Source organism: Strix uralensis, chromosome 34 (genome assembly GCF_047716275.1).
Source record: "Strix uralensis isolate ZFMK-TIS-50842 chromosome 34, bStrUra1, whole genome shotgun sequence".
Taxonomy (NCBI): Eukaryota; Metazoa; Chordata; class Aves; order Strigiformes; family Strigidae; genus Strix; species Strix uralensis.
In genome coordinates, this window is record NC_134005.1 from 1,789,470 (window position 1) to 1,853,774 (window position 64,305).

Here is a 64,305-nt window from a genome sequence, read left to right on the forward strand (position 1 = left end):
TTATTGTTCGGTGGTTGTGCGGTGGTTGTTGTGCGGTGGTATTTGTTGCAGTGGTTGTTGTTGCAGTGGTTGTTGTTGCGGTAGTTGTTGTGCGGTGGTTGTTGTTGCGGTGGTTGTTGTGGTGGTGGTTGTGCGGTGGTTGTTGTTGCGGTGGTTGTTGTGCGGTGGTTGTTGTGGTGGTTGTTGCGGTGGTTGTTGTTGTTGCGGTGGTTGTTGTTCGGTTGTTGTTGCGGTGGTTGTTGTTGCTGTGGTTGTGTGGTGGTTGCTGCTGCAGTGGTTATTGTGCGGTGGTTGTTGTGCAGCGGTTGTTGCAGTGGTTGTTGTTGCAGTGGTTGTTGTTGCGGTGGTTGTTGTACGGTGGTTGTTGTTGCGGTGGTTTTTGTTGCGGTGGTTGTTGTGCGGTGGTTGTTGTTGCGGTGGTTGTTGTTGCGGTGGTTGTTGTATGGTGGTTGTTGTTACGGTGGTTGTTGTTGCGGTGGTTGTTGTGCGGTGCTTGTTGTTGCGGTGGTTGTTGTTGCGGTGGTTGTTGTGAGGTGGTTGTTGCGGTGGTTGTTGCAGTGGTTATTGTTGCGGTGGTTGTTGTGCTTTGGTTGTTGTTGCGGTGGTTGTTGTTGCGGTGGTTGTTGTGCGGTGGTTCTTGTTGCGGTGGTTGTTGTGTGGTGGTTCTTGTTGCGGTGGTTGTTGTGTGGTGGTTGTTGTTGCGGTGGTTGTTGTTGCGGCGGTTGTTGTGCGGTGGTTGTTGTTGCAGTGGTTGTTGTTGCGGTGGTTGTTGTGCGGTGGTTGTTAATGCGGTGGTTGTTGTGCGGTTGTTGTTGCGGTGGTTGTTGTTGAGGTGGTTGTTGTTGCGGTGGTTGTTGTGCGATGGTAGTTGTTGCAGTGGTCGTTGTTGCGATGGTTGTTGTTGCGGCAGTTGTTGTGCGGTGGTTGTTGTTGCGGTGGTTGTTGTTGCGGTGGTTATTGTACGGTGGTTGTTGTTGCGGTGGTTGTTGTTGCGGTGGTTGTTCCGGTGGTTGTTGTGCGGTGGTTGTTGTTGCGGTAGTTGTGCGGTGGTTTTCGTGCGGTGGTTGTTGTTGCAGTGGTTGTTGCGGTGGTTGTTGTTGCGGTGGTTGTTGTGCGGTGGTTGTTGTTGCGGTGGTTGTTGTGCGGTGGTAGTTGTTGCAGTGGTTGTTGTTCCGGTGGTTGTTGTGCGGTGACTGTTGTTGCGGTGGTTGTTGTTGCAGTGGTTGTTTTGCGGTGGTTGTTGTTGCAGTGGTTGTTTTGCGGTGGTTGTGTGGTGGTTGTTGTGTGGTAGTTGTTGTTCCGGTGGTTGTTGTGCGGTGGTAGTTGTTGCAGTGGTTGTTGTTGCGGTGGTTGTTGTTGCGGCAGTTGTGCGGTGGTTGTTGTTGCGGTGGTTGTTGTGGTGGTGGTTGTGCGGTGGTTGTTGTTGCGGTGGTTGTTGTGCGGTGGTTGTTGTGGTGGTTGTTGTTGCGGTGGTTGTTGTTGCGGTGGTTGTTGTTCGGTTGTTGTTGCTGTGGTTGTTGTTGCGGTGGTTGTGTGGTGGTTGTTGCTGCAGTGGTTATTGTGCGGTGGTTGTGCGGTGGTTGTTGTTGCGGTGGTTGTTGTGCGGTGGTTGTTGTGCGGTGGTTGTTGCAGTGGTTGTTGTTGCGTTGGTTGTTTTGCGGTGGTTGTTGTTGCGGTGTTTTTTGTGCGGTGGTTGTTTTGCGGTGGTTGTTGTTACGGTGGTTGTTGTTGCGGTGGTTGTTGTTGCGGTGGTTCTTGCGGTGGTTGTTGTTGCGTTGGTTGTTGTGCGGTGGTTGTTGTTGCGGTGGTTGTTGTGCGGTGGTTGTTGTGCGGTGGTTGTTGCGGTGGTTGTTGTGCTTTGGTTGTTGTTGCGGTGGTTGTTGTTGCGGTGGTTGTTGTGCGGTGTTTCTTGTTGCGGTGGTTGTTGCGCGGTGGTTCTTGTTGCGGTGGTTGTTGTGTGGTGGTTGTTCTTGCGGTGGTTGTTGTGCGGTGGGTTTTGTGCGGTGGTTGTTGTTGAGGTGGTTGTTGTTGCGGTGGTTGTTGTGTGGTGGTTGTTGTTGCAGTGGTTGTTGTGCGGTGGGTTTTGTGCGGTGTTTGTGTTGCGGTGATTGTTGAGGTGGTTGTTGTTGCGGTGGTGGTTGTTGCGGTGGTTGTTGTGCAGTGGTTGTTGTTGCCGTGGTTGTTGTTCCGGTGGTTGTTGTTGCGGTGGTTGTTGTTCGGTTGTTGTTGTTGCCGTGGTTGTTGGTGCGGTGGTTGTTGTGGTGGTTGTTGCGGTGGTTGTTGTGCGGTGGTTTTTGTGCGGTGGTTTTGTTGCGGTGGTTGTTGTTGCGGTGGTTGTTGTTGCAGTGGTTGTTGTTGCGGTGGTTGTTGTTGCAGTGGTTGTTGTTGCGGTGGTTGTTGTGCGGTGGTTGTTGTTGAGGTGGTTGTTGTTGCGGTGGTTGTTGTTGCGGTAGTTGTTGTTGCGGTGGTTGTTCTGCGTTGGTTCTTGTACGGCGGTTGTTGTTGCGGTGGTTGTTGTTGCGGTGGTTGGTGTTGCGGTGGTTATTGTTGCGGTGGTTGTTGTTGCGGTGGTTGTTGTGCGGTGGGTTTTGTGCGGTGGTTGTGTTGCGGTGGTTGTTGTTGAGGTGGTTGTTGTTGCGGTGGTTGTTGTGTGGTGGTTGTTGTTGCGGTGGTTGTTGTGTGGTGGTTGTTGTTGCGGTGGTTGTTTTACGGTGGTTTTTGTTGCGGTAGTTGTTGTTGCGGTGGTTGTTGCAGTGGTTGTTGTTGCAGTGGTTGTTGCGGTGGTAGTTGTTGGGGTGGTTGTTGTTGAGGTCGTTGTTGTTGCGGTGGTTGTTGTTGAGGTGGTTGTGATGCGTTGGTTGTTGTGCGGTGGTTGTTGTTGCGGTGGTTGTTGTGCGGTGGTTGTTGTGCGGTGGTTGCAGTGGTTGTTGTTGCGGTGGTTGTTGTTGCGGTGGTTGTTGTACGGTGGTCGTTGTGCGGTGGTTGTTGTGCGGTGGTTGTTGTGAGGTGGTTGTTGTTGCGGTGGTTGTTGCGGTGGTTGTTGTTGCGGTAGTTGTTGTGCGTTGGTTGTTTTTGCGGTGGTTATTCTTGCGGTGGTTGTTGTGCGGTGGTTCTTGTTGCGGTGGTTGTTGTTGCGGTGGTTGTTGTTGCGCTGGGTGTTGTACGGTGGTTGTTGCGGTGGTTTTTGTTGCGGTGGTTGTTGTGCGGTGGTTGTTGTTGCGGTGGTTGTTGTGCGGTGGTTGTTGTTGCGGTGGTTGTTGTTGCGGTGGTTGCTTTGCGGTGGTTGTTGTTGCTGTGGTTGTTGTGCAGTGGTTGTTGTGCGGTGGTTGTTGTGCGGTGGTTGTTGTGGTGGTTGTTGCGGTGCTTGTTGTTGTTGCGGTGGTTGTTGTTCGTTTGTTGTTGCGGTGCTTGTTGTTGCGGTGGTTGTGTGGTGGTTGCTGCTGCAGTGGTTATTGTGCGGTGGTTGTTGTGCAGCGGTTGTTGCAGTGGTTGTTGTTGCAGTGGTTGTTGTTGCGGTGGTTGTTGTACGGTGGTTGTTGTTGCGGTGGTTTTTGTTGCGGTGGTTGTTGTGCGGTGGTTGTTGTTGCGGTGGTTGTTGTTGCGGTGGTTGTTGTATGGTGGTTGTTGTTACGGTGGTTTTTGTTGCGGTGGTTGTTGTGCGGTGGTTGTTGTTGCAGTGGTTGTTCTTGCGGTGGTTGTTGTGAGGTGGTTGTTGCGGTGGTTGTTGCGGTGGTTATTGTTGCGGTGGTTGTTGTGCTTTGGTTGTTGTTGCGGTGGTTGTTGTTGCGGTGGTTGTTGTGCGGTGGTTCTTGTTGCGGTGGTTGTTGTGTGGTGGTTGTTGTTGCGGTGGTTGTTGTTGCGGCAGTTGTTGTGCGGTGGTTGTTGTTGCAGTGGTTGTTGTTGCGGTGGTTGTTGTGCGGTGGTTGTTAATGCGGTGGTTGTTGTGCGGTTGTTGTTGCGGTGGTTGTTGTTGAGGTGGTTGTTGTTGCGGTGGTTGTTGTTGCGGTAGTTGTGCGGTGGTTGTTGTGCGGTGGTTCTTGTACGGCGGTTGTTGTTGCGGTGGTTGTTGTTGCGGTGGTTGTTGTTGCGGTGGTTATTGTTGCGGTGGTTGTTGCGGTGGTTGTTGTGCGGTGGTTCTTGTTGCGGTGTTTGTTGTTGCGGTGGTTGTTGTGCGGTGGGTTTTGTGCGGTGGTTGTGTTGCGGTGGTTGTTGTTGAGGTGGTTGTTGTTGCGGTGGTTGTTGTGTGGTGGTTGTTGTTGCGGTGGTTGTTGTGTGGTGGTTGTTGTTGCGGTGGTTGTTTTACGGTGGTTTTTGTTGCGGTAGTTGTTGTTGCGGTGGTTGTTGCAGTGGTTGTTGTTGCAGTGGTTGTTGCGGTGGTTGTTGTTGCGGTGGTAGTTGTTGGGGTGGTTGTTGTTGAGGTCGTTGTTGTTGCGGTGGTTGTTGTTGAGGTGGTTGTGATGCGTTGGTTGTTGTGCGGTGGTTGTTGTTGCGGTGGTTGTTGTGCGGTGGTTGTTGTGCGGTGGTTGTTGCAGTGGTTGTTGTTGCGGTGGTTGTTGTTGCGGTGGTTGTTGTACGGTGGTTGTTGTTGCGGTAGTTGTTGTTGCGGTGGTTGTTGTGAGGTGGTTTTTGTTGCGGTGGTTGTTGTTGAGGTGGTTGTGTTGCGTTGGTTTTTGTGCGGTGGTTGTTGTGCGGTGGTTGTTGCAGTGCTTGTTGTTGCGGTGGTTGTTGTTGCGGTGGTTGTTGTACGGTGGTCGTTGTGCGGTGGTTGTTGTGCGGTGGTTGTTGCAGTGGTTGTTGTTGCGGTGGTTGTTGTTGCGGTGGTTGTTGTACGGTGGTTGTTGTTGCGGTAGTTGTTGTTGCGGTGGTTGTTGTGAGGTGGTTGTTGTTGCGGTGGTTGTTGCGGTGGTTGTTGTTGCGGTAGTTGTTGTGCGTTGGTTGTTTTTGCGGTGGTTATTCTTGCGGTGGTTGTTGTGCGGTGGTTCTTGTTGCGGTGGTTGTTGTTGCGGTGGTTGTTGTTGCGCTGGGTGTTGTACGGTGGTTGTTGCGGTGGTTTTTGTTGCGGTGGTTGTTGTGCGGTGGTTGTTGTTGCGGTGGTTGTTGTCCGGTGGTTGTTGTTGCGGTGGTTGTTGTTGCGGTGGTTGCTTTGTGGTGGTTGTTGTTGCTGTGGTTGTTGTGCAGTGGTTGTTGTGCGGTGGTTGTTGTGCGGTGGTTGTTGTGGTGGTTGTTGCGGTGGTTGTTGTTGTTGCGGTGGTTGTGTGGTGGTTGCTGCTGCAGTGGTTATTGTGCGGTGGTTGTTGTGCAGCGGTTGTTGCAGTGGTTGTTGTTGCAGTGGTTGTTGTTGCGGTGGTTGTTGTACGGTGGTTGTTGTTGCGGTGGTTTTTGTTGCGGTGGTTGTTGTGCGGTGGTTGTTGTTGCGGTGGTTGTTGTTGCGGTGGTTGTTGTATGGTGGTTGTTGTTATGGTGGTTGTTGTTGCGGTGGTTGTTGTGCGGTGGTTGTTGTTGCGGTGGTTGTTGTTGCGGTGGTTGTTGTGAGGTGGTTGTTGCGGTGGTTGTTGCGGTGGTTATTGTTGCGGTGGTTGTTGTGCTTTGGTTGTTGTTGCGGTGGTTGTTGTTGCGGTGGTTGTTGTGCGGTGGTTCTTGTTGCGGTGGTTGTTGTGTGGTGGTTCTTGTTGCGGTGGTTGTTGTGTGGTGGTTGTTGTTGCGGTGGTTGTTGTTGCGGCAGTTGTTGTGCGGTGGTTGTTGTTGCAGTGGTTGTTGTTGCGGTGGTTGTTGTGCGGTGGCTGTTAATGCGGTGGTTGTTGTGCGGTTGTTGTTGCGGTGGTTGTTGTTGCGGTGGTTGTTGTTGCGGTAGTTGTGCGGTGGTTGTTGTGCGGTGGTTGTTGTTCGGTGGTTGTTGTTGTGGTTGTTGTTGCGGTGGTTGTTGTGCGGTGGTTGTTGTTGCGGTGGTTGTTGCGGTGGTTGTTGTGCGGTGGTTGTTTTTCCGGTGGTTGTTGTGCGGTGGTTGTTGTGCGATGGTAGTTGTTGCAGTGGTCGTTGTTGCGATGGTTGTTGTTGCGGCAGTTGTTGTGCGGTGGTTGTTGTTGCGGTGGTTGTTGTTGCGGTGGTTATTGTACGGTGGTTGTTGTTGCGGTGGTTGTTGTTGCGGTGGTTGTTCCGGTGGTTGTTGCAGTGGTTGTTGTTGCGGTGGTTGTTGTGCGGTGCTTGTTGTTCTGGTGGTTGTTGTGCGGTGGTTGTTCTTGCAGTGGTTGTTGTTGCGGTAGTTGTTGTGCGGTGGTTGTTGTTGCGGTGACTGTTGTTGCAGTGGTTGTTGTTGCAGTGGGTGTTGTGCGGTGGTTGTTGCGCGATGGTTGTTGTTGCGGTGGTTGTTGCAGTGGTTGTTGTGCGGTGGTTGTTGTTGCGGTGGTTGTTGTTGCGGTGGTTATTGTTGCGGTGGTTGTTGCGGTGGTTGTTGTGCGGTGTTTCTTGTTGCGGTGTTTGTTGTTGCGGCAGTTGTTGTGCGGTGGTTGTTGTTGCAGTGGTTGTTGTTGCGGTGGTTGTTGTGCGGTGGTTGTTAATGCGGTGGTTGTTGTGCGGTTGTTGTTGCTGTGGTTGTTGTTGCGGTGGTTGTGTGGTGGTTGTTGCTGCAGTGGTTATTGTGCGGTGGTTGTGCGGTGGTTGTGCGGTGGTTGTTGTTGCGGTGGTTGTTGTGCGGTGGTTGTTGTGCGGTGGTTGTTGCAGTGGTTGTTGTGCGGTGGTTGTTGTTGCGGTGGTTGTTGTTGCGTTGGTTGTTTTGCGGTGGTTGTTGTTGCGGTGTTTTTTGTGCGGTGGTTGTTTTGCGGTGGTTGTTGTTACGGTGGTTGTTGTTGCGTTGGTTGTTGTGCGGTGGTTGTTGTTGCGGTGGTTGTTGTGCGGTGGTTGTTGTGCGGTGGTTGTTGCGGTTGTTGTTGTTGCGGTGGTTGTTGTGAGGTGGTTGTTGTTGCGGTGGTTGTTGCGGTGGTTGTTGTGCTTTGGTTGTTGTTGCGGTGGTTGTTGTTGCGGTGGTTGTTGTGCGGTGTTTCTTGTTGCGGTGGTTGTTGCGCGGTGGTTCTTGTTGCGGTGGTTGTTGTGTGGTGGTTGTTGTTACGGTGGTTGTTGTTGCGGTGGTTGTTGTGCGGTGGTTGTTGTTGCAGTGGTTGTTCTTGCGGTGGTTGTTGTGAGGTGGTTGTTGCGGTGGTTGTTGCGGTGGTTATTGTTGCGGTGGTTGTTGTGCTTTGGTTGTTGTTGCGGTGGTTGTTGTTGCGGTGGTTGTTGTGCGGTGGTTCTTGTTGCGGTGGTTGTTGTGTGGTGGTTGTTGTTGCGGTGGTTGTTGTTGCGGCAGTTGTTGTGCGGTGGTAGTTGTTGCAGTGGTTGTTGTTGCGGTGGTTGTTGTTGCGGCAGTTGTGCGGTGGTTGTTGTTGCGGTGGTTGTTGTGGTGGTGGTTGTGCGGTGGTTGTTGTTGCGGTGGTTGTTGTGCGGTGGTTGTTGTGGTGGTTGTTGTTGCGGTGGTTGTTGTTGCGGTGGTTGTTGTTCGGTTGTTGTTGCTGTGGTTGTTGTTGCGGTGGTTGTGTGGTGGTTGTTGCTGCAGTGGTTATTGTGCGGTGGTTGTGCGGTGGTTGTGCGGTGGTTGTTGTTGCGGTGGTTGTTGTGCGGTGGTTGTTGTGCGGTGGTTGTTGCAGTGGTTGTTGTGCGGTGGTTGTTGTTGCGGTGGTTGTTGTTGCGTTGGTTGTTTTGCGGTGGTTGTTGTTGCGGTGTTTTTTGTGCGGTGGTTGTTTTGCGGTGGTTGTTGTTACGGTGGTTGTTGTTGCGGTGGTTGTTGTGCGGTGGTTGTTGTTGCGGTTGTTGTTGTGCGGTGGTTGTTGTGCGGTGGTTGTTGCGGTTGTTGTTGTTGCGGTGGTTGTTGTGAGGTGGTTGTTGTTGCGGTGGTTGTTGCGGTGGTTGTTGTGCTTTGGTTGTTGTTGCGGTGGTTGTTGTTGCGGTGGTTGTTGTGCGGTGTTTCTTGTTGCGGTGGTTGTTGCGCGGTGGTTCTTGTTGCGGTGGTTGTTGTGTGGTGGTTGTTGTTACGGTGGTTGTTGTTGCGGTGGTTGTTGTGCGGTGGTTGTTGTTGCAGTGGTTGTTCTTGCGGTGGTTGTTGTGAGGTGGTTGTTGCGGTGGTTGTTGCGGTGGTTATTGTTGCGGTGGTTGTTGTGCTTTGGTTGTTGTTGCGGTGGTTGTTGTTGCGGTGGTTGTTGTGCGGTGGTTCTTGTTGCGGTGGTTGTTGTGTGGTGGTTGTTGTTGCGGTGGTTGTTGTTGCGGCAGTTGTTGTGCGGTGGTTGTTGTTGCAGTGGTTGTTGTTGCGGTGGTTGTTGTGCGGTGGTTGTTAATGCGGTGGTTGTTGTGCGGTTGTTGTTGCTGTGGTTGTTGTTGCGGTGGTTGTGTGGTGGTTGTTGCTGCAGTGGTTATTGTGCGGTGGTTGTGCGGTGGTTGTGCGGTGGTTGTTGTTGCGGTGGTTGTTGTGCGGTGGTTGTTGTGCGGTGGTTGTTGCAGTGGTTGTTGTGCGGTGGTTGTTGTTGCGGTGGTTGTTGTTGCGTTGGTTGTTTTGCGGTGGTTGTTGTTGCGGTGTTTTTTGTGCGGTGGTTGTTTTGCGGTGGTTGTTGTTACGGTGGTTGTTGTTGCGTTGGTTGTTGTGCGGTGGTTGTTGTTGCGGTGGTTGTTGTGCGGTGGTTGTTGTGCGGTGGTTGTTGCGGTTGTTGTTGTTGCGGTGGTTGTTGTGAGGTGGTTGTTGTTGCGGTGGTTGTTGCGGTGGTTGTTGTGCTTTGGTTGTTGTTGCGGTGGTTGTTGTTGCGGTGGTTGTTGTGCGGTGTTTCTTGTTGCGGTGGTTGTTGCGCGGTGGTTCTTGTTGCGGTGGTTGTTGTGTGGTGGTTGTTGTTACGGTGGTTGTTGTTGCGGTGGTTGTTGTGCGGTGGTTGTTGTTGCAGTGGTTGTTCTTGCGGTGGTTGTTGTGAGGTGGTTGTTGCGGTGGTTGTTGCGGTGGTTATTGTTGCGGTGGTTGTTGTGCTTTGGTTGTTGTTGCGGTGGTTGTTGTTGCGGTTGTTGTTGCGGTGGTTGTTGTTGCGGTGGTTGTTGTTGCGGTGGTTGTTGTTGCGGTAGTTGTGCGGTGGTTGTTGTGCGGTGGTTGTTGTTCGGTGGTTGTTGTTGTTGTTGTTGTTGCGGTGGTTGTTGTGCGGTGGTTGTTGTTGCGGTGGTTGTTGCGGTGGTTGTTGTGCGGTGGTTGTTTTTCCGGTGGTTGTTGTGCGGTGGTTGTTGTGCGATGGTAGTTGTTGCAGTGGTCGTTGTTGCGATGGTTGTTGTTGCGGCAGTTGTTGTGCGGTGGTTGTTGTTGCGGTGGTTGTTGTTGCGGTGGTTATTGTACGGTGGTTGTTGTTGCGGTGGTTGTTGTTGCGGTGGTTGTTCCGGTGGTTGTTGCAGTGGTTGTCGTTGCGGTGGTTGTTGTGCGGTGCTTGTTGTTCTGGTGGTTGTTGTGCGGTGGTTGTTCTTGCAGTGGTTGTTGTTGCGGTAGTTGTTGTGCGGTGGTTGTTGTTGCGGTGACTGTTGTTGCAGTGGTTGTTGTTGCAGTGGGTGTTGTGCGGTGGTTGTTGCGCGATGGTTGTTGTTGCGGTGGTTGTTGTTGCGGTGGTTGTTGTGCGGTGGTTGTTGTTGCGGTGGTTCTTGCGGTGGTTGTTGTTGCGTTGGTTGTTGTGCGGTGGTTGTTGTTGCGGTGGTTGTTGTGCGGTGGTTGTTGTGCGGTGGTTGTTGCGGTTGTTGTTGTTGCGGTGGTTGTTGTGAGGTGGTTGTTGTTGCGGTGGTTGTTGCGGTGGTTGTTGTGCTTTGGTTGTTGTTGCGGTGGTTGTTGTTGCGGTGGTTGTTGTGCGGTGTTTCTTGTTGCGGTGGTTGTTGCGCGGTGGTTCTTGTTGCGGTGGTTGTTGTGTGGTGGTTGTTGTTACGGTGGTTGTTGTTGCGGTGGTTGTTGTGCGGTGGTTGTTGTTGCAGTGGTTGTTCTTGCGGTGGTTGTTGTGAGGTGGTTGTTGCGGTGGTTGTTGCGGTGGTTATTGTTGCGGTGGTTGTTGTGCTTTGGTCGTTGTTGCGGTGGTTGTTGTTGCGGTGGTTGTTGTGCGGTGGTTCTTGTTGCGGTGGTTGTTGTGTGGTGGTTGTTGTTGCGGTGGTTGTTGTTGCGGCAGTTGTTGTGCGGTGGTTGTTGTTGCAGTGGTTGTTGTTGCGGTGGTTGTTGTGCGGTGGTTGTTAATGCGGTGGTTGTTGTGCGGTTGTTGTTGCGGTGGTTGTTGTTGAGGTGGTTGTTGTTGCGGTGGTTGTTGTTGCGGTAGTTGTGCGGTGGTTGTTGTGCGGTGGTTGTTGTTCGGTGGTTGTTGTTGCGGTGGTTGTTGTTGCGGTGGTTGTTCCGGTGGTTGTTGCAGTGGTTGTCGTTGCGGTGGTTGTTGTGCGGTGCTTGTTGTTCTGGTGGTTGTTGTGCGGTGGTTGTTCTTGCAGTGGTTGTTGTTGCGGTAGTTGTTGTGCGGTGGTTGTTGTTGCGGTGACTGTTGTTGCAGTGGTTGTTGTTGCAGTGGGTGTTGTGCGGTGGTTGTTGCGCGATGGTTGTTGTTGCGGTGGTTGTTGTTGCGGTGGTTGTTGTGCGGTGGTTGTTGTTGCGGTGGTTCTTGCGGTGGTTGTTGTTGCGTTGGTTGTTGTGCGGTGGTTGTTGTTGCGGTGGTTGTTGTGCGGTGGTTGTTGTGCGGTGGTTGTTGCGGTTGTTGTTGTTGCGGTGGTTGTTGTGAGGTGGTTGTTGTTGCGGTGGTTGTTGCGGTGGTTGTTGTGCTTTGGTTGTTGTTGCGGTGGTTGTTGTTGCGGTGGTTGTTGTGCGGTGTTTCTTGTTGCGGTGGTTGTTGCGCGGTGGTTCTTGTTGCGGTGGTTGTTGTGTGGTGGTTGTTGTTACGGTGGTTGTTGTTGCGGTGGTTGTTGTGCGGTGGTTGTTGTTGCAGTGGTTGTTCTTGCGGTGGTTGTTGTGAGGTGGTTGTTGCGGTGGTTGTTGCGGTGGTTATTGTTGCGGTGGTTGTTGTGCTTTGGTCGTTGTTGCGGTGGTTGTTGTTGCGGTGGTTGTTGTGCGGTGGTTCTTGTTGCGGTGGTTGTTGTGTGGTGGTTGTTGTTGCGGTGGTTGTTGTTGCGGCAGTTGTTGTGCGGTGGTTGTTGTTGCAGTGGTTGTTGTTGCGGTGGTTGTTGTGCGGTGGTTGTTAATGCGGTGGTTGTTGTGCGGTTGTTGTTGCGGTGGTTGTTGTTGAGGTGGTTGTTGTTGCGGTGGTTGTTGTTGCGGTAGTTGTGCGGTGGTTGTTGTGCGGTGGTTGTTGTTCGGTGGTTGTTGTTGTGGTTGTTATTGCGGTGGTTGTTGTGCGGTGGTTGTTATTGCGGTGGTTGTTGTGCGGTTGTTGTTGTTGCGGTGGTTGTTGTTGAGGTGGTTGTTGTTGCGGTGGTTGTTGTTGCGGTAGTTGTTGTTGCGGTGGTTGTTCTGCGTTGGTTCTTGTACGGCGGTTGTTGTTGCGGTGGTTGTTGTTGCGGTGGTTGTTGTTGCGGTGGTTATTGTTGCGGTGGTTGTTGCGGTGGTTGTTGTGCGGTGGTTCTTGTTGCGGTGTTTGTTGTTGCGGTGGTTGTTGTGCGGTGGGTTTTGTGCGGTGGTTGTGTTGCGGTGGTTGTTGTTGAGGTGGTTGTTGTTGCGGTGGTTGTTGTGTGGTGGTTGTTGTTGCGGTGGTTGTTGTGTGGTGGTTGTTGTTGCGGTGGTTGTTTTACGGTGGTTTTTGTTGCGGTAGTTGTTGTTGCGGTGGTTGTTGCAGTGGTTGTTGTTGCAGTGGTTGTTGCGGTGGTTGTTGTTGCGGTGGTAGTTGTTGGGATGGTTGTTGAGGTCGTTGTTGTTGCGGTGGTTGTTGTTGAGGTGGTTGTGATGCGTTGGTTGTTGTGCGGTGGTTGTTGTTGCGGTGGTTGTTGTTGCGGTGGTTGTTGTGCGGTGGTTGTTGTGCGGTGGTTGTTGCAGTGGTTGTTGTTGCGGTGGTTGTTGTTGCGGTGGTTGTTGTACGGTGGTTGTTGTTGCGGTAGTTGTTGTTGCGGTGGTTGTTGTGAGGTGGTTTTTGTTGCGGTGGTTGTTGTTGAGGTGGTTGTGTTGCGTTGGTTGTTGTGCGGTGGTTGTTGTTGCGGTGGTTGTTGTGCGGTGGTTGTTGTGCGGTGGTTGTTGCAGTGCTTGTTGTTGCGGTGGTTGTTGTTGCGGTGGTTGTTGTACGGTGGTCGTTGTGCGGTGGTTGTTGTGCGGTGGTTGTTGCAGTGGTTGTTGCGGTGGTTGTTGTTGCGGTGGTTGTTGTACGGTGGTTGTTGTTGCGGTAGTTGTTGTTGCGGTGGTTGTTGTGAGGTGGTTGTTGTTGCGGTGGTTGTTGCGGTGGTTGTTGTTGCGGTGGTTGTTGTGCGTTGGTTGTTTTTGCGGTGGTTATTCTTGCGGTGGTTGTTGTGCGGTGGTTCTTGTTGCGGTGGTTGTTGTTGCGGTGGTTGTTGTTGCGCTGGGTGTTGTTCGGTGGTTGTTGCGGTGGTTTTTGTTGCGGTGGTTGTTGTGCGGTGGTTGTTGTTGCGGTGGTTGTTGTCCGGTGGTTGTTGTTGCTGTGGTTGTTGTGCAGTGGTTGTTGTGCGGTGGTTGTTGTGCGGTGGTTGTTGTGGTGGTTGTTGCGGTGGTTGTTGTTGTTGCGGTGGTTGTTGTTCGGTTGTTGTTGCGGTGGTTGTTGTTGCGGTGGTTGTGTGGTGGTTGCTGCTGCAGTGGTTATTGTGCGGTGGTTGTTGTGCAGCGGTTGTTGCAGTGGTTGTTGTTGCAGTGGTTGTTGTTGCGGTGGTTGTTGTACGGTGGTTGTTGTTGCGGTGGTTTTTGTTGCGGTGGTTGTTGTGCGGTGGTTGTTGTTGCGGTGGTTGTTGTTGCGGTGGTTGTTGTATGGTGGTTGTTGTTATGGTGGTTGTTGTTGCGGTGGTTGTTGTGCGGTGGTTGTTGTTGCGGTGGTTGTTGTTGCGGTGGTTGTTGTGAGGTGGTTGTTGCGGTGGTTGTTGCGGTGGTTATTGTTGTGGTGGTTGTTGTGCTTTGGTTGTTGTTGCGGTGGTTGTTGTTGCGGTGGTTGTTGTGCGGTGGTTCTTGTTGCGGTGGTTGTTGTGTGGTGGTTCTTGTTGCGGTGGTTGTTGTGTGGTGGTTGTTGTTGCGGTGGTTGTTGTTGCGGCAGTTGTTGTGCGGTGGTTGTTGTTGCAGTGGTTGTTGTTGCGGTGGTTGTTGTGCGGTGGTTGTTAATGCGGTGGTTGTTGTGCGGTTGTTGTTGCGGTGGTTGTTGTTGCGGTGGTTGTTGTTGCGGTGGTTGTTGTTGCGGTAGTTGTGCGGTGGTTGTTGTGCGGTGGTTGTTGTTCGGTGGTTGTTGTTGTGGTTGTTGTTGCGGTGGTTGTTGTGCGGTGGTTGTTGTTGCGGTGGTTGTTGCGGTGGTTGTTGTGCGGTGGTTGTTTTTCCGGTGGTTGTTGTGCGGTGGTTGTTGTGCGATGGTAGTTGTTGCAGTGGTCGTTGTTGCGATGGTTGTTGTTGCGGCAGTTGTTGTGCGGTGGTTGTTGTTGCGGTGGTTGTTGTTGCGGTGGTTATTGTACGGTGGTTGTTGTTGCGGTGGTTGTTGTTGCGGTGGTTGTTCCGGTGGTTGTTGCAGTGGTTGTTGTTGCGGTGGTTGTTGTGCGGTGCTTGTTGTTCTGGTGGTTGTTGTGCGGTGGTTGTTCTTGCAGTGGTTGTTGTTGCGGTAGTTGTTGTGCGGTGGTTGTTGTTGCAGTGACTGTTGTTGCAGTGGTTGTTGTTGCAGTGGGTGTTGTGCGGTGGTTGTTGCGCGATGGTTGTTGTTGCGGTGGTTGTTGCAGTGGTTGTTGTGCGGTGGTTGTTGTGCGGTGGTTGTTGTTGCGGTGGTTGTTGTTGCGGTGGTTGTGCGGTGGTTGTTGTTGCGGTGGTTGTTGTGCCTTGGTTGTTGTGCGGTGGTTGTTGCGGTGGTTGTTGTTGCGGTGGTTGTTTTGCGGTGGTTGTGCGGTGGTTGTTGTGTGGTAGTTGTTGTTCCGGTGGTTGTTGTGCGGTGGTTGTTGTTGCGGTGGTTGTTGTTGCCGTGGTTGTTGTTGCAGAAGGAGTTGTGCGGTGGTTGTTGCGGTGGTTGTTGTGCGGTGGTTGTTGTGCGGTGGTAGTTGTTGCAGTGGTTGTTGTTCCGGTGGTTGTTGTGCGGTGACTGTTGTTGCGGTGGTTGTTGTTGCAGTGGTTGTTTTGCGGTGGTTGTTGTTGCAGTGGTTGTTTTGCGGTGGTTGTGTGGTGGTTGTTGTGTGGTAGTTGTTGTTCCGGTGGTTGTTGTGCGGTGGTAGTTGTTGCAGTGGTTGTTGTTGCGGTGGTTGTTGTTGCGGCAGTTGTGCGGTGGTTGTTGTTGCGGTGGTTGTTGCAGTGGTGGTTGTGCGGTGGTTGTTGTTGCGGTGTTTTTTGTGCGGTGGTTGTTTTGCGGTGGTTGTTGTTACGGTGGTTGTTGTTGCGGTGGTTGTTGTGCGGTGGTTGTTGTTGCGGTGGTTCTTGCGGTGGTTGTTGTTGCGTTGGTTGTTGTGCGGTGGTTGTTGTTGCGGTGGTTGTTGTGCGGTGGTTGTTGTGCGGTGGTTGTTGCGGTGGTTGTTGTGAGGTGGTTGTTGTTGCGGTGGTTGTTGCGGTGGTTGTTGTGCTTTGGTTGTTGTTGCGGTGGTTGTTGTTGCGGTGGTTGTTGTGCGGTGTTTCTTGTTGCGGTGGTTGTTGCGCGGTGGTTCTTGTTGCGGTGGTTGTTGTGTGGTGGTTGTTCTTGCGGTGGTTGTTGTGCGGTGGGTTTTGTGCGGTGGTTGTTGTTGAGGTGGTTGTTGTTGCGGTGGTTGTTGTGTGGTGGTTGTTGTTGCAGTGGTTGTTGTGCGGTGGGTTTTGTGCGGTGTTTGTGTTGCGGTGATTGTTGAGGTGGTTGTTGTTGCGGTGGTGGTTGTTGCGGTGGTTGTTGTGCAGTGGTTGTTGTTGCCGTGGTTGTTGTTCCGGTGGTTGTTGTTGCGGTGGTTGTTGTTCGGTTGTTGTTGTTGCGGTGGTTGTTGGTGCGGTGGTTGTTGTGGTGGTTGTTGCGGTGGTTGTTGTGCGGTGGTTTTTGTGCGGTGGTTTTGTTGCGGTGGTTGTTGTTGCGGTGGTTGTTGTTGCAGTGGTTGTTGTTGCGGTGGTTGTTGTGCGGTGGTTGTTATTGCGGTGGTTGTTGTGCGGTTGTTGTTGTTGCGGTGGTTGTTGTTGAGGTGGTTGTTGTTGCGGTGGTTGTTGTTGCGGTAGTTGTTGTTGCGGTGGTTGTTCTGCGTTGGTTCTTGTACGGCGGTTGTTGTTGCGGTGGTTGTTGTTGCGGTGGTTGGTGTTGCGGTGGTTATTGTTGCGGTGGTTGTTGTTGCGGTGGTTGTTGTGCGGTGGGTTTTGTGCGGTGGTTGTGTTGCGGTGGTTGTTGTTGAGGTGGTTGTTGTGTGGTGGTTGTTGTTGCGGTGGTTGTTGTGTGGTGGTTGTTGTTGCGGTGGTTGTTTTACGGTGGTTTTTGTTGCGGTAGTTGTTGTTGCGGTGGTTGTTGCAGTGGTTGTTGCTGCAGTGGTTATTGTGCGGTGGTTGTGCGGTGGTTGTTGTTGCGGTGGTTGTTGTGCGGTGGTTGTTGTGCGGTGGTTGTTGCAGTGGTTGTTGTTGCGTTGGTTGTTTTGCGGTGGTTGTTGTTGCGGTGTTTTTTGTGCGGTGGTTGTTTTGCGGTGGTTGTTGTTACGGTGTTTGTTGTTGCGGTGGTTGTTGTTGCGGTGGTTCTTGCGGTGGTTGTTGTTGCGTTGGTTGTTGTGCGGTGGTTGTTGTTGCGGTGGTTGTTGTGCGGTGGTTGTTGCGGTGGTTGTTGTGCTTTGGTTGTTGTTGCGGTGGTTGTTGTTGCGGTGGTTGTTGTGCGGTGTTTCTTGTTGCGGTGGTTGTTGCGCGGTGGTTCTTGTTGCGGTGGTTGTTGTGTGGTGGTTGTTCTTGCGGTGGTTGTTGTGCGGTGGGTTTTGTGCGGTGGTTGTTGTTGAGGTGGTTGTTGTTGCGGTGGTTGTTGTGTGGTGGTTGTTGTTGCAGTGGTTGTTGTGCGGTGGGTTTTGTGCGGTGTTTGTGTTGCGGTGATTGTTGAGGTGGTTGTTGTTGCGGTGGTGGTTGTTGCGGTGGTTGTTGTGCAGTGGTTGTTGTTGCCGTGGTTGTTGTTCCGGTGGTTGTTGTTGCGGTGGTTGTTGTTCGGTTGTTGTTGTTGCCGTGGTTGTTGGTGCGGTGGTTGTTGTGGTGGTTGTTGCGGTGGTTGTTGTGCGGTGGTTTTTGTGCGGTGGTTTTGTTGCGGTGGTTGTTGTTGCGGTGGTTGTTGTTGCAGTGGTTGTTGTTGCGGTGGTTGTTGTTGCAGTGGTTGTTGTTGCGGTGGTTGTTGTGCGGTGGTTGTTATTGCGGTGGTTGTTGTGCGGTTGTTGTTGTTGCGGTGGTTGTTGTTGAGGTGGTTGTTGTTGCGGTGGTTGTTGTTGCGGTAGTTGTTGTTGCGGTGGTTGTTCTGCGTTGGTTCTTGTACGGCGGTTGTTGTTGCGGTGGTTGTTGTTGCGGTGGTTGGTGTTGCGGTGGTTATTGTTGCGGTGGTTGTTGTTGCGGTGGTTGTTGTGCGGTGGGTTTTGTGCGGTGGTTGTGTTGCGGTGGTTGTTGTTGAGGTGGTTGTTGTTGCGGTGGTTGTTGTGTGGTGGTTGTTGTTGCGGTGGTTGTTGTGTGGTGGTTGTTGTTGCGGTGGTTGTTTTACGGTGGTTTTTGTTGCGGTAGTTGTTGTTGCGGTGGTTGTTGCAGTGGTTGTTGTTGCAGTGGTTGTTGCGGTGGTTGTTGTTGCGGTGGTAGTTGTTGGGGTGGTTGTTGTTGAGGTCGTTGTTGTTGCGGTGGTTGTTGTTGAGGTGGTTGTGATGCGTTGGTTGTTGTGCGGTGGTTGTTGTTGCGGTGGTTGTTGTGCGGTGGTTGTTGTGCGGTGGTTGTTGCAGTGCTTGTTGTTGCGGTGGTTGTTGTTGCGGTGGTTGTTGTACGGTGGTCGTTGTGCGGTGGTTGTTGTGCGGTGGTTGTTGTGAGGTGGTTGTTGTTGCGGTGGTTGTTGCGGTGGTTGTTGTTGCGGTAGTTGTTGTGCGTTGGTTGTTTTTGCGGTGGTTATTCTTGCGGTGGTTGTTGTGCGGTGGTTCTTGTTGCGGTGGTTGTTGTTGCGGTGGTTGTTGTTGCGCTGGGTGTTGTACGGTGGTTGTTGCGGTGGTTTTTGTTGCGGTGGTTGTTGTGCGGTGGTTGTTGTTGCGGTGGTTGTTGTGCGGTGGTTGTTGTTGCGGTGGTTGTTGTTGCGGTGGTTGCTTTGCGGTGGTTGTTGTTGCTGTGGTTGTTGTGCAGTGGTTGTTGTGCGGTGGTTGTTGTGCGGTGGTTGTTGTGGTGGTTGTTGCGGTGCTTGTTGTTGTTGCGGTGGTTGTTGTTCGTTTGTTGTTGCGGTGGTTGTTGTTGCGGTGGTTGTGTGGTGGTTGCTGCTGCAGTGGTTATTGTGCGGTGGTTGTTGTGCAGCGGTTGTTGCAGTGGTTGTTGTTGCAGTGGTTGTTGTTGCGGTGGTTGTTGTACGGTGGTTGTTGTTGCGGTGGTTTTTGTTGCGGTGGTTGTTGTGCGGTGGTTGTTGTTGCGGTGGTTGTTGTTGCGGTGGTTGTTGTATGGTGGTTGTTGTTACGGTGGTTGTTGTTGCGGTGGTTGTTGTGCGGTGGTTGTTGTTGCAGTGGTTGTTCTTGCGGTGGTTGTTGTGAGGTAGTTGTTGCGGTGGTTGTTGCGGTGGTTATTGTTGCGGTGGTTGTTGTGCTTTGGTTGTTGTTGCGGTGGTTGTTGTTGCGGTGGTTGTTGTGCGGTGGTTCTTGTTGCGGTGGTTGTTGTGTGGTGGTTGTTGTTGCGGTGGTTGTTGTTGCGGCAGTTGTTGTGCGGTGGTTGTTGTTGCAGTGGTTGTTGTTGCGGTGGTTGTTGTGCGGTGGTTGTTAATGCGGTGGTTGTTGTGCGGTTGTTGTTGCGGTGGTTGTTGTTGAGGTGGTTGTTGTTGCGGTGGTTGTTGTTGCGGTAGTTGTGCGGTGGTTGTTGTGCGGTGGTTGTTGTTCGGTGGTTGTTGCGGTGGTTGTTATTGCGGTGGTTGTTGTGCGGTGGTTGTTATTGCGGTGGTTGTTGTGCGGTTGTTGTTGTTGCGGTGGTTGTTGTTGAGGTGGTTGTTGTTGCGGTGGTTGTTGTTGCGGTAGTTGTTGTTGCGGTGGTTGTTCTGCGTTGGTTCTTGTACGGCGGTTGTTGTTGCGGTGGTTGTTGTTGCGGTGGTGGTTGTTGCGGTGGTTATTGTTGCGGTGGTTGTTGCGGTGGTTGTTGTGCGGTGGTTCTTGTTGCGGTGTTTGTTGTTGCGGTGGTTGTTGTGCGGTGGGTTTTGTGCGGTGGTTGTGTTGCGGTGGTTGTTGTTGAGGTGGTTGTTGTTGCGGTGGTTGTTGTGTGGTGGTTGTTGTTGCGGTGGTTGTTGTGTGGTGGTTGTTGTTGCGGTGGTTGTTTTACGGTGGTTTTTGTTGCGGTAGTTGTTGTTGCGGTGGTTGTTGCAGTGGTTGTTGTTGCAGTGGTTGTTGCGGTGGTTGTTGTTGCGGTGGTAGTTGTTGGGGTGGTTGTTGTTGAGGTCGTTGTTGTTGCGGTGGTTGTTGTTGAGGTGGTTGTGATGCGTTGGTTGTTGTGCGGTGGTTGTTGTTGCGGTGGTTGTTGTGCGGTGGTTGTTGTGCGGTGGTTGTTGCAGTGGTTGTTGTTGCGGTGGTTGTTGTTGCGGTGGTTGTTGTACGGTGGTTGTTGTGCGGTGGTTGTTGCAGTGCTTGTTGTTGCGGTGGTTGTTGTTGCGGTGGTTGTTGTACGGTGGTCGTTGTGCGGTGGTTGTTGTGCGGTGGTTGTTGCAGTGGTTGTTGTTGCGGTGGTTGTTGTTGCGGTGGTTGTTGTACGGTGGTTGTTGTTGCGGTAGTTGTTGTTGCGGTGGTTGTTGTGAGGTGGTTGTTGTTGCGGTGGTTGTTGCGGTGGTTGTTGTTGCGGTAGTTGTTGTGCGTTGGTTGTTTTTGCGGTGGTTATTCTTGCGGTGGTTGTTGTGCGGTGGTTCTTGTTGCGGTGGTTGTTGTTGCGGTGGTTGTTGTTGCGCTGGGTGTTGTACGGTGGTTGTTGCGGTGGTTTTTGTTGCGGTGGTTGTTGTGCGGTGGTTGTTGTTGCGGTGGTTGTTGTCCGGTGGTTGTTGTTGCGGTGGTTGTTGTTGCGGTGGTTGCTTTGTGGTGGTTGTTGTTGCTGTGGTTGTTGTGCAGTGGTTGTTGTGCGGTGGTTGTTGTGCGGTGGTTGTTGTGGTGGTTGTTGCGGTGGTTGTTGTTGTTGCGGTGGTTGTTGTTCGGTTGTTGTTGCGGTGGTTGTTGTTGCGGTGGTTGTGTGGTGGTTGCTGCTGCAGTGGTTATTGTGCGGTGGTTGTTGTGCAGCGGTTGTTGCAGTGGTTGTTGTTGCAGTGGTTGTTGTTGCGGTGGTTGTTGTACGGTGGTTGTTGTTGCGGTGGTTTTTGTTGCGGTGGTTGTTGTGCGGTGGTTGTTGTTGCGGTGGTTGTTGTTGCGGTGGTTGTTGTATGGTGGTTGTTGTTATGGTGGTTGTTGTTGCGGTGGTTGTTGTGCGGTGGTTGTTGTTGCGGTGGTTGTTGTTGCGGTGGTTGTTGTGAGGTGGTTGTTGCGGTGGTTGTTGCGGTGGTTATTGTTGCGGTGGTTGTTGTGCTTTGGTTGTTGTTGCGGTGGTTGTTGTTGCGGTGGTTGTTGTGCGGTGGTTCTTGTTGCGGTGGTTGTTGTGTGGTGGTTCTTGTTGCGGTGGTTGTTGTGTGGTGGTTGTTGTTGCGGTGGTTGTTGTTGCGGCAGTTGTGCGGTGGTTGTTGTTGCAGTGGTTGTTGTTGCGGTGGTTGTTGTGCGGTGGCTGTTAATGCGGTGGTTGTTGTGCGGTTGTTGTTGCGGTGGTTGTTGTTGCGGTGGTTGTTGTTGCGGTAGTTGTGCGGTGGTTGTTGTGCGGTGGTTGTTGTTCGGTGGTTGTTGTTGTGGTTGTTGCGGTGGTTGTTGTGCGGTGGTTGTTGTTGCGGTGGTTGTTGCGGTGGTTGTTGTGCGGTGGTTGTTTTTCCGGTGGTTGTTGTGCGGTGGTTGTTGTGCGATGGTAGTTGTTGCAGTGGTCGTTGTTGCGATGGTTGTTGTTGCGGCAGTTGTTGTGCGGTGGTTGTTGTTGCGGTGGTTGTTGTTGCGGTGGTTATTGTACGGTGGTTGTTGTTGCGGTGGTTGTTGTTGCGGTGGTTGTTCCGGTGGTTGTTGCAGTGGTTGTTGTTGCGGTGGTTGTTGTGCGGTGCTTGTTGTTCTGGTGGTTGTTGTGCGGTGGTTGTTCTTGCAGTGGTTGTTGTTGCGGTAGTTGTTGTGCGGTGGTTGTTGTTGCGGTGACTGTTGTTGCAGTGGTTGTTGTTGCAGTGGGTGTTGTGCGGTGGTTGTTGCGCGATGGTTGTTGTTGCGGTGGTTGTTGCAGTGGTTGTTGTGCGGTGGTTGTTGTGCGGTGGTTGTTGTTGCGGTGGTTGTTGTTGCGGTGGTTGTGCGGTGGTTGTTGTTGCGGTGGTTGTTGTGCCTTGGTTGTTGTGCGGTGGTTGTTGCGGTGGTTGTTGTTGCGGTGGTTGTTTTGCGGTGGTTGTGCGGTGGTTGTTGTGTGGTAGTTGTTGTTCCGGTGGTTGTTGTGCGGTGGTTGTTGTTGCGGTGGTTGTTCTGCGTTGGTTGTTGTACGGCGGTTGTTGTTGCGGTGGTTGTTGTGCGGTGGTTGTTGTGCGGTGGTAGTTGTTGCAGTGGTTGTTGTTCCGGTGGTTGTTGTGCGGTGACTGTTGTTGCGGTGGTTGTTGTTGCAGTGGTTGTTTTGCGGTGGTTGTGTGGTGGTTGTTGTGTGGTAGTTGTTGTTCCGGTGGTTGTTGTGCGGTGGTAGTTGTTGCAGTGGTTGTTGTTGCGGTGGTTGTTGTTGCGGCAGTTGTGCGGTGGTTGTTGTTGCGGTGGTTGTTGTGGTGGTGGTTGTGCGGTGGTTGTTGTTGCGGTGGTTGTTGTGCGGTGGTTGTTGTGGTGGTTGTTGTTGCGGTGGTTGTTGTTGCGGTGGTTGTTGTTCGGTTGTTGTTGCTGTGGTTGTTGTTGCGGTGGTTGTGTGGTGGTTGTTGCTGCAGTGGTTATTGTGCGGTGGTTGTGCGGTGGTTGTTGTTGCGGTGGTTGTTGTGCGGTGGTTGTTGTGCGGTGGTTGTTGCAGTGGTTGTTGTGCGGTGGTTGTTGTTGCGGTGGTTGTTGCGGTGGTTGTTGTTGCGTTGGTTGTTTTGCGGTGGTTGTTGTTGCGGTGTTTTTTGTGCGGTGGTTGTTTTGCGGTGGTTGTTGTTACGGTGGTTGTTGTTGCGGTGGTTGTTGTGCGGTGGTTGTTGTTGCGGTGGTTCTTGCGGTGGTTGTTGTTGCGTTGGTTGTTGTGCGGTGGTTGTTGTTGCGGTGGTTGTTGTGCGGTGGTTGTTGTGCGGTGGTTGTTGCGGTTGTTGTTGTTGCGGTGGTTGTTGTGAGGTGGTTGTTGTTGCGGTGGTTGTTGCGGTGGTTGTTGTGCTTTGGTTGTTGTTGCGGTGGTTGTTGTTGCGGTGGTTGTTGTGCGGTGTTTCTTGTTGCGGTGGTTGTTGCGCGGTGGTTCTTGTTGCGGTGGTTGTTGTGTGGTGGTTGTTGTTACGGTGGTTGTTGTTGCGGTGGTTGTTGTGCGGTGGTTGTTGTTGCAGTGGTTGTTCTTGCGGTGGTTGTTGTGAGGTGGTTGTTGCGGTGGTTGTTGCGGTGGTTATTGTTGCGGTGGTTGTTGTGCTTTGGTTGTTGTTGCGGTGGTTGTTGTTGCGGTGGTTGTTGTGCGGTGGTTCTTGTTGCGGTGGTTGTTGTGTGGTGGTTGTTGTTGCGGTGGTTGTTGTTGCGGCAGTTGTTGTGCGGTGGTTGTTGTTGCAGTGGTTGTTGTTGCGGTGGTTGTTGTGCGGTGGTTGTTAATGCGGTGGTTGTTGTGCGGTTGTTGTTGCGGTGGTTGTTGTTGAGGTGGTTGTTGTTGCGGTGGTTGTTGTTGCGGTAGTTGTGCGGTGGTTGTTGTGCGGTGGTTGTTGTTCGGTGGTTGTTGTTGTGGTTGTTATTGCGGTGGTTGTTGTGCGGTGGTTGTTATTGCGGTGGTTGTTGTGCGGTTGTTGTTGTTGCGGTGGTTGTTGTTGAGGTGGTTGTTGTTGCGGTGGTTGTTGTTGCGGTAATTGTTGTTGCGGTGGTTGTTCTGCGTTGGTTCTTGTACGGCGGTTGTTGTTGCGGTGGTTGTTGTTGCGGTGGTTGTTGTTGCGGTGGTTATTGTTGCGGTGGTTGTTGCGGTGGTTGTTGTGCGGTGGTTCTTGTTGCGGTGTTTGTTGTTGCGGTGGTTGTTGTGCGGTGGGTTTTGTGCGGTGGTTGTGTTGCGGTGGTTGTTGTTGAGGTGGTTGTTGTTGCGGTGGTTGTTGTGTGGTGGTTGTTGTTGCGGTGGTTGTTGTGTGGTGGTTGTTGCTGCGGTGGTTGTTTTACGGTGGTTTTTGTTGCGGTAGTTGTTGTTGCGGTGGTTGTTGCAGTGGTTGTTGTTGCAGTGGTTGTTGCGGTGGTTGTTGTTGCGGTGGTAGTTGTTGGGGTGGTTGTTGTTGAGGTCGTTGTTGTTGCGGTGGTTGTTGTTGAGGTGGTTGTGATGCGTTGGTTGTTGTGCGGTGGTTGTTGTTGCGGTGGTTGTTGTGCGGTGGTTGTTGTGCGGTGGTTGTTGCAGTGGTTGTTGTTGCGGTGGTTGTTGTTGCGGTGGTTGTTGTACGGTGGTTGTTGTTGCGGTAGTTGTTGTTGCGGTGGTTGTTGTGAGGTGGTTTTTGTTGCGGTGGTTGTTGTTGAGGTGGTTGTGTTGCGTTGGTTGTTGTGCGGTGGTTGTTGTTGCGGTAGTTGTTGTTGCGGTGGTTGTTGTGAGGTGGTTGTTGTTGCGGTGGTTGTTGCGGTGGTTGTTGTTCCGGTAGTTGTTGTGCGTTGGTTGTTTTTGCGGTGGTTATTCTTGCGGTGGTTGTTGTGCGGTGGTTCTTGTTGCGGTGGTTGTTGTTGCGGTGGTTGTTGTTGCGCTGGGTGTTGTACGGTGGTTGTTGCGGTGGTTTTTGTTGCGGTGGTTGTTGTGCGGTGGTTGTTGTTGCGGTGGTTGTTGTCCGGTGGTTGTTGTTGCGGTGGTTGTTGTTGCGGTGGTTGCTTTGTGGTGGTTGTTGTTGCTGTGGTTGTTGTGCAGTGGTTGTTGTGCGGTGGTTGTTGTGCGGTGGTTGTTGTGGTGGTTGTTGCGGTGGTTGTTGTTGTTGCGGTGGTTGTTGTTCGGTTGTTGTTGCGGTGGTTGTTGTTGCGGTGGTTGTGTGGTGGTTGCTGCTGCAGTGGTTATTGTGCGGTGGTTGTTGTGCAGCGGTTGTTGCAGTGGTTGTTGTTGCAGTGGTTGTTGTTGCGGTGGTTGTTGTACGGTGGTTGTTGTTGCGGTGGTTTTTGTTGCGGTGGTTGTTGTGCGGTGGTTGTTGTTGCGGTGGTTGTTGTTGCGGTGGTTGTTGTATGGTGGTTGTTGTTATGGTGGTTGTTGTTGCGGTGGTTGTTGTGCGGTGGTTGTTGTTGCGGTGGTTGTTGTTGCGGTGGTTGTTGTGAGGTGGTTGTTGCGGTGGTTGTTGTTGCGGCAGTTGTTGTGCGGTGGTTGTTGTTGCAGTGGTTGTTGTTGCGGTGGTTGTTGTGAGGTGGTTGTTGCGGTGGTTGTTGTTGCGGTTGTTGTTGCGGTGGTTGTTGTTGCGGTGGTTGTTGTTGCGGTGGTTGTTGTTGCGGTAGTTGTGCGGTGGTTGTTGTGCGGTGGTTGTTGTTCGGTGGTTGTTGTTGTGGTTGTTGTTGCGGTGGTTGTTGTGCGGTGGTTGTTGTTGCGGTGGTTGTTGCGGTGGTTGTTGTGCGGTGGTTGTTTTTCCGGTGGTTGTTGTGCGGTGGTTGTTGTGCGATGGTAGTTGTTGCAGTGGTCGTTGTTGCGATGGTTGTTGTTGCGGCAGTTGTTGTGCGGTGGTTGTTGTTGCGGTGGTTGTTGTTGCGGTGGTTATTGTACGGTGGTTGTTGTTGCGGTGGTTGTTGTTGCGGTGGTTGTTCCGGTGGTTGTTGCAGTGGTTGTCGTTGCGGTGGTTGTTGTGCGGTGCTTGTTGTTCTGGTGGTTGTTGTGCGGTGGTTGTTCTGGCAGTGGTTGTTGTTGCGGTAGTTGTTGTGCGGTGGTTGTTGTTGCGGTGACTGTTGTTGCAGTGGTTGTTGTTGCAGTGGGTGTTGTGCGGTGGTTGTTGCGCGATGGTTGTTGTTGCGGTGGTTGTTGTTGCGGTGGTTGTTGTGCGGTGGTTGTTGTTGCGGTGGTTCTTGCGGTGGTTGTTGTTGCGTTGGTTGTTGTGCGGTGGTTGTTGTTGCGGTGGTTGTTGTGCGGTGGTTGTTGTGCGGTGGTTGTTGCGGTTGTTGTTGTTGCGGTGGTTGTTGTGAGGTGGTTGTTGTTGCGGTGGTTGTTGCGGTGGTTGTTGTGCTTTGGTTGTTGTTGCGGTGGTTGTTGTTGCGGTGGTTGTTGTGCGGTGTTTCTTGTTGCGGTGGTTGTTGCGCGGTGGTTCTTGTTGCGGTGGTTGTTGTGTGGTGGTTGTTGTTACGGTGGTTGTTGTTGCGGTGGTTGTTGTGCGGTGGTTGTTGTTGCAGTGGTTGTTCTTGCGGTGGTTGTTGTGAGGTGGTTGTTGCGGTGGTTGTTGCGGTGGTTATTGTTGCGGTGGTTGTTGTGCTTTGGTTGTTGTTGCGGTGGTTGTTGTTGCGGTGGTTGTTGTGCGGTGGTTCTTGTTGCGGTGGTTGTTGTGTGGTGGTTGTTGTTGCGGTGGTTGTTGTTGCGGCAGTTGTTGTGCGGTGGTTGTTGTTGCAGTGGTTGTTGTTGCGGTGGTTGTTGTGCGGTGGTTGTTAATGCGGTGGTTGTTGTGCGGTTGTTGTTGCGGTGGTTGTTGTTGAGGTGGTTGTTGTTGCGGTGGTTGTTGTTGCGGTAGTTGTGCGGTGGTTGTTGTGCGGTGGTTGTTGTTCGGTGGTTGTTGTTGTGGTTGTTATTGCGGTGGTTGTTGTGCGGTGGTTGTTATTGCGGTGGTTGTTGTGCGGTTGTTGTTGTTGCGGTGGTTGTTGTTGAGGTGGTTGTTGTTGCGGTGGTTGTTGTTGCGGTAATTGTTGTTGCGGTGGTTGTTCTGCGTTGGTTCTTGTACGGCGGTTGTTGTTGCGGTGGTTGTTGTTGCGGTGGTTGTTGTTGCGGTGGTTATTGTTGCGGTGGTTGTTGCGGTGGTTGTTGTGCGGTGGTTCTTGTTGCGGTGTTTGTTGTTGCGGTGGTTGTTGTGCGGTGGGTTTTGTGCGGTGGTTGTGTTGCGGTGGTTGTTGTTGAGGTGGTTGTTGTTGCGGTGGTTGTTGTGTGGTGGTTGTTGTTGCGGTGGTTGTTGTGTGGTGGTTGTTGCTGCGGTGGTTGTTTTACGGTGGTTTTTGTTGCGGTAGTTGTTGTTGCGGTGGTTGTTGCAGTGGTTGTTGTTGCAGTGGTTGTTGCGGTGGTTGTTGTTGCGGTGGTAGTTGTTGGGGTGGTTGTTGTTGAGGTCGTTGTTGTTGCGGTGGTTGTTGTTGAGGTGGTTGTGATGCGTTGGTTGTTGTGCGGTGGTTGTTGTTGCGGTGGTTGTTGTGCGGTGGTTGTTGTGCGGTGGTTGTTGCAGTGGTTGTTGTTGCGGTGGTTGTTGTTGCGGTGGTTGTTGTACGGTGGTTGTTGTTGCGGTAGTTGTTGTTGCGGTGGTTGTTGTGAGGTGGTTTTTGTTGCGGTGGTTGTTGTTGAGGTGGTTGTGTTGCGTTGGTTGTTGTGCGGTGGTTGTTGTTGCGGTGGTTGTTGTGCGGTGGTTGTTGTGCGGTGGTTGTTGCAGTGCTTGTTGTTGCGGTGGTTGTTGTTGCGGTGGTTGTTGTACGGTGGTCGTTGTGCGGTGGTTGTTGTGCGGTGGTTGTTGCAGTGGTTGTTGTTGCGGTGGTTGTTGTTGCGGTGGTTGTTGTACGGTGGTTGTTGTTGCGGTAGTTGTTGTTGCGGTGGTTGTTGTGAGGTGGTTGTTGTTGCGGTGGTTGTTGCGGTGGTTGTTGTTGCGGTAGTTGTTGTGCGTTGGTTGTTTTTGCGGTGGTTATTCTTGCGGTGGTTGTTGTGCGGTGGTTCTTGTTGCGGTGGTTGTTGTTGCGGTGGTTGTTGTTGCGCTGGGTGTTGTACGGTGGTTGTTGCGGTGGTTTTTGTTGCGGTGGTTGTTGTGCGGTGGTTGTTGTTGCGGTGGTTGTTGTGTGGTGGTTGTTGCTGCAGTGGTTATTGTGCGGTGGTTGTGCGGTGGTTGTTGTTGCGGTGGTTGTTGTGCGGTGGTTGTTGTGCGGTGGTTGTTGTTGCAGTGGTTGTTGTTGCGGTGGTTGTTGTTGCGGTAGTTGTTGTGCGGTGGTTGTTTTTGCGGTGGTTGTTGTTGCGGTGGTTGTTGTGCGGTGGTTGTTGTGGTGGTTGTTGTTGCGGTGGTTCTTGTTGTTGCGGTGGTTGTTGTTCGGTTGTTGTTGCGGTGGTTGTTGTTGCGGTGGTTGTGTGGTGGTTGTTGCTGCAGTGGTTATTGTGCGGTGGTTGTGCGGTGGTTGTTGTGCGGTGGTAGTTGTTGCAGTGGTTGTTGTTGCGGTGGTTGTTGTTGCGGTAGTTGTTGTGCGGTGGTTGTTGTTGCGGTGGTGGTTGTGGTGGTGGTTGTGCGGTGGTTGTTGTTGCGGTGGTTGTTGTGCGGTGGTTGTTTTGGTGGTTGTTGCGGTGGTTGTTGTTCGGTTGTTGTTGCGGTGGTTGTTGTTGCGGTGGTTGTTGTGCAGTGGTTGTTGCAGTGGTTGTTGTTGCAGTGGTTGTTGTTGCGGTGGTTGTTGTACGGTGGTTGTTGTTGCGGTGGTTTTTGTTGTGGTGGTTGTTGTGCGGTGGTTGTTGTTGCGGTGGTTGTTGTTGCGGTGGTTGTTGTGCGGTGGTTCTTGTTGCGGTGGTTGTTGTTGCAGTGGTTGTTGTGCGGTGGGTTTTGTGCGGTGGTTGTGTTGCGGTGGTTTTTGTTGCGGTAGTTGTTGTTGCGGTGGTTGTTGCAGTGGTTGTTGTTGCAGTGGTTGTTGCGGTGGTTGTTGTTGCGGTGGTAGTTGTTGGAGTGGTTGTTGTTGAGGTCGTTGTTGTTGCGGTGGTTGTTGTTGAGGTGGTTGTGATGCGTTGGTTGTTGTGCGGTGGTTGTTGTTGCGGTGGTTGTTGTGCGGTGGTTGTTGTGCGGTGGTTGTTGTTGCGGTGGTTGTTGCGGTGGTTGTTGTTGCGGTAGTTGTTGTGCGTTGGTTGTTTTTGCGGTGGTTATTCTTGCGGTGGTTGTTGTGCGGTGGTTCTTGTTGCGGTGGTTGTTGTGTGGTGGTTGTTGTTGCGCTGGGTGTTGTACGGTGGTTGTTGCGGTGGTTTTTGTTGCGGTGGTTGTTGTGCGGTGGTTGTTGTTGCGGTGGTTGTTGTGCGGTGGTTGTTGTTGCGGTGGTTGTTGTTGCGGTGGTTGTTGTTGCGGTCGTTGTGCGGTGGTTGTGGTGGTTGTTGTTGCGGTGGTTGTTGTTGTTGCGGTGGTTGTTGTTCGGTTGTTGTTGCGGTGGTTGTTGCGGTGGTTGTGTGGTGGTTGTTGCTGCAGTGGTTATTGTGCGGTGGTTGTGCGGTGGTTGTTGTTGCGGTGGTTGTTGTGCGGTGGTTGTTGTGCGGTGGTTGTTGTTGCAGTGGTTGTTGTTGCGGTGGTTGTTGTTGCGGTAGTTGTTGTGCGGTGGTTGTTTTTGCGGTGGTTGTTGTTGCGGTGGTTGTTGTGCGGTGGTTGTTGTGGTGGTTGTTGTTGCGGTGGTTCTTGTTGTTGCGGTGGTTGTTGTTCGGTTGTTGTTGCGGTGGTTGTTGTTGCGGTGGTTGTGTGGTGGTTGTTGCTGCAGTGGTTATTGTGCGGTGGTTGTGCGGTGGTTGTGCGGTGGTAGTTGTTGCAGTGGTTGTTGTTGCGGTGGTTGTTGTTGCGGTAGTTGTTGTGCGGTGGTTGTTGTTGCGGTGGTGGTTGTGGTGGTGGTTGTGCGGTGGTTGTTGTTGCGGTGGTTGTTGTGCGGTGGTTGTTTTGGTGGTTGTTGCGGTGGTTGTTGTTGTTGCGGTGGTTGTTGTTCGGTTGTTGTTGCGGTGGTTGTTGCTGCGGTGGTTGTTGTGCAGTGGTTGTTGCAGTGGTTGTTGTTGCAGTGGTTGTTGTTGCGGTGGTTGTTGTACGGTGGTTGTTGTTGCGGTGGTTTTTGTTGCGGTGGTTGTTGTGCGGTGGTTGTTGTTGCGGTGGTTGTTGTTGCGGTGGTTGTTGTGCGGTGGTTCTTGTTGCGGTGGTTGTTGTTGCAGTGGTTGTTGTGCGGTGGGTTTTGTGCGGTGGTTGTGTTGCGGTGGTTGTTGCAGTGGTTGTTGTTGCAGTGGTTGTTGCGGTGGTTGTTGTTGCGGTGGTAGTTGTTGGGGTGGTTGTTGTTGAGGTCGTTGTTGTTGCGGTGGTTGTTGTTGAGGTGGTTGTGATGCGTTGGTTGTTGTGCGGTGGTTGTTGTTGCGGTGGTTGTTGTGCGGTGGTTGTTGTGCGGTGGTTGTTGTTGCGGTGGTTGTTGCGGTGGTTGTTGTTGCGGTAGTTGTTGTGCGTTGGTTGTTTTTGCGGTGGTTATTCTTGCGGTGGTTGTTGTGCGGTGGTTCTTGTTGCGGTGGTTGTTGTGTGGTGGTTGTTGTTGCGGTGGGTGTTGTACGGTGGTTGTTGCGGTGGTTTTTGTTGCGGTGGTTGTTGTGCGGTGGTTGTTGTTGCGGTGGTTGTTGTGCGGTGGTTGTTGTTGCGGTGGTTGTTGTTGCGGTGGTTGCTTTGCGGTGGTTGTTGTTGCTGTGGTTGTTGTGCAGTGGTTGTTGTGCGGTGGTTGTTGCGGTGGTTGTTGTTGCGGTGGTTGTTGTTGCGGTGGTTGTTGTGTGGTGGTTGTTGCGGTGGTTGTTGTTGCGGTGGTTGTTGTTGCGGTGGTTGTTGTTGCGGTGGTTGTTGTTGCGGTCGTTGTGCGGTGGTTGTGGTGGTTGTTGTTGCGGTGGTTGTTGTTGTTGCGGTGGTTGTTGTTGCGGTGGTTATTGTTGCGGTGGTTGTTGCGGTGTTTGTGTGGTGGTTGTTGCTGCAGTGGTTATTGTGCGGTGGTTGTGCGGTGGTTGTTGTTGCGGTGGTTGTTGTGCGGTGGTTGTTGTGCGGTGGTTGTTGTTGCGGTGGTTGTTGTGCGGTGGTTGTTGTGGTGGTTGTTGTTGCGGTGGTTCTTGTTGTTGCGGTGGTTGTTGTTCGGTTGTTGTTGCGGTGGTTGTTGTTGCGGTGGTTGTGTGGTGGTTGTTGCTGCAGTGGTTATTGTGCGGTGGTTGTGCGGTGGTTGTTGTGCGGTGGTAGTTGTTGCAGTGGTTGTTGTTGCGGTGGTTGTTGTTGCGGTAGTTGTTGTGCGGTGGTTGTTGTTGCGGTGGTGGTTGTGGTGGTGGTTGTGCGGTGGTTGTTGTTGCGGTGGTTGTTGTGCGGTGGTTGTTTTGGTGGTTGTTGCGGTGGTTGTTGTTGTTGCGGTGGTTGTTGTTCGGTTGTTGTTGCGGTGGTTGTTGTTGCGGTGGTTGTTGTGCAGTGGTTGTTGCAGTGGTTGTTGTTGCAGTGGTTGTTGTTACGGTGGTTGTTGTACGGTGGTTGTTGTTGCTGTGGTTTTTGTTGCGGTGGTTGTTGTGCGGTGGTTGTTGTTGCGGTGGTTGTTGTTGCGGTGGTTGTTGTGCGGTGGTTCTTGTTGCGGTGGTTGTTGTTGCAGTGGTTGTTGTGCGGTGGGTTTTGTGCGGTGGTTGTGTTGCGGTGGTTGTTGTTGAGGTGGTTGTTGTTGCGGTGGTTGTTGTGTGGTGGTTGTTGTTGCGGTGGTTGTTGTGTGGTGGTTGTTGTTGCGGTGGTTGTTTTACGGTGGTTTTTGTTGCGGTAGTTGTTGTTGCGGTGGTTGTTGCAGTGGTTGTTGTTGCAGTGGTTGTTGCGGTGGTTGTTGTTGCGGTGGTAGTTGTTGGGGTGGTTGTTGTTGAGGTCGTTGTTGTTGCGGTGGTTGTTGTTGAGGTGGTTGTGATGCGTTGGTTGTTGTGCGGTGGTTGTTGTTGCGGTGGTTGTTGTGCGGTGGTTGTTGTGCGGTGGTTGTTGTTGCGGTGGTTGTTGCGGTGGTTGTTGTTGCGGTAGTTGTTGTGCGTTGGTTGTTTTTGCGGTGGTTATTCTTGCGGTGGTTGTTGTGCGGTGGTTCTTGTTGCGGTGGTTGTTGTGTGGTGGTTGTTGTTGCGCTGGGTGTTGTACGGTGGTTGTTGCGGTGGTTTTTGTTGCGGTGGTTGTTGTGCGGTGGTTGTTGTTGCGGTGGTTGTTGTGCGGTGGTTGTTGTTGCGGTGGTTGTTGTTGCGGTGGTTGCTTTGCGGTGGTTGTTGTTGCTGTGGTTGTTGTGCAGTGGTTGTTGTGCGGTGGTTGTTGCGGTGGTTGTTGCGGTGGTTGTTGTTGCGGTGGTTGTTGTTGCGGTGGTTGTTGTGCGGTGGTTGTTGCGGTGGTTGTTGTTGCGGTGGTTGTTGTTGCGGTGGTTGTTGTTGCGTTGGTTGTTGTTGCGGTCGTTGTGCGGTGGTTGTGGTGGTTGTTGTTGCGGTGGTTGTTGTTGTTGCGGTGGTTGTTGTTCGGTTGTTGTTGCGGTGGTTGTTGCGGTGGTTGTGTGGTGGTTGTTGCTGCAGTGGTTATTGTGCGGTGGTTGTGCGGTGGTTGTTGTTGCGGTGGTTGTTGTGCGGTGGTTGTTGTGCGGTGGTTGTTGTTGCAGTGGTTGTTGTTGCGGTGGTTGTTGTTGCGGTAGTTGTTGTGCGGTGGTTGTTTTTGCGGTGGTTGTTGTTGCGGTGGTTGTTGTGCGGTGGTTGTTGTGGTGGTTGTTGTTGCGGTGGTTCTTGTTGTTGCGGTGGTTGTTGTTGCGGTGGTTGTGTGGTGGTTGTTGCTGCAGTGGTTATTGTGCGGTGGTTGTGCGGTGGTTGTTGTGCGGTGGTAGTTGTTGCAGTGGTTGTTGTTGCGGTGGTTGTTGTTGCGGTAGTTGTTGTGCGGTGGTTGTTGTTGCGGTGGTGGTTGTGGTGGTGGTTGTGCGGTGGTTGTTGTTGCGGTGGTTGTTGTGCGGTGGTTGTTTTGGTGGTTGTTGCGGTGGTTGTTGTTGTTGCGGTGGTTGTTGTTCGGTTGTTGTTGCGGTGGTTGTTGTTGCGGTGGTTGTTGTGCAGTGGTTGTTGCAGTGGTTGTTGTTGCAGTGGTTGTTGTTGCGGTGGTTGTTGTACGGTGGTTGTTGTTGCGGTGGTTTTTGTTGTGGTGGTTGTTGTGCGGTGGTTGTTGTTGCGGTGGTTGTTGTTGCGGTGGTTGTTGTGCGGTGGTTCTTGTTGCGGTGGTTGTTGTTGCAGTGGTTGTTGTGCGGTGGGTTTTGTGCGGTGGTTGTGTTGCGGTGGTTTTTGTTGCGGTAGTTGTTGTTGCGGTGGTTGTTGCAGTGGTTGTTGTTGCAGTGGTTGTTGCGGTGGTTGTTGTTGCGGTGGTAGTTGTTGGAGTGGTTGTTGTTGAGGTCGTTGTTGTTGCGGTGGTTGTTGTTGAGGTGGTTGTGATGCGTTGGTTGTTGTGCGGTGGTTGTTGTTGCGGTGGTTGTTGTGCGGTGGTTGTTGTGCGGTGGTTGTTGTTGCGGTGGTTGTTGCGGTGCTTGTTGTTGCGGTAGTTGTTGTGCGTTGGTTGTTTTTGCGGTGGTTATTCTTGCGGTGGTTGTTGTGCGGTGGTTCTTGTTGCGGTGGTTGTTGTGTGGTGGTTGTTGTTGCGGTGGGTGTTGTACGGTGGTTGTTGCGGTGGTTTTTGTTGCGGTGGTTGTTGTGCGGTGGTTGTTGTTGCGGTGGTTGTTGTGCGGTGGTTGTTGTTGCGGTGGTTGTTGTTGCGGTGTTTGCTTTGCGGTGGTTGTTGTTGCTGTGGTTGTTGTGCAGTGGTTGTTGTGCGGTGGTTGTTGCGGTGGTTGTTGTTGCGGTGGTTGTTGTTGCGGTGGTTGTTGTGCGGTGGTTGTTGCGGTGGTTGTTGTTGCGGTGGTTGTTGTTGCGGTGGTTGTTGTTGCGTTGGTTGTTGTTGCGGTCGTTGTGCGGTGGTTGTGGTGGTTGTTGTTGCGGTGGTTGTTGTTGTTGCGGTGGTTGTTGTTCGGTTGTTGTTGCGGTGGTTGTTGCGGTGTTTGTGTGGTGGTTGTTGCTGCAGTGGTTATTGTGCGGTGGTTGTGCGGTGGTTGTTGTTGCGGTGGTTGTTGTGCGGTGGTTGTTGTGCGGTGGTTGTTGTTGCAGTGGTTGTTGTTGCGGTGGTTGTTGTTGCGGTAGTTGTTGTGCGGTGGTTGTTTTTGCGGTGGTTGTTGTTGCGGTGGTTGTTGTGCGGTGGTTGTTGTGGTGGTTGTTGTTGCGGTGGTTCTTGTTGTTGCGGTGGTTGTTGTTCGGTTGTTGTTGCGGTGGTTGTTGTTGCGGTGGTTGTGTGGTGGTTGTTGCTGCAGTGGTTATTGTGCGGTGGTTGTGCGGTGGTTGTTGTGCGGTGGTAGTTGTTGCAGTGGTTGTTGTTGCGGTGGTTGTTGTTGCGGTAGTTGTTGTGCGGTGGTTGTTGTTGCGGTGGTGGTTGTGGTGGTGGTTGTGCGGTGGTTGTTGTTGCGGTGGTTGTTGTGCGGTGGTTGTTTTGGTGGTTGTTGCGGTGGTTGTTGTTGTTGCGGTGGTTGTTGTTCGGTTGTTGTTGCGGTGGTTGTTGTTGCGGTGGTTGTTGTGCAGTGGTTGTTGCAGTGGTTGTTGTTGCAGTGGTTGTTGTTACGGTGGTTGTTGTACGGTGGTTGTTGTTGCGGTGGTTTTTGTTGCGGTGGTTGTTGTGCGGTGGTTGTTGTTGCGGTGGTTGTTGTTGCGGTGGTTGTTGTGCGGTGGTTCTTGTTGCGGTGGTTGTTGTTGCAGTGGTTGTTGTGCGGTGGGTTTTGTGCGGTGGTTGTGTTGCGGTGGTTGTTGTTGAGGTGGTTGTTGTTGCGGTGGTTGTTGTGTGGTGGTTGTTGTTGCGGTGGTTGTTGTGTGGTGGTTGTTGTTGCGGTGGTTGTTTTACGGTGGTTTTTGTTGCGGTAGTTGTTGTTGCGGTGGTTGTTGCAGTGGTTGTTGTTGCAGTGGTTGTTGCGGTGGTTGTTGTTGCGGTGGTAGTTGTTGGGGTGGTTGTTGTTGAGGTCGTTGTTGTTGCGGTGGTTGTTGTTGAGGTGGTTGTGATGCGTTGGTTGTTGTGCGGTGGTTGTTGTTGCGGTGGTTGTTGTGCGGTGGTTGTTGTGCGGTGGTTGTTGTTGCGGTGGTTGTTGCGGTGGTTGTTGTTGCGGTAGTTGTTGTGCGTTGGTTGTTTTTGCGGTGGTTATTCTTGCGGTGGTTGTTGTGCGGTGGTTCTTGTTGCGGTGGTTGTTGTGTGGTGGTTGTTGTTGCGCTGGGTGTTGTACGGTGGTTGTTGCGGTGGTTTTTGTTGCGGTGGTTGTTGTGCGGTGGTTGTTGTTGCGGTGGTTGTTGTGCGGTGGTTGTTGTTGCGGTGGTTGTTGTTGCGGTGGTTGCTTTGCGGTGGTTGTTGTTGCTGTGGTTGTTGTGCAGTGGTTGTTGTTGCGGTGGTTGTTGTTGCGGTGGTTGTTGTGCGGTGGTTGTTGCGGTGGTTGTTGTTGCGGTGGTTGTTGTTGCGGTGGTTGTTGTGCGGTGGTTGTTGCGGTGGTTGTTGTTGCGGTGGTTGTTGTTGCGTTGGTTGTTGTTGCGGTCGTTGTGCGGTGGTTGTGGTGGTTGTTGTTGCGGTGGTTGTTGTTGTTGCGGTGGTTGTTGTTCGGTTGTTGTTGCGGTGGTTGTTGCGGTGGTTGTGTGGTGGTTGTTGCTGCAGTGGTTATTGTGCGGTGGTTGTGCGGTGGTTGTTGCGGTGGTTGTTGTGCGGTGGTTGTTGTGCGGTGGTTGTTGTTGCAGTGGTTGTTGTTGCGGTGGTTGTTGTTGCGGTAGTTGTTGTGCGGTGGTTGTTTTTGCGGTGGTTGTTGTTGCGGTGGTTGTTGTGCGGTGGTTGTTGTGGTGGTTGTTGTTGCGGTGGTTCTTGTTGTTGCGGTGGTTGTTGTTCGGTTGTTGTTGTGCGGTGGTTCTTGTTGCGGTGGTTGTTGTGTGGTGGTTGTTGTTGCTGTGGTTGTTGTGCGGTGGTTCTTGTTGCGGTGGTTGTTGTGTGGTGGTTCTTGTTGCGGTGGTTGTTGTGTGGTGGTTGTCGTTGCGGTGGTTGTTGTTGCGGCAGTTGTTGTGCGGTGGTTGTTGTTGCAGTGGTTGTTGTTGCGGTGGTTGTTGTGCGGTGGTTGTTAATGCGGTGGTTGTTGTTGCAGTGGTTGTTGTTGCGGTGGTTGTTGTTGAGGTGGTTGTTGTTCGGTGGTTGTTGTTGCAGTAGTTGTGCGGTGGTTTTCTTGCGGTGGTTGTTGTTGCAGTGGTTGTTGTGCGGTGGTTGTTGTGCGGTGGTAGTTTTTGCAGTGGTTGTTGTTGCGGCAGTTGTTGTGCGGTGGTTGTTGTTGCGGTGGTTGTTGTGGTGGTGGTTGTGCGGTGGTTGTTGTGGTGGTTGTTGCGGTGCTTGTTGTTGCGGTGGTTGTTGTGCGGTTGTTGTTGCGGTGGTTGTTGTTGCGGTGGTTGTGTGGTGGTTGTTGCTGCAGTGGTTATTGTGCGGTGGTTGTGCGGTGGTTGTTGTTGCGGTGGTTGTTGTGCGGTGGTTGTTGTGCGGTGGTTGTTGCAGTGGTTGTTGTTGCGGTGGTTGTTGTTGCGGTGGTTGTTGTACGGTGGTTGTTGTTGCGGTGGTTTTTGTTGCGGTGGTTGTTGTGCTTTGGTTGTTGTTGCGGTTGTTGTTGTTGCGGTGGTTGTTGTGCGGTGGTTGTTGCGGTGGTTGTTGTGCGGTGGTTGTTGTTGCGGTGGTTGTTGTGAGGTGGTTGTTGTTGCGGTGGTTGTTGCGGTGGTTGTTGTTGCGGTGGTTGTTGTTGCGGTGGTTGTTGTGCTTTGGTTGTTGTTGCGGTGGTTGTTGTTGCGGTGGTTGTTGTGCAGTGGTTGTTGTTGCAGTGGTTGTTGTGTGGTGGTTCTTGTTGCGGTGGTTGTTGTGTGGTGGTTGTTGTTGCGGTGGTTGTTGATGCAGTGGTGGTTGTTGCGGTGGTTGTTGTGCAGTGGTTGTTGTTGCCGTGGTTGTTGTCGCGGTGGTGGTTGTTGCGGTGGTTGTTGTGCAGTGGTTGTTGTTGCCGTGGTTGTTGTTCCGGTGGTTGTTGTTGCGGTGGTTGTTGTTCGGTTCTTGTTGTTGCGGTGGTTGTTGGTGCGGTGGTTGTTGTGGTGGTTGTTGCGGTGGTTGTTGTGCGGTGGTTTTTGTGCGGTGGTCTTGTTGTTGCGGTGGTTGTGTTGCGGTGGTTGTGTTGCGGTGGTTGTGTTGCGGTTGTTGTTGTGGTGGTGGGTTTTGTGTGGTGGTTGTTGTTGCGGTTGTTGTTGATGCGGTGGTTGTTATTGCGGTGCATGCTGCTGCGGTGGTTGTTGTGCGGTGGTTGTTGTGCGGTGGTTGTTGTTGCGGTGGTTGTTCTGAGGTGGTTGTTGTGCGGTGGTTGTTGTTGCAGTGGTTGTTGTGCGGTGGTTGTTGTGCGGTGGTTGTTGGTGCGGTGGTTGTTGTTGCGGTGGTTGTTGTTGCGGTGGTTGTGCAGTGGTTGTGTTGCGTTGGTTGTTGTGTGGTGGTTGTTGTTGCAGTGGTTGTTGTTGCTGTGGTTGTTGTGGTGGTTGTTGTGCGGTGTTTGTTGTTTCGATGACTGTGTTGCGGTGGTTGTTGCGCGGTGGTTGTTGCGGTGGTGGTTTTTGTGGTGGTTGGTGTGCGGTGGTTGGTGTGCGGTGGTTGTTGCGGTGGTTGTTGTTGCAATGGTTGTTGTGTGGTGGTTGTTGTTGCAGTGGTTGTTGTTGCGGTGGTTGCTGTGCGGTGGTTGTTATGTGGTGGTTGTTGTTCTGGTGGGTGTTGTGTGGTGGTTGTTGTGCGGTAGTTGTTGTTGCAGTGGTTGTTGTGCGTTGGTTGTTGTTGCGGTGGTTGTTGTGCGGTGGTTGTGTTGCGGTGGTTGTTGTGCGGTTGTTTTTGTTGCGGTGGTTGTTGTTGCGGTGGTTGTTTTGCGGTGGTTGTGCAGTGGTTGTTGTGTGGTAGTTGTTGTTCCGGTGGTTGTTGTGTGGTGGTTGTTGTTGCAGTGGTTGTTGTGCGGTGGTTGTTGTTGCGGTGACTGTTGTTGCGGTGGTTGTTGTTGCAGTGGGTGTTGTGCGGTGGTTGTTGCGCGATGGTTGTTGTTGCGGTGGTTGTTGCGGTGGTTGTTGTGCGGTGGTTGTTGTTGCGGTAGTTGTGCGGTGGTTGTTCTTGCAGTGGTTGTTGTTGCGGTGGTTGTTGCGGTGGTTGTTGTGCGGTGGTTGTTGTGCGGTGGTTGTTGTTGCGGCGGTTGTTGTTGCGGTGGTTGTTGTTGAGGTGGTTGTTGTGCGGTGTTTGTTGTTTCGGTGGTTGTTGCGCGGTGGTTGTTGTTGCGGTGGTTGTTGTTGTGGTGGTTGTTGTTGCGGTGGTTGTTGTGCGGTGGTTGTTGTGCGGTGGTTTTTGTGCGGTGGTTGTTGTTGCGGCAGTTGTTGTGCGGTGGTTGTTGTTGCGGTGGATGTTGTGCGGTGGTTGTTGGTGCGGTGGTTGTTGTACAGTGGTTGTTGTGCGGTGGTTTTTCCGCTGGTTGTTGTTGCGGTGGTTGTTTTGCGGTGGTTGTTGCTCTGGTTGTTGTTGCGGTGGTTGTTGTTGCGGTGGTTATTGTGCCGTGGTTGTGTTGCGGTGGTTGTTTTTGAGGGGGTTGTTTTTGCGGTGGTGTTAGTTGCGGTGGTTGTTATTGCGGTGTTTGTTGTTGCGGTGGTTGTTGTGCGGTGGTTGTTGCGGCGGTTGTTGTTGCAGTGTTTGTTGTGGTCGTTGCTGTGGTGGTTGTTGTTGCGGAGGTGGTTGTTGCGGTGGTGGTTTTTGCGGTGGTTGGTGTGCGGTGGTTATTGTTACAGTGGTTGTTGTGCGGTGGTTGTTGCGGTGGTTGTTGTACGGTGGTTGTTGTGTGGTAGTTGTTTTTCCGGTGGTTGTTGTGCGGTGGTTGTTGTGGTGGTTGTTGCGGTGGTTGTTGTGCGGTGGTTTTTGTGCGGTGGTTTTGTTGCGGTGGTTGTTGTTGCGGTGGTTGTTGTTGCAGTGGTTGTTGTTGCGGTGGTTGTTGTTGCAGTGGTTGTTGTTGCGGTGGTTGTTGTGCGGTGGTTGTTGTTGAGGTGGTTGTTGTTGCGGTGGTTGTTGTTGCGGTAGTTGTTGTTGCGGTGGTTGTTCTGCGTTGGTTCTTGTACGGCGGTTGTTGTTGCGGTGGTTGTTGTTGCGGTGGTTGGTGTTGCGGTGGTTATTGTTGCGGTGGTTGTTGTTGCGGTGGTTGTTGTGCGGTGGGTTTTGTGCGGTGGTTGTGTTGCGGTGGTTGTTGTTGAGGTGGTTGTTGTTGCGGTGGTTGTTGTGTGGTGGTTGTTGTTGCGGTGGTTGTTGTGTGGTGGTTGTTGTTGCGGTGGTTGTTTTACGGTGGTTTTTGTTGCGGTAGTTGTTGTTGCGGTGGTTGTTGCAGTGGTTGTTGTTGCAGTGGTTGTTGCGGTGGTAGTTGTTGGGGTGGTTGTTGTTGAGGTCGTTGTTGTTGCGGTGGTTGTTGTTGAGGTGGTTGTGATGCGTTGGTTGTTGTGCGGTGGTTGTTGTTGCGGTGGTTGTTGTGCGGTGGTTGTTGTGCGGTGGTTGTTGCAGTGGTTGTTGTTGCGGTGGTTGTTGTTGCGATGGTTGTTGTACGGTGGTTGTTGTTGCGGTAGTTGTTGTTGCGGTGGTTGTTGTGAGGTGGTTTTTGTTGCGGTGGTTGTTGTTGAGGTGGTTGTGTTGCGTTGGTTGTTGTGCGGTGGTTGTTGTTGCGGTGGTCGTTGTGCGGTGGTTGTTGTGCGGTGGTTGTTGCAGTGCTTGTTGTTGCGGTGGTTGTTGTTGCGGTGGTTGTTGTACGGTGGTCGTTGTGCGGTGGTTGTTGTGCGGTGGTTGTTGTGAGGTGGTTGTTGTTGCGGTGGTTGTTGCGGTGGTTGTTGTTGCGGTAGTTGTTGTGCGTTGGTTGTTTTTGCGGTGGTTATTCTTGCGGTGGTTGTTGTGCGGTGGTTCTTGTTGCGGTGGTTGTTGTTGCGGTGGTTGTTGTTGCGCTGGGTGTTGTACGGTGGTTGTTGCGGTGGTTGTTGTTGCGGTGGTTGTTGTGCGGTGGTTGTTGTTGCGGTGGTTGTTGTGCGGTGGTTGTTGTTGCGGTGGTTGTTGTTGCGGTGGTTGCTTTGCGGTGGTTGTTGTTGCTGTGGTTGTTGTGCAGTGGTTGTTGTGCGGTGGTTGTTGTGCGGTGGTTGTTGTGGTGGTTGTTGCGGTGCTTGTTGTTGTTGCGGTGGTTGTTGTTCGTTTGTTGTTGCGGTGGTTGTTGTTGCGGTGGTTGTGTGGTGGTTGCTGCTGCAGTGGTTATTGTGCGGTGGTTGTTGTGCAGCGGTTGTTGCAGTGGTTGTTGTTGCAGTGGTTGTTGTTGCGGTGGTTGTTGTACGGTGGTTGTTGTTGCGGTGGTTTTTGTTGCGGTGGTTGTTGTGCGGTGGTTGTTGTTGCGGTGGTTGTTGTTGCGGTGGTTGTTGTATGGTGGTTGTTGTTACGGTGGTTGTTGTTGCGGTGGTTGTTGTGCGGTGGTTGTTGTTGCAGTGGTTGTTCTTGCGGTGGTTGTTGTGAGGTGGTTGTTGCGGTGGTTGTTGCGGTGGTTATTGTTGCGGTGGTTGTTGTGCTTTGGTTGTTGTTGCGGTGGTTGTTGTTGCGGTGGTTGTTGTGCGGTGGTTCTTGTTGCGGTGGTTGTTGTGTGGTGGTTGTTGTTGCGGTGGTTGTTGTTGCGGCAGTTGTTGTGCGGTGGTTGTTGTTGCAGTGGTTGTTGTTGCGGTGGTTGTTGTGCGGTGGTTGTTAATGCGGTGGTTGTTGTGCGGTTGTTGTTGCGGTGGTTGTTGTTGAGGTGGTTGTTGTTGCGGTGGTTGTTGTTGCGGTAGTTGTGCGGTGGTTGTTGTGCGGTGGTTCTTGTACGGCGGTTGTTGTTGCGGTGGTTGTTGTTGCGGTGGTTGTTGTTGCGGTGGTTATTGTTGCGGTGGTTGTTGCGGTGGTTGTTGTGCGGTGGTTCTTGTTGCGGTGTTTGTTGTTGCGGTGGTTGTTGTGCGGTGGGTTTTGTGCGGTGGTTGTGTTGCGGTGGTTGTTGTTGAGGTGGTTGTTGTTGCGGTGGTTGTTGTGTGGTGGTTGTTGTTGCGGTGGTTGTTGTGTGGTGGTTGTTGTTGCGGTGGTTGTTTTACGGTGGTTTTTGTTGCGGTAGTTGTTGTTGCGGTGGTTGTTGCAGTGGTTGTTGTTGCAGTGGTTGTTGCGGTGGTTGTTGTTGCGGTGGTAGTTGTTGGGGTGGTTGTTGTTGAGGTCGTTGTTGTTGCGGTGGTTGTTGTTGAGGTGGTTGTGATGCGTTGGTTGTTGTGCGGTGGTTGTTGTTGCGGTGGTTGTTGTGCGGTGGTTGTTGTGCGGTGGTTGTTGCAGTGGTTGTTGTTGCGGTGGTTGTTGTTGCGGTGGTTGTTGTACGGTGGTTGTTGTTGCGGTAGTTGTTGTTGCGGTGGTTGTTGTGAGGTGGTTTTTGTTGCGGTGGTTGTTGTTGAGGTGGTTGTGTTGCGTTGGTTGTTGTGCGGTGGTTGTTGTTGCGGTGGTTGTTGTGCGGTGGTTGTTGTGCGGTGGTTGTTGCAGTGCTTGTTGTTGCGGTGGTTGTTGTTGCGGTGGTTGTTGTACGGTGGTCGTTGTGCGGTGGTTGTTGTGCGGTGGTTGTTGCAGTGGTTGTTGTTGCGGTGGTTGTTGTTGCGGTGGTTGTTGTACGGTGGTTGTTGTTGCGGTAGTTGTTGTTGCGGTGGTTGTTGTGAGGTGGTTGTTGTTGCGGTGGTTGTTGCGGTGGTTGTTGTTGCGGTAGTTGTTGTGCGTTGGTTGTTTTTGCGGTGGTTATTCTTGCGGTGGTTGTTGTGCGGTGGTTCTTGTTGCGGTGGTTGTTGTTGCGGTGGTTGTTGTTGCGCTGGGTGTTGTACGGTGGTTGTTGCGGTGGTTTTTGTTGCGGTGGTTGTTGTGCGGTGGTTGTTGTTGCGGTGGTTGTTGTCCGGTGGTTGTTGTTGCGGTGGTTGTTGTTGCGGTGGTTGCTTTGTGGTGGTTGTTGTTGCTGTGGTTGTTGTGCAGTGGTTGTTGTGCGGTGGTTGTTGTGCGGTGGTTGTTGTGGTGGTTGTTGCGGTGGTTGTTGTTGTTGCGGTGGTTGTGTGGTGGTTGCTGCTGCAGTGGTTATTGTGCGGTGGTTGTTGTGCAGCGGTTGTTGCAGTGGTTGTTGTTGCAGTGGTTGTTGTTGCGGTGGTTGTTGTACGGTGGTTGTTGTTGCGGTGGTTTTTGTTGCGGTGGTTGTTGTGCGGTGGTTGTTGTTGCGGTGGTTGTTGTTGCGGTGGTTGTTGTATGGTGGTTGTTGTTATGGTGGTTGTTGTTGCGGTGGTTGTTGTGCGGTGGTTGTTGTTGCGGTGGTTGTTGTTGCGGTGGTTGTTGTGAGGTGGTTGTTGCGGTGGTTGTTGCGGTGGTTATTGTTGCGGTGGTTGTTGTGCTTTGGTTGTTGTTGCGGTGGTTGTTGTTGCGGTGGTTGTTGTGCGGTGGTTCTTGTTGCGGTGGTTGTTGTGTGGTGGTTCTTGTTGCGGTGGTTGTTGTGTGGTGGTTGTTGTTGCGGTGGTTGTTGTTGCGGCAGTTGTTGTGCGGTGGTTGTTGTTGCAGTGGTTGTTGTTGCGGTGGTTGTTGTGCGGTGGCTGTTAATGCGGTGGTTGTTGTGCGGTTGTTGTTGCGGTGGTTGTTGTTGCGGTGGTTGTTGTTGCGGTAGTTGTGCGGTGGTTGTTGTGCGGTGGTTGTTGTTCGGTGGTTGTTGTTGTGGTTGTTGTTGCGGTGGTTGTTGTGCGGTGGTTGTTGTTGCGGTGGTTGTTGCGGTGGTTGTTGTGCGGTGGTTGTTTTTCCGGTGGTTGTTGTGCGGTGGTTGTTGTGCGATGGTAGTTGTTGCAGTGGTCGTTGTTGCGATGGTTGTTGTTGCGGCAGTTGTTGTGCGGTGGTTGTTGTTGCGGTGGTTGTTGTTGCGGTGGTTATTGTACGGTGGTTGTTGTTGCGGTGGTTGTTGTTGCGGTGGTTGTTCCGGTGGTTGTTGCAGTGGTTGTTGTTGCGGTGGTTGTTGTGCGGTGCTTGTTGTTCTGGTGGTTGTTGTGCGGTGGTTGTTCTTGCAGTGGTTGTTGTTGCGGTAGTTGTTGTGCGGTGGTTGTTGTTGCGGTGACTGTTGTTGCAGTGGTTGTTGTTGCAGTGGGTGTTGTGCGGTGGTTGTTGCGCGATGGTTGTTGTTGCGGTGGTTGTTGCAGTGGTTGTTGTGCGGTGGTTGTTGTTGCGGTGGTTGTTGTTGCGGTGGTTGTTGTTGCGGTGGTTGTGCGGTGGTTGTTGTTGCGGTGGTTGTTGTGCCTTGGTTGTTGTGCGGTGGTTGTTGCGGTGGTTGTTGTTGCGGTGGTTGTTTTGCGGTGGTTGTGCGGTGGTTGTTGTGTGGTAGTTGTTGTTCCGGTGGTTGTTGTGCGGTGGTTGTTGTTGCGGTGGTTGTTGTTGCCGTGGTTGTTGTTGCAGAAGGAGTTGTGCGGTGGTTGTTGCGGTGGTTGTTGTGCGGTGGTTGTTGTGCGGTGGTAGTTGTTGCAGTGGTTGTTGTTCCGGTGGTTGTTGTGCGGTGACTGTTGTTGCGGTGGTTGTTGTTGCAGTGGTTGTTTTGCGGTGGTTGTTGTTGCAGTGGTTGTTTTGCGGTGGTTGTGTGGTGGTTGTTGTGTGGTAGTTGTTGTTCCGGTGGTTGTTGTGCGGTGGTAGTTGTTGCAGTGGTTGTTGTTGCGGTGGTTGTTGTTGCGGCAGTTGTGCGGTGGTTGTTGTTGCGGTGGTTGTTGTGGTGGTGGTTGTGCGGTGGTTGTTGTTGCGGTGGTTGTTGTGCGGTGGTTGTTGTGGTGGTTGTTGTTGCGGTGGTTGTTGTTGCGGTGGTTGTTGTTCGGTTGTTGTTGCTGTGGTTGTTGTTGCGGTGGTTGTGTGGTGGTTGTTGCTGCAGTGGTTATTGTGCGGTGGTTGTGCGGTGGTTGTTGTTGCGGTGGTTGTTGTGCGGTGGTTGTTGTGCGGTGGTTGTTGCAGTGGTTGTTGTGCGGTGGTTGTTGTTGCGGTGGTTGTTGCGGTGGTTGTTGTTGCGTTGGTTGTTTTGCGGTGGTTGTTGTTGCGGTGTTTTTTGTGCGGTGGTTGTTTTGCGGTGGTTGTTGTTACGGTGGTTGTTGTTGCGGTGGTTGTTGTGCGGTGGTTGTTGTTGCGGTGGTTCTTGCGGTGGTTGTTGTTGCGTTGGTTGTTGTGCGGTGGTTGTTGTTGCGGTGGTTGTTGTGCGGTGGTTGTTGTGCGGTGGTTGTTGCGGTTGTTGTTGTTGCGGTGGTTGTTGTGAGGTGGTTGTTGTTGCGGTGGTTGTTGCGGTGGTTGTTGTGCTTTGGTTGTTGTTGCGGTGGTTGTTGTTGCGGTGGTTGTTGTGCGGTGTTTCTTGTTGCGGTGGTTGTTGCGCGGTGGTTCTTGTTGCGGTGGTTGTTGTGTGGTGGTTGTTGTTACGGTGGTTGTTGTTGCGGTGGTTGTTGTGCGGTGGTTGTTGTTGCAGTGGTTGTTCTTGCGGTGGTTGTTGTGAGGTGGTTGTTGCGGTGGTTGTTGCGGTGGTTATTGTTGCGGTGGTTGTTGTGCTTTGGTTGTTGTTGCGGTGGTTGTTGTTGCGGTGGTTGTTGTGCGGTGGTTCTTGTTGCGGTGGTTGTTGTGTGGTGGTTGTTGTTGCGGTGGTTGTTGTTGCGGCAGTTGTTGTGCGGTGGTTGTTGTTGCAGTGGTTGTTGTTGCGGTGGTTGTTGTGCGGTGGTTGTTAATGCGGTGGTTGTTGTGCGGTTGTTGTTGCGGTGGTTGTTGTTGAGGTGGTTGTTGTTGCGGTGGTTGTTGTTGCGGTAGTTGTGCGGTGGTTGTTGTGCGGTGGTTGTTGTTCGGTGGTTGTTGTTGTGGTTGTTATTGCGGTGGTTGTTGTGCGGTGGTTGTTATTGCGGTGGTTGTTGTGCGGTTGTTGTTGTTGCGGTGGTTGTTGTTGAGGTGGTTGTTGTTGCGGTGGTTGTTGCAGTGGTTGTTGTGCGGTGGTTGTTGTTGCGGTGGTTGTTGCGGTGGTTGTTGTTGCGTTGGTTGTTTTGCGGTGGTTGTGTGGTGGTTGTTGTGTGGTAGTTGTTGTTCCGGTGGTTGTTGTGCGGTGGTAGTTGTTGCAGTGGTTGTTGTTGCGGTGGTTGTTGTTGCGGCAGTTGTGCGGTGGTTGTTGTTGCGGTGGTTGTTGTGGTGGTGGTTGTGCGGTGGTTGTTGTTGCGGTGGTTGTTGTGCGGTGGTTGTTGTGGTGGTTGTTGTTGCGGTGGTTGTTGTTGCGGTGGTTGTTGTTCGGTTGTTGTTGCTGTGGTTGTTGTTGCGGTGGTTGTGTGGTGGTTGTTGCTGCAGTGGTTATTGTGCGGTGGTTGTGCGGTGGTTGTTGTTGCGGTGGTTGTTGTGCGGTGGTTGTTGTGCGGTGGTTGTTGCAGTGGTTGTTGTGCGGTGGTTGTTGTTGCGGTGGTTGTTGCGGTGGTTGTTGTTGCGTTGGTTGTTTTGCGGTGGTTGTTGTTGCGGTGTTTTTTGTGCGGTGGTTGTTTTGCGGTGGTTGTTGTTACGGTGGTTGTTGTTGCGGTGGTTGTTGTGCGGTGGTTGTTGTTGCGGTGGTTCTTGCGGTGGTTGTTGTTGCGTTGGTTGTTGTGCGGTGGTTGTTGTTGCGGTGGTTGTTGTGCGGTGGTTGTTGTGCGGTGGTTGTTGCGGTTGTTGTTGTTGCGGTGGTTGTTGTGAGGTGGTTGTTGTTGCGGTGGTTGTTGCGGTGGTTGTTGTGCTTTGGTTGTTGTTGCGGTGGTTGTTGTTGCGGTGGTTGTTGTGCGGTGTTTCTTGTTGCGGTGGTTGTTGCGCGGTGGTTCTTGTTGCGGTGGTTGTTGTGTGGTGGTTGTTGTTACGGTGGTTGTTGTTGCGGTGGTTGTTGTGCGGTGGTTGTTGTTGCAGTGGTTGTTCTTGCGGTGGTTGTTGTGAGGTGGTTGTTGCGGTGGTTGTTGCGGTGGTTATTGTTGCGGTGGTTGTTGTGCTTTGGTTGTTGTTGCGGTGGTTGTTGTTGCGGTGGTTGTTGTGCGGTGGTTCTTGTTGCGGTGGTTGTTGTGTGGTGGTTGTTGTTGCGGTGGTTGTTGTTGCGGCAGTTGTTGTGCGGTGGTTGTTGTTGCAGTGGTTGTTGTTGCGGTGGTTGTTGTGCGGTGGTTGTTAATGCGGTGGTTGTTGTGCGGTTGTTGTTGCGGTGGTTGTTGTTGAGGTGGTTGTTGTTGCGGTGGTTGTTGCGGTGGTTGTTGTGCTTTGGTTGTTGTTGCGGTGGTTGTTGTTGCGGTGGTTGTTGTGCGGTGTTTCTTGTTGCGGTGGTTGTTGCGCGGTGGTTCTTGTTGCGGTGGTTGTTGTGTGGTGGTTGTTGTTACGGTGGTTGTTGTTGCGGTGGTTGTTGTGCGGTGGTTGTTGTTGCAGTGGTTGTTCTTGCGGTGGTTGTTGTGAGGTGGTTGTTGCGGTGGTTGTTGCGGTGGTTATTGTTGCGGTGGTTGTTGTGCTTTGGTTGTTGTTGCGGTGGTTGTTGTTGCGGTGGTTGTTGTGCGGTGGTTCTTGTTGCGGTGGTTGTTGTGTGGTGGTTGTTGTTGCGGTGGTTGTTGTTGCGGCAGTTGTTGTGCGGTGGTTGTTGTTGCAGTGGTTGTTGTTGCGGTGGTTGTTGTGCGGTGGTTGTTAATGCGGTGGTTGTTGTGCGGTTGTTGTTGCGGTGGTTGTTGTTGAGGTGGTTGTTGTTGCGGTGGTTGTTGTTGCGGTAGTTGTGCGGTGGTTGTTGTGCGGTGGTTGTTGTTCGGTGGTTGTTGTTGTGGTTGTTATTGCGGTGGTTGTTGTGCGGTGGTTGTTATTGCGGTGGTTGTTGTGCGGTTGTTGTTGTTGCGGTGGTTGTTGTTGAGGTGGTTGTTGTTGCGGTGGTTGTTGCAGTGGTTGTTGTGCGGTGGTTGTTGTTGCGGTGGTTGTTGCGGTGGTTGTTGTTGCGTTGGTTGTTTTGCGGTGGTTGTGTGGTGGTTGTTGTGTGGTAGTTGTTGTTCCGGTGGTTGTTGTGCGGTGGTAGTTGTTGCAGTGGTTGTTGTTGCGGTGGTTGTTGTTGCGGCAGTTGTGCGGTGGTTGTTGTTGCGGTGGTTGTTGTGGTGGTGGTTGTGCGGTGGTTGTTGTTGCGGTGGTTGTTGTGCGGTGGTTGTTGTGGTGGTTGTTGTTGCGGTGGTTGTTGTTGCGGTGGTTGTTGTTCGGTTGTTGTTGCTGTGGTTGTTGTTGCGGTGGTTGTGTGGTGGTTGTTGCTGCAGTGGTTATTGTGCGGTGGTTGTGCGGTGGTTGTTGTTGCGGTGGTTGTTGTGCGGTGGTTGTTGTGCGGTGGTTGTTGCAGTGGTTGTTGTGCGGTGGTTGTTGTTGCGGTGGTTGTTGCGGTGGTTGTTGTTGCGTTGGTTGTTTTGCGGTGGTTGTTGTTGCGGTGTTTTTTGTGCGGTGGTTGTTTTGCGGTGGTTGTTGTTACGGTGGTTGTTGTTGCGGTGGTTGTTGTGCGGTGGTTGTTGTTGCGGTGGTTCTTGCGGTGGTTGTTGTTGCGTTGGTTGTTGTGCGGTGGTTGTTGTTGCGGTGGTTGTTGTGCGGTGGTTGTTGTGCGGTGGTTGTTGCGGTTGTTGTTGTTGCGGTGGTTGTTGTGAGGTGGTTGTTGTTGCGGTGGTTGTTGCGGTGGTTGTTGTGCTTTGGTTGTTGTTGCGGTGGTTGTTGTTGCGGTGGTTGTTGTGCGGTGTTTCTTGTTGCGGTGGTTGTTGCGCGGTGGTTCTTGTTGCGGTGGTTGTTGTGTGGTGGTTGTTGTTACGGTGGTTGTTGTTGCGGTGGTTGTTGTGCGGTGGTTGTTGTTGCAGTGGTTGTTCTTGCGGTGGTTGTTGTGAGGTGGTTGTTGCGGTGGTTGTTGCGGTGGTTATTGTTGCGGTGGTTGTTGTGCTTTGGTTGTTGTTGCGGTGGTTGTTGTTGCGGTGGTTGTTGTGCGGTGGTTCTTGTTGCGGTGGTTGTTGTGTGGTGGTTGTTGTTGCGGTGGTTGTTGTTGCGGCAGTTGTTGTGCGGTGGTTGTTGTTGCAGTGGTTGTTGTTGCGGTGGTTGTTGTGCGGTGGTTGTTAATGCGGTGGTTGTTGTGCGGTTGTTGTTGCGGTGGTTGTTGTTGAGGTGGTTGTTGTTGCGGTGGTTGTTGTTGCGGTAGTTGTGCGGTGGTTGTTGTGCGGTGGTTGTTGTTCGGTGGTTGTTGTTGTGGTTGTTATTGCGGTGGTTGTTGTGCGGTGGTTGTTATTGCGGTGGTTGTTGTGCGGTTGTTGTTGTTGCGGTGGTTGTTGTTGAGGTGGTTGTTGTTGCGGTGGTTGTTGTTGCGGTAGTTGTTGTTGCGGTGGTTGTTCTGCGTTGGTTCTTGTACGGCGGTTGTTGTTGCGGTGGTTGTTGTTGCGGTGGTTGTTGTTGCGGTGGTTATTGTTGCGGTGGTTGTTGCGGTGGTTGTTGTGCGGTGGTTCTTGTTGCGGTGGTTGTTGTTGCGGTGGTTGTTGTGCGGTGGGTTTTGTGCGGTGGTTGTGTTGCGGTGGTTGTTGTTGAGGTGGTTGTTGTTGCGGTGGTTGTTGTGTGGTGGTTGTTGTTGCGGTGGTTGTTGTGTGGTGGTTGTTGTTGCGGTGGTTGTTTTACGGTGGTTTTTGTTGCGGTAGTTGTTGTTGCGGTGGTTGTTGCAGTGGTTGTTGTTGCAGTGGTTGTTGCGGTGGTTGTTGTTGCGGTGGTAGTTGTTGGGGTGGTTGTTGAGGTCGTTGTTGTTGCGGTGGTTGTTGTTGAGGTGGTTGTGATGCGTTGGTTGTTGTGCGGTGGTTGTTGTTGCGGTGGTTGTTGTGCGGTGGTTGTTGTGCGGTGGTTGTTGCAGTGGTTGTTGTTGCGGTGGTTGTGTGGTGGTTGCTGCTGCAGTGGTTATTGTGCGGTGGTTGTTGTGCAGCGGTTGTTGCAGTGGTTGTTGTTGCGGTGGTTGTTGTATGGTGGTTGTTGTTATGGTGGTTGTTGTTGCGGTGGTTGTTGTGCGGTGGTTGTTGTTGCGGTGGTTGTTGTTGCGGTGGTTGTTGTGAGGTGGTTGTTGCGGTGGTTGTTGCGGTGGTTATTGTTGCGGTGGTTGTTGTGCTTTGGTTGTTGTTGCGGTGGTTGTTGTTGCGGTGGTTGTGTGGTGGTTGCTGCTGCAGTGGTTATTGTGCGGTGGTTGTTGTGCAGCGGTTGTTGCAGTGGTTGTTGTTGCGGTGGTTGTTGTATGGTGGTTGTTGTTATGGTGGTTGTTGTTGCGGTGGTTGTTGTGCGGTGGTTGTTGTTGCGGTGGTTGTTGTTGCGGTGGTTGTTGTGAGGTGGTTGTTGCGGTGGTTGTTGCGGTGGTTATTGTTGCGGTGGTTGTTGTGCTTTGGTTGTTGTTGCGGTGGTTGTTGTTGCGGTGGTTGTTGTGCGGTGGTTCTTGTTGCGGTGGTTGTTGTGTGGTGGTTCTTGTTGCGGTGGTTGTTGTGTGGTGGTTGTTGTTGCGGTGGTTGTTGTTGCGGCAGTTGTTGTGCGGTGGTTGTTGTTGCAGTGGTTGTTGTTGCGGTGGTTGTTGTGCGGTGGTTGTTAATGCGGTGGTTGTTGTGCGGTTGTTGTTGCGGTGGTTGTTGTTGCGGTGGTTGTTGTTGCGGTGGTTGTTGTTGCGGTAGTTGTGCGGTGGTTGTTGTGCGGTGGTTGTTGTTCGGTGGTTGTTGTTGTGGTTGTTGTTGCGGTGGTTGTTGTGCGGTGGTTGTTGTTGCGGTGGTTGTTGAGGTGGTTGTTGTGCGGTGGTTGTTTTTCCGGTGGTTGTTGTGCGGTGGTTGTTGTGCGGTGGTTGTTGTTGCGGTGGTTGTTGTTGCGGTGGTTGTGCGGTGGTTGTTGTTGCGGTGGTTGTTGTGCCTTGGTTGTTGTGCGGTGGTTGTTGCGGTGGTTGTTTTGCGGTGGTTGTTTTGCGGTGGTTGTGCGGTGGTTGTTGTGTGGTAGTTGTTGTTCCGGTGGTTGTTGTGCGGTGGTTGTTGTTGCGGTGGTTGTTGTTGCCGTGGTTGTTGTTGCAGAAGGAGTTGTGCGGTGGTTGTTGCGGTGGTTGTTGTGCGGTGGTTGTTGTGCGGTGGTAGTTGTTGCAGTGGTTGTTGTTCCGGTGGTTGTTGTGCGGTGACTGTTGTTGCGGTGGTTGTTGTTGCAGTGGTTGTTTTGCGGTGGTTGTTGTTGCAGTGGTTGTTTTGCGGTGGTTGTGTGGTGGTTGTTGTGTGGTAGTTGTTGTTCCGGTGGTTGTTGTGCGGTGGTAGTTGTTGCAGTGGTTGTTGTTGCGGTGGTTGTTGTTGCGGCAGTTGTGCGGTGGTTGTTGTTGCGGTGGTTGTTGTGGTGGTGGTTGTGCGGTGGTTGTTGTTGCGGTGTTTTTTGTGCGGTGGTTGTTTTGCGGTGGTTGTTGTTACGGTGGTTGTTGTTGCGGTGGTTGTTGTGCGGTGGTTGTTGTTGCGGTGGTTCTTGCGGTGGTTGTTGTTGCGTTGGTTGTTGTGCGGTGGTTGTTGTTGCGGTGGTTGTTGTGCGGTGGTTGTTGTGCGGTGGTTGTTGCGGTGGTTGTTGTGAGGTGGTTGTTGTTGCGGTGGTTGTTGCGGTGGTTGTTGTGCTTTGGTTGTTGTTGCGGTGGTTGTTGTTGCGGTGGTTGTTGTGCGGTGTTTCTTGTTGCGGTGGTTGTTGCGCGGTGGTTCTTGTTGCGGTGGTTGTTGTGTGGTGGTTGTTCTTGCGGTGGTTGTTGTGCGGTGGGTTTTGTGCGGTGGTTGTTGTTGAGGTGGTTGTTGTTGCGGTGGTTGTTGTGTGGTGGTTGTTGTTGCAGTGGTTGTTGTGCGGTGGGTTTTGTGCGGTGTTTGTGTTGCGGTGATTGTTGAGGTGGTTGTTGTTGCGGTGGTGGTTGTTGCGGTGGTTGTTGTGCAGTGGTTGTTGTTGCCGTGGTTGTTGTTCCGGTGGTTGTTGTTGCGGTGGTTATTGTTCGGTTGTTGTTGTTGCGGTGGTTGTTGGTGCGGTGGTTGTTGTGGTGGTTGTTGCGGTGGTTGTTGTGCGGTGGTTTTTGTGCGGTGGTTTTGTTGCGGTGGTTGTTGTTGCGGTGGTTGTTGTTGCAGTGGTTGTTGTTGCGGTGGTTGTTGTTGCAGTGGTTGTTGTTGCGGTGGTTGTTGTGCGGTGGTTGTTATTGCGGTGGTTGTTGTGCGGTTGTTGTTGTTGCGGTGGTTGTTGTTGAGGTGGTTGTTGTTGCGGTGGTTGTTGTTGCGGTAGTTGTTGTTGCGGTGGTTGTTCTGCGTTGGTTCTTGTACGGCGGTTGTTGTTGCGGTGGTTGTTGTTGCGGTGGTTGGTGTTGCGGTGGTTATTGTTGCGGTGGTTGTTGTTGCGGTGGTTGTTGTGCGGTGGGTTTTGTGCGGTGGTTGTGTTGCGGTGGTTGTTGTTGAGGTGGTTGTTGTTGCGGTGGTTGTTGTGTGGTGGTTGTTGTTGCGGTGGTTGTTGTGTGGTGGTTGTTGTTGCGGTGGTTGTTTTACGGTGGTTTTTGTTGCGGTAGTTGTTGTTGCGGTGGTTGTTGCAGTGGTTGTTGTTGCAGTGGTTGTTGCGGTGGTTGTTGTTGCGGTGGTAGTTGTTGGGGTGGTTGTTGTTGAGGTCGTTGTTGTTGCGGTGGTTGTTGTTGAGGTGGTTGTGATGCGTTGGTTGTTGTGCGGTGGTTGTTGTTGCGGTGGTTGTTGTGCGGTGGTTGTTGTGCGGTGGTTGTTGCAGTGGTTGTTGTTGCGGTGGTTGTTGTTGCGGTGGTTGTTGTACGGTGGTCGTTGTGCGGTGGTTGTTGTGCGGTGGTTGTTGTGAGGTGGTTGTTGTTGCGGTGGTTGTTGCGGTGGTTGTTGTTGCGGTAGTTGTTGTGCGTTGGTTGTTTTTGCGGTGGTTATTCTTGCGGTGGTTGTTGTGCGGTGGTTCTTGTTGCGGTGGTTGTTGTTGCGGTGGTTGTTGTTGCGCTGGGTGTTGTACGGTGGTTGTTGCGGTGGTTTTTGTTGCGGTGGTTGTTGTGCGGTGGTTGTTGTTGCGGTGGTTGTTGTGCGGTGGTTGTTGTTGCGGTGGTTGTTGTTGCGGTGGTTGCTTTGCGGTGGTTGTTGTTGCTGTGGTTGTTGTGCAGTGGTTGTTGTGCGGTGGTTGTTGTGCGGTGGTTGTTGTGGTGGTTGTTGCGGTGCTTGTTGTTGTTGCGGTGGTTGTTGTTCGTTTGTTGTTGCGGTGGTTGTTGTTGCGGTGGTTGTGTGGTGGTTGCTGCTGCAGTGGTTATTGTGCGGTGGTTGTTGTGCAGCGGTTGTTGCAGTGGTTGTTGTTGCAGTGGTTGTTGTTGCGGTGGTTGTTGTACGGTGGTTGTTGTTGCGGTGGTTTTTGTTGCGGTGGTTGTTGTGCGGTGGTTGTTGTGCGGTGGTTGTTGTTGCGGTGGTTGTTGTTGCGGTGGTTGTTGTATGGTGGTTGTTGTTACGGTGGTTGTTGTTGCGGTGGTTGTTGTGCGGTGGTTGTTGTTGCAGTGGTTGTTCTTGCGGTGGTTGTTGTGAGGTGGTTGTTGCGGTGGTTGTTGTGCGGTGGTTGTTGTTGCAGTGGTTGTTCTTGCGGTGGTTGTTGTGAGGTGGTTGTTGCGGTGGTTGTTGCGGTGGTTATTGTTGCGGTGGTTGTTGTGCTTTGGTTGTTGTTGCGGTGGTTGTTGTTGCGGTGGTTGTTGTGCGGTGGTTCTTGTTGCGGTGGTTGTTGTGTGGTGGTTGTTGTTGCGGTGGTTGTTGTTGCGGCAGTTGTTGCGGTGGTTGTTGTTGAGGTGGTTGTTGTTGCGGTGGTTGTTGTTGCGGTAGTTGTGCGGTGGTTGTTGTGCGGTGGTTGTTGTTCGGTGGTTGTTGTTGTGGTTGTTATTGCGGTGGTTGTTGTGCGGTGGTTGTTATTGCGGTGGTTGTTGTGCGGTTGTTGTTGTTGCGGTGGTTGTTGTTGAGGTGGTTGTTGTTGCGGTGGTTGTTGTTGCGGTAGTTGTTGTTGCGGTGGTTGTTCTGCGTTGGTTCTTGTACGGCGGTTGTTGTTGCGGTGGTTGTTGTTGCGGTGGTTGTTGTTGCGGTGGTTATTGTTGCGGTGGTTGTTGCGGTGGTTGTTGTGCGGTGGTTCTTGTTGCGGTGTTTGTTGTTGCGGTGGTTGTTGTGCGGTGGGTTTTGTGCGGTGGTTGTGTTGCGGTGGTTGTTGTTGAGGTGGTTGTTGTTGCGGTGGTTGTTGTGTGGTGGTTGTTGTTGCGGTGGTTGTTGTGTGGTGGTTGTTGTTGCGGTGGTTGTTTTACGGTGGTTTTTGTTGCGGTAGTTGTTGTTGCGGTGGTTGTTGCAGTGGTTGTTGTTGCAGTGGTTGTTGCGGTGGTTGTTGTTGCGGTGGTAGTTGTTGGGGTGGTTGTTGTTGAGGTCGTTGTTGTTGCGGTGGTTGTTGTTGAGGTGGTTGTGATGCGTTGGTTGTTGTGCGGTGGTTGTTGTTGCGGTGGTTGTTGTGCGGTGGTTGTTGTGCGGTGGTTGTTGCAGTGGTTGTTGTTGCGGTGGTTGTTGTTGCGGTGGTTGTTGTACGGTGGTTGTTGTTGCGGTAGTTGTTGTTGCGGTGGTTGTTGTGAGGTGGTTTTTGTTGCGGTGGTTGTTGTTGAGGTGGTTGTGTTGCGTTGGTTGTTGTGCGGTGGTTGTTGTTGCGGTGGTTGTTGTGCGGTGGTTGTTGTGCGGTGGTTGTTGCAGTGCTTGTTGTTGCGGTGGTTGTTGTTGCGGTGGTTGTTGTACGGTGGTCGTTGTGCGGTGGTTGTTGTGCGGTGGTTGTTGCAGTGGTTGTTGTTGCGGTGGTTGTTGTTGCGGTGGTTGTTGTACGGTGGTTGTTGTTGCGGTAGTTGTTGTTGCGGTGGTTGTTGTGAGGTGGTTGTTGTTGCGGTGGTTGTTGCGGTGGTTGTTGTTGCGGTAGTTGTTGTGCGTTGGTTGTTTTTGCGGTGGTTATTCTTGCGGTGGTTGTTGTGCGGTGGTTCTTGTTGCGGTGGTTGTTGTTGCGGTGGTTGTTGTTGCGCTGGGTGTTGTACGGTGGTTGTTGCGGTGGTTTTTGTTGCGGTGGTTGTTGTGCGGTGGTTGTTGTTGCGGTGGTTGTTGTCCGGTGGTTGTTGTTGCGGTGGTTGTTGTTGCGGTGGTTGCTTTGGGGTGGTTGTTGTTGCTGTGGTTGTTGTGCGGTGGTTGTTGTGCGGTGGTTGTTGTGCGGTGGTTGTTGTGGTGGTTGTTGCGGTGGTTGTTGTTGTTGCGGTGGTTGTTGTTCGGTTGTTGTTGCGGTGGTTGTTGTTGCGGTGGTTGTGTGGTGGTTGCTGCTGCAGTGGTTATTGTGCGGTGGTTGTTGTGCAGCGGTTGTTGCAGTGGTTGTTGTTGCAGTGGTTGTTGTTGCGGTGGTTGTTGTACGGTGGTTGTTGTTGCGGTGGTTTTTGTTGCGGTGGTTGTTGTGCGGTGGTTGTTGTTGCGGTGGTTGTTGTTGCGGTGGTTGTTGTATGGTGGTTGTTGTTATGGTGGTTGTTGTTGCGGTGGTTGTTGTGCGGTGGTTGTTGTTGCGGTGGTTGTTGTTGCGGTGGTTGTTGTGCGGTGTTTCTTGTTGCGGTGGTTGTTGCGCGGTGGTTCTTGATGCGGTGGTTGTTGTGTGGTGGTTGTTGTTACGGTGGTTGTTGTTGCGGTGGTTGTTGTGCGGTGGTTGTTGTTGCAGTGGTTGTTCTTGCGGTGGTTGTTGTGAGGTGGTTGTTGCGGTGGTTGTTGCGGTGGTTATTGTTGCGGTGGTTGTTGTGCTTTGGTTGTTGTTGCGGTGGTTGTTGTTGCGGTGGTTGTTGTGCGGTGGTTCTTGTTGCGGTGGTTGTTGTGTGGTGGTTGTTGTTGCGGTGGTTGTTGTTGCGGCAGTTGTTGTGCGGTGGTTGTTGTTGCAGTGGTTGTTGTTGCGGTGGTTGTTGTGCGGTGGTTGTTAATGCGGTGGTTGTTGTGCGGTTGTTGTTGCGGTGGTTGTTGTTGAGGTGGTTGTTGTTGCGGTGGTTGTTGTTGCGGTAGTTGTGCGGTGGTTGTTGTGCGGTGGTTGTTGTTCGGTGGTTGTTGTTGTGGTTGTTATTGCGGTGGTTGTTGTGCGGTGGTTGTTATTGCGGTGGTTGTTGTGCGGTTGTTGTTGTTGCGGTGGTTGTTGTTGAGGTGGTTGTTGTTGCGGTGGTTGTTGTTGCGGTAGTTGTTGTTGCGGTGGTTGTTCTGCGTTGGTTCTTGTACGGCGGTTGTTGTTGCGGTGGTTGTTGTTGCGGTGGTTGTTGCGGTGGTTATTGTTGCGGTGGTTGTTGCGGTGGTTGTTGTGCGGTGGTTCTTGTTGCGGTGTTTGTTGTTGCGGTGGTTGTTGTGCGGTGGGTTTTGTGCGGTGGTTGTGTTGTGGTGGTTGTTGTTGAGGTGGTTGTTGTTGCGGTGGTTGTTGTGTGGTGGTTGTTGTTGCGGTGGTTGTTGTGTGGTGGTTGTTGTTGCGGTGGTTGTTTTACGGTGGTTTTTGTTGCGGTAGTTGTTGTTGCGGTGGTTGTTGCAGTGGTTGTTGTTGCAGTGGTTGTTGCGGTGGTTGTTGTTGCGGTGGTAGTTGTTGGGGTGGTTGTTGTTGAGGTCGTTGTTGTTGCGGTGGTTGTTGTTGAGGTGGTTGTGATGCGTTGGTTGTTGTGCGGTGGTTGTTGTTGCGGTGGTTGTTGTGCGGTGGTTGTTGTGCCGTGGTTGTTGCAGTGGTTGTTGTTGCGGTGGTTGTTGTTGCGGTGGTTGTTGTACGGTGGTTGTTGTTGCGGTAGTTGTTGTTGCGGTGGTTGTTGTGAGGTGGTTTTTGTTGCGGTGGTTGTTGTTGAGGTGGTTGTGTTGCGTTGGTTGTTGTGCGGTGGTTGTTGTTGCGGTGGTTGTTGTGCGGTGGTTGTTGTGCGGTGGTTGTTGCAGTGCTTGTTGTTGCGGTGGTTGTTGTTGCGGTGGTTGTTGTACGGTGGTCGTTGTGCGGTGGTTGTTGTGCGGTGGTTGTTGCAGTGGTTGTTGTTGCGGTGGTTGTTGTTGCGGTGGTTGTTGTACGGTGGTTGTTGTTGCGGTAGTTGTTGTTGCGGTGGTTGTTGTGAGGTGGTTGTTGTTGCGGTGGTTGTTGCGGTGGTTGTTGTTGCGGTAGTTGTTGTGCGTTGGTTGTTTTTGCGGTGGTTATTCTTGCGGTGGTTGTTGTGCGGTGGTTCTTGTTGCGGTGGTTGTTGTTGCGGTGGTTGTTGTTGCGCTGGGTGTTGTACGGTGGTTGTTGCGGTGGTTTTTGTTGCGGTGGTTGTTGTGCGGTGGTTGTTGTTGCGGTGGTTGTTGTCCGGTGGTTGTTGTTGCGGTGGTTGTTGTTGCGGTGGTTGCTTTGTGGTGGTTGTTGTTGCTGTGGTTGTTGTGCAGTGGTTGTTGTGCGGTGGTTGTTGTGCGGTGGTTGTTGTGGTGGTTGTTGCGGTGGTTGTTGTTGTTGCGGTGGTTGTTGTTCGGTTGTTGTTGCGGTGGTTGTTGTTGCGGTGGTTGTGTGGTGGTTGCTGCTGCAGTGGTTATTGTGCGGTGGTTGTTGTGCAGCGGTTGTTGCAGTGGTTGTTGTTGCAGTGGTTGTTGTTGCGGTGGTTGTTGTACGGTGGTTGTTGTTGCGGTGGCTTTTGTTGCGGTGGTTGTTGTGCGGTGGTTGTTGTTGCGGTGGTTGTTGTTGCGGTGGTTGTTGTATGGTGGTTGTTGTTATGGTGGTTGTTGTTGCGGTGGTTGTTGTGCGGTGGTTGTTGTTGCGGTGGTTGTTGTTGCGGTGGTTGTTGTGAGGTGGTTGTTGCGGTGGTTGTTGCGGTGGTTATTGTTGCGGTGGTTGTTGTGCTTTGGTTTTTGTTGCGGTGGTTGTTGTTGCGGTGGTTGTTGTGCGGTGGTTCTTGTTGCGGTGGTTGTTGTGTGGTGGTTCTTGTTGCGGTGGTTGTTGTGTGGTGGTTGTTGTTGCGGTGGTTGTTGTTGCGGCAGTTGTTGTGCGGTGGTTGTTGTTGCAGTGGTTGTTGTTGCGGTGGTTGTTGTGCGGTGGCTGTTAATGCGGTGGTTGTTGTGCGGTTGTTGTTGCGGTGGTTGTTGTTGCGGTGGTTGTTGTTGCGGTAGTTGTGCGGTGGTTGTTGTGCGGTGGTTGTTGTTCGGTGGTTGTTGTTGTGGTTGTTGTTGCGGTGGTTGTTGTGCGGTGGTTGTTGTTGCGGTGGTTGTTGCGGTGGTTGTTGTGCGGTGGTTGTTTTTCCGGTGGTTGTTGTGCGGTGGTTGTTGTGCGATGGTAGTTGTTGCAGTGGTCGTTGTTGCGATGGTTGTTGTTGCGGCAGTTGTTGTGCGGTGGTTGTTGTTGCGGTGGTTGTTGTTGCGGTGGTTATTGTACGGTGGTTGTTGTTGCGGTGGTTGTTGTTGCGGTGGTTGTTCCGGTGGTTGTTGCAGTGGTTGTTGTTGCGGTGGTTGTTGTGCGGTGCTTGTTGTTCTGGTGGTTGTTGTGCGGTGGTTGTTCTTGCAGTGGTTGTTGTTGCGGTAGTTGTTGTGCGGTGGTTGTTGTTGCGGTGACTGTTGTTGCAGTGGTTGTTGTTGCAGTGGGTGTTGTGCGGTGGTTGTTGCGCGATGGTTGTTGTTGCGGTGGTTGTTGCAGTGGTTGTTGTGCGGTGGTTGTTGTTGCGGTGGTTGTTGTTGCGGTGGTTGTTGTTGCGGTGGTTGTGCGGTGGTTGTTGTTGCGGTGGTTGTTGTGCCTTGGTTGTTGTGCGGTGGTTGTTGCGGTGGTTGTTGTTGCGGTGGTTGTTTTGCGGTGGTTGTGCGGTGGTTGTTGTGTGGTAGTTGTTGTTCCGGTGGTTGTTGTGCGGTGGTTGTTGTTGCGGTGGTTGTTGTTGCCGTGGTTGTTGTTGCAGAAGGAGTTGTGCGGTGGTTGTTGCGGTGGTTGTTGTGCGGTGGTTGTTGTGCGGTGGTAGTTGTTGCAGTGGTTGTTGTTCCGGTGGTTGTTGTGCGGTGACTGTTGTTGCGGTGGTTGTTGTTGCAGTGGTTGTTTTGCGGTGGTTGTTGTTGCAGTGGTTGTTTTGCGGTGGTTGTGTGGTGGTTGTTGTGTGGTAGTTGTTGTTCCGGTGGTTGTTGTGCGGTGGTAGTTGTTGCAGTGGTTGTTGTTGCGGTGGTTGCTGTTGCGGCAGTTGTGCGGTGGTTGTTGTTGCGGTGGTTGTTGTGGTGGTGGTTGTGCGGTGGTTGTTGTTGCGGTGGTTGTTGTGCGGTGGTTGTTGTGGTGGTTGTTGTTGCGGTGGTTGTTGTTGCGGTGGTTGTTGTTCGGTTGTTGTTGCTGTGGTTGTTGTTGCGGTGGTTGTGTGGTGGTTGTTGCTGCAGTGGTTATTGTGCGGTGGTTGTGCGGTGGTTGCTGTTGCGGTGGTTGTTGTGCGGTGGTTGTTGTGCGGTGGTTGTTGCAGTGGTTGTTGTGCGGTGGTTGTTGTTGCGGTGGTTGTTGCGGTGGTTGTTGTTGCGTTGGTTGTTTTGCGGTGGTTGTTGTTGCGGTGTTTTTTGTGCGGTGGTTGTTTTGCGGTGGTTGTTGTTACGGTGGTTGTTGTGGCGGTGGTTGTTGTGCGGTGGTTGTTGTTGCGGTGGTTCTTGCGGTGGTTGTTGTTGCGTTGGTTGTTGTGCGGTGGTTGTTGTTGCGGTGGTTGTTGTGCGGTGGTTGTTGTGCGGTGGTTGTTGCGGTTGTTGTTGTTGCGGTGGTTGTTGTGAGGTGGTTGTTGTTGCGGTGGTTGTTGCGGTGGTTGTTGTGCTTTGGTTGTTGTTGCGGTGGTTGTTGTTGCGGTGGTTGTTGTGCGGTGTTTCTTGTTGCGGTGGTTGTTGCGCGGTGGTTCTTGTTGCGGTGGTTGTTGTGTGGTGGTTGTTGTTACGGTGGTTGTTGTTGCGGTGGTTGTTGTGCGGTGGTTGTTGTTGCAGTGGTTGTTCTTGCGGTGGTTGTTGTGAGGTGGTTGTTGCGGTGGTTGTTGCGGTGGTTATTGTTGCGGTGGTTGTTGTGCTTTGGTTGTTGTTGCGGTGGTTGTTGTTGCGGTGGTTGTTGTGCGGTGGTTCTTGTTGCGGTGGTTGTTGTGTGGTGGTTGTTGTTGCGGTGGTTGTTGTTGCGGCAGTTGTTGTGCGGTGGTTGTTGTTGCAGTGGTTGTTGTTGCGGTGGTTGTTGTGCGGTGGTTGTTAATGCGGTGGTTGTTGTGCGGTTGTTGTTGCGGTGGTTGTTGTTGAGGTGGTTGTTGTTGCGGTGGTTGTTGTTGCGGTAGTTGTGCGGTGGTTGTTGTGCGGTGGTTGTTGTTCGGTGGTTGTTGTTGTGGTTGTTATTGCGGTGGTTGTTGTGCGGTGGTTGTTATTGCGGTGGTTGTTGTGCGGTTGTTGTTGTTGCGGTGGTTGTTGTTGAGGTGGTTGTTGTTGCGGTGGTTGTTGTTGCGGTAGTTGTTGTTGCGGTGGTTGTTCTGCGTTGGTTCTTGTACGGCGGTTGTTGTTGCGGTGGTTGTTGTTGCGGTGGTTGTTGTTGCGGTGGTTATTGTTGCGGTGGTTGTTGCGGTGGTTGTTGTGCGGTGGTTCTTGTTGCGGTGTTTGTTGTTGCGGTGGTTGTTGTGCGGTGGGTTTTGTGCGGTGGTTGTGTTGCGGTGGTTGTTGTTGAGGTGGTTGTTGTTGCGGTGGTTGTTGTGTGGTGGTTGTTGTTGCGGTGGTTGTTGTGTGGTGGTTGTTGTTGCAGTGGTTGTTGCGGTGGTTGTTGTTGCGGTGGTAGTTGTTGGGGTGGTTGTTGAGGTCGTTGTTGTTGCGGTGGTTGTTGTTGAGGTGGTTGTGATGCGTTGGTTGTTGTGCGGTGGTTGTTGTTGCGGTGGTTGTTGTGCGGTGGTTGTTGTGCGGTGGTTGTTGCAGTGGTTGTTGTTGCGGTGGTTGTTGTTGCGGTGGTTGTTGTACGGTGGTTGTTGTTGCGGTAGTTGTTGTTGCGGTGGTTGTTGTGAGGTGGTTTTTGTTGCGGTGGTTGTTGTTGAGGTGGTTGTGTTGCGTTGGTTGTTGTGCGGTGGTTGTTGTTGCGGTGGTTGTTGTGCGGTGGTTGTTGTGCGGTGGTTGTTGCAGTGCTTGTTGTTGCGGTGGTTGTTGTTGCGGTGGTTGTTGTACGGTGGTCGTTGTGCGGTGGTTGTTGTGCGGTGGTTGTTGCAGTGGTTGTTGCGGTGGTTGTTGTTGCGGTGGTTGTTGTACGGTGGTTGTTGTTGCGGTAGTTGTTGTTGCGGTGGTTGTTGTGAGGTGGTTGTTGTTGCGGTGGTTGTTGCGGTGGTTGTTGTTGCGGTAGTTGTTGTGCGTTGGTTGTTTTTGCGGTGGTTATTCTTGCGGTGGTTGTTGTGCGGTGGTTCTTGTTGCGGTGGTTGTTGTTGCGGTGGTTGTTGTTGCGCTGGGTGTTGTACGGTGGTTGTTGCGGTGGTTTTTGTTGCGGTGGTTGTTGTGCGGTGGTTGTTGTTGCGGTGGTTGTTGTCCGGTGGTTGTTGTTGCGGTGGTTGTTGTTGCGGTGGTTGCTTTGTGGTGGTTGTTGTTGCTGTGGTTGTTGTGCAGTGGTTGTTGTGCGGTGGTTGTTGTGCGGTGGTTGTTGTGGTGGTTGTTGCGGTGGTTGTTGTTGTTGCGGTGGTTGTTGTTCGGTTGTTGTTGCGGTGGTTGTTGTTGCGGTGGTTGTGTGGTGGTTGCTGCTGCAGTGGTTATTGTGCGGTGGTTGTTGTGCAGCGGTTGTTGCAGTGGTTGTTGTTGCGGTGGTTGTTGTATGGTGGTTGTTGTTATGGTGGTTGTTGTTGCGGTGGTTGTTGTGCGGTGGTTGTTGTTGCGGTGGTTGTTGTTGCGGTGGTTGTTGTGAGGTGGTTGTTGCGGTGGTTGTTGCGGTGGTTATTGTTGCGGTGGTTGTTGTGCTTTGGTTGTTGTTGCGGTGGTTGTTGTTGCGGTGGTTGTTGTTGCGGTGGTTGTTGCGGTGGTTGTTGTGCGGTGGTTGTTTTTCCGGTGGTTGTTGTGCGGTGGTTGTTGTGCGATGGTAGTTGTTGCAGTGGTCGTTGTTGCGATGGTTGTTGTTGCGGCAGTTGTTGTGCGGTGGTTGTTGTTGCGGTGGTTGTTGTTGCGGTGGTTATTGTACGGTGGTTGTTGTTGCGGTGGTTGTTGTTGCGGTGGTTGTTCCGGTGGTTGTTGCAGTGGTTGTTGTTGCGGTGGTTGTTGTGCGGTGCTTGTTGTTCTGGTGGTTGTTGTGCGGTGGTTGTTCTTGCAGTGGTTGTTGTTGCGGTAGTTGTTGTGCGGTGGTTGTTGTTGCGGTGACTGTTGTTGCAGTGGTTGTTGTTGCAGTGGGTGTTGTGCGGTGGTTGTTGCGCGATGGTTGTTGTTGCGGTGGTTGTTGCAGTGGTTGTTGTGCGGTGGTTGTTGTGCGGTGGTTGTTGTTGCGGTGGTTGTTGTTGCGGTGGTTGTGCGGTGGTTGTTGTTGCGGTGGTTGTTGTGCCTTGGTTGTTGTGCGGTGGTTGTTGCGGTGGTTGTTGTTGCGGTGGTTGTTTTGCGGTGGTTGTGCGGTGGTTGTTGTGTGGTAGTTGTTGTTCCGGTGGTTGTTGTGCGGTGGTTGTTGTTGCGGTGGTTGTTGTTGCCGTGGTTGTTGTTGCAGAAGGAGTTGTGCGGTGGTTGTTGCGGTGGTTGTTGTGCGGTGGTTGTTGTGCGGTGGTAGTTGTTGCAGTGGTTGTTGTTCCGGTGGTTGTTGTGCGGTGACTGTTGTTGCGGTGGTTGTTGTTGCAGTGGTTGTTTTGCGGTGGTTGTTGTTGCAGTGGTTGTTTTGCGGTGGTTGTGTGGTGGTTGTTGTGTGGTAGTTGTTGTTCCGGTGGTTGTTGTGCGGTGGTAGTTGTTGCAGTGGTTGTTGTTGCGGTGGTTGTTGTTGCGGCAGTTGTGCGGTGGTTGTTGTTGCGGTGGTTGTTGTGGTGGTGGTTGTGCGGTGGTTGTTGTTGCGGTGTTTTTTGTGCGGTGGTTGTTTTGCGGTGGTTGTTGTTACGGTGGTTGTTGTTGCGGTGGTTGTTGTGCGGTGGTTGTTGTTGCGGTGGTTCTTGCGGTGGTTGTTGTTGCGTTGGTTGTTGTGCGGTGGTTGTTGTTGCGGTGGTTGTTGTGCGGTGGTTGTTGTGCGGTGGTTGTTGCGGTGGTTGTTGTGAGGTGGTTGTTGTTGCGGTGGTTGTTGCGGTGGTTGTTGTGCTTTGGTTGTTGTTGCGGTGGTTGTTGCGGTGGTTGTTGTGCGGTGTTTCTTGTTGCGGTGGTTGTTGCGCGGTGGTTCTTGTTGTGGTGGTTGTTGTGTGGTGGTTGTTCTTGCGGTGGTTGTTGTGCGGTGGGTTTTGTGCGGTGGTTGTTGTTGAGGTGGTTGTTGTTGCGGTGGTTGTTGTGTGGTGGTTGTTGTTGCAGTGGTTGTTGTGCGGTGGGTTTTGTGCGGTGTTTGTGTTGCGGTGATTGTTGAGGTGGTTGTTGTTGCGGTGGTGGTTGTTGCGGTGGTTGTTGTGCAGTGGTTGTTGTTGCCGTGGTTGTTGTTCCGGTGGTTGTTGTTGCGGTGGTTGTTGTTCGGTTGTTGTTGTTGCGGTGGTTGTTGGTGCGGTGGTTGTTGTGGTGGTTGTTGCGGTGGTTGTTGTGCGGTGGTTTTTGTGCGGTGGTTTTGTTGCGGTGGTTGTTGTTGCGGTGGTTGTTGTTGCAGTGGTTGTTGTTGCGGTGGTTGTTGTGCGGTGGTTGTTATTGCGGTGGTTGTTGTGCGGTTGTTGTTGCGGTGGTTGTTGTTGAGGTGGTTGTTGTTGCGGTGGTTGTTGTTGCGGTAGTTGTTGTTGCGGTGGTTGTTCTGCGTTGGTTCTTGTACGGCGGTTGTTGTTGCGGTGGTTGTTGTTGCGGTGGTTGGTGTTGCGGTGGTTATTGTTGCGGTGGTTGTTGTTGCGGTGGTTGTTGTGCGGTGGGTTTTGTGCGGTGGTTGTGTTGCGGTGGTTGTTGTTGAGGTGGTTGTTGTGTGGTGGTTGTTGTTGCGGTGGTTGTTGTGTGGTGGTTGTTGTTGCGGTGGTTGTTTTACGGTGGTTTTTGTTGCGGTAGTTGTTGTTGCGGTGGTTGTTGCAGTGGTTGTTGTTGCAGTGGTTGTTGCGGTGGTTGTTGTTGCGGTGGTAGTTGTTGGGGTGGTTGTTGTTGAGGTCGTTGTTGTTGCGGTGGTTGTTGTTGAGGTGGTTGTGATGCGTTGGTTGTTGTGCGGTGGTTGTTGTTGCGGTGGTTGTTGTGCGGTGGTTGTTGTGCGGTGGTTGTTGCAGTGGTTGTTGTTGCGGTGGTTGTTGTTGCGGTGGTTGTTGTACGGTGGTTGTTGTTGCGGTAGTTGTTGTTGCGGTGGTTGTTGTGAGGTGGTTTTTGTTGCGGTGGTTGTTGTTGAGGTGGTTGTGTTGCGTTGGTTGTTGTGCGGTGGTTGTTGTTGCGGTGGTTGTTGTGCGGTGGTTGTTGTGCGGTGGTTGTTGCAGTGCTTGTTGTTGCGGTGGTTGTTGTTGCGGTGGTTGTTGTACGGTGGTCGTTGTGCGGTGGTTGTTGTGCGGTGGTTGTTGTGAGGTGGTTGTTGCGGTGGTTGTTGCGGTGGTTGTTGTTTCGGTAGTTGTTGTGCGTTGGTTGTTTTTGCGGTGGTTATTCTTGCGGTGGTTGTTGTGCGGTGGTTCTTGTTGCGGTGGTTGTTGTTGCGGTGGTTGTTGTTGCGCTGGGTGTTGTACGGTGGTTGTTGCGGTGGTTTTTGTTGCGGTGGTTGTTGTGCGGTGGTTGTTGTTGCGGTGGTTGTTGTGCGGTGGTTGTTGTTGCGGTGGTTGTTGTTGCAGTGGTTGTTTTGCGGTGGTTGTTGTTGCAGTGGTTGTTTTGCGGTGGTTGTGTGGTGGTTGTTGTGTGGTAGTTGTTGTTCCGGTGGTTGTTGTGCGGTGGTAGTTGTTGCAGTGGTTGTTGTTGCGGTGGTTGTTGTTGCGGCAGTTGTGCGGTGGTTGTTGTTGCGGTGGTTGTTGTGGTGGTGGTTGTGCGGTGGTTGTTGTTGCGGTGGTTGTTGTGCGGTGGTTGTTGTGGTGGTTGTTGTTGCGGTGGTTGTTGTTGCGGTGGTTGTTGTTCGGTTGTTGTTGCTGTGGTTGTTGTTGCGGTGGTTGTGTGGTGGTTGTTGCTGCAGTGGTTATTGTGCGGTGGTTGTGCGGTGGTTGTTGTTGCGGTGGTTGTTGTGCGGTGGTTGTTGTGCGGTGGTTGTTGCAGTGGCCGTTGTTGCGTTGGTTGTTTTGCGGTGGTTGTTGTTGCGGTGTTTTTTGTGCGGTGGTTGTTTTGCGGTGGTTGTTGTTACGGTGGTTGTTGTTGCGGTGGTTGTTGTTGCGGTGGTTCTTGCGGTGGTTGTTGTTGCGTTGGTTGTTGTGCGGTGGTTGTTGTTGCGGTGGTTGTTGTACGGTGGTTGTTGTGCGGTGGTTGTTGCGGTGGTTGTTGTGCTTTGGTTGTTGTTGCGGTGGTTGTTGTTGCGGTGGTTGTTGTGCGGTGTTTCTTGTTGCGGTGGTTGTTGCGCGGTGGTTCTTGTTGCGGTGGTTGTTGTGTGGTGGTTGTTCTTGCGGTGGTTGTTGTGCGGTGGGTTTTGTGCGGTGGTTGTTGTTGAGGTGGTTGTTGTTGCGGTGGTTGTTGTGTGGTGGTTGTTGTTGCAGTGGTTGTTGTGCGGTGGGTTTTGTGCGGTGTTTGTGTTGCGGTGATTGTTGAGGTGGTTGTTGTTGCGGTGGTGGTTGTTGCGGTGGTTGTTGTGCAGTGGTTGTTGTTGCCGTGGTTGTTGTTCCGGTGGTTGTTGTTGCGGTGGTTGTTGTTCGGTTGTTGTTGTTGCCGTGGTTGTTGGTGCGGTGGTTGTTGTGGTGGTTGTTGCGGTGGTTGTTGTGCGGTGGTTTTTGTGCGGTGGTTTTGTTGCGGTGGTTGTTGTTGCGGTGGTTGTTGTTGCAGTGGTTGTTGTTGCGGTGGTTGTTGTTGCAGTGGTTGTTGTTGCGGTGGTTGTTGTGCGGTGGTTGTTATTGCGGTGGTTGTTGTGCGGTTGTTGTTGTTGCGGTGGTTGTTGTTGAGGTGGTTGTTGTTGCGGTGGTTGTTGTTGCGGTAGTTGTTGTTGCGGTGGTTGTTCTGCGTTGCTTCTTGTACGGCGGTTGTTGTTGCGGTGGTTGTTGTTGCGGTGGTTGGTGTTGCGGTGGTTATTGTTGCGGTGGTTGTTGTTGCGGTGGTTGTTGTGCGGTGGGTTTTGTGCGGTGGTTGTGTTGCGGTGGTTGTTGTTGAGGTGGTTGTTGTTGCGGTGGTTGTTGTGTGGTGGTTGTTGTTGCGGTGGTTGTTGTGTGGTGGTTGTTGTTGCGGTGGTTGTTTTACGGTGGTTTTTGTTGCGGTAGTTGTTGTTGCGGTGGTTGTTGCAGTGGTTGTTGTTGCAGTGGTTGTTGCGGTGGTTGTTGTTGCGGTGGTAGTTGTTGGGGTGGTTGTTGTTGAGGTCGTTGTTGTTGCGGTGGTTGTTGTTGAGGTGGTTGTGATGCGTTGGTTGTTGTGCGGTGGTTGTTGTTGCGGTGGTTGTTGTGCGGTGGTTGTTGTGCGGTGGTTGTTGCAGTGGTTGTTGTTGCGGTGGTTGTTGTTGCGGTGGTTGTTGTACGGTGGTCGTTGTGCGGTGGTTGTTGTGCGGTGGTTGTTGTGAGGTGGTTGTTGTTGCGGTGGTTGTTGCGGTGGTTGTTGTTGCGGTAGTTGTTGTGCGTTGGTTGTTTTTGCGGTGGTTATTCTTGCGGTGGTTGTTGTGCGGTGGTTCTTGTTGCGGTGGTTGTTGTTGCGGT